Source organism: Helianthus annuus, chromosome 8 (genome assembly GCF_002127325.2).
Source record: "Helianthus annuus cultivar XRQ/B chromosome 8, HanXRQr2.0-SUNRISE, whole genome shotgun sequence".
NCBI classification, from domain to species: Eukaryota; Viridiplantae; Streptophyta; class Magnoliopsida; order Asterales; family Asteraceae; genus Helianthus; species Helianthus annuus.
This window is the reverse complement of record NC_035440.2, coordinates 43,676,652-43,748,740: the sequence shown is the minus strand read 5'-3', so window position 1 is coordinate 43,748,740 and position 72,089 is coordinate 43,676,652. Positions and strand designations below refer to the sequence as shown.

Genomic DNA, 72,089 nt, shown 5'->3' with positions numbered 1-72,089 from the left:
ATTCATTCGCTTTCAGGTTTTTGTTTTCAAGCTTTATCCAGAAATCTAAATCTTCTGAAGATTTCTGTTTGATTTCAAGCTCTTTTACCAACTCTTTGATTCTCTTTTGAGCGCTTTCACCTTCTTTTTCAAGTTCGACAATTTTCTGAAGATGGGAATTTATCGTTTTCTGTTTTTCAATGTTGTTTTTACTGAACACATTTCTTCCATCTTCAAGAATTTTCACTTGCCCTTCAAATTCTTGATTTTTCAAAGTCAAACTGTTCAAACCAACCAACAGTTTGTCATTTTCAGCTTTCAACTTCTCACAATTTTCTTTCAGAATAAGAATCTGATTTTCAGCAACGTGCTTCTCGTCTTTCAACTTTTTGACTTCAGATGCCAAACTTGCCATGTCTTTCACAAGTTTGTCATTGTCAGTCTTAAAGTTGTCACATGTTGAGCACATTGTTTCATTCTTCACCGATTCTTCAGCTTTTGGACTTTCTTCATCCTTTGCTATGAATGTACCTGCACAAAACATTTTAACGAAATCAAAAGGATTTCCATTATTATCAATATAACAACCTCGTTTGAAATCGTATTTTAGCACATGTTTTGCCCTGATACATTTAGTAACCCTTTTGTGCATCTCTTCAATCACATCTAAACTTAGATCTAGCACATTATACTCCAAAACCTTGATCAAATCTTTCTTTTTCTTTCTAACTTCAAGTTCATGAGCTTGAAGTTTGCTGATGAATTGATTTAGAGGTAGTTTTGAAAAATTTGAGTTCTCCCTTAAATTCTTCAAACATTCACCCCATTCAATCGGTAATGCATCTGCAAATTTCTCCAATTTTTCAACATTTGACGGGTATATCTCATGATCTTTCATATAATTCAATAAAACACTATATCGGTCTTTAAGATCCTCCAACGTTTCGTCTTTCAGACACACGAAATATTTGAACCTTTTTGCCCAACCATCTTTGCTCACTTTTCTATACCCCTCATCTAGAAATCCGTTATTCCAGTTATTAAATCTTTCGAAATAATAGTTCTCCTGTTCATCAAACATCATTGCCATGTTTCGTAAAACAAACCGACACGTGTTTGTTGACGAATAAGCGATCTAAATGTGATAGAAAAGCAGACCAATCAGTTATTGTGCCAAATAAGCTGTCCAGATAAGCAAACCGGATGACAAATAAGCGGTCCAAAAATTTTCTGAATAAGCGATTCAAACAAGTTTGGATAAGCGGTTCCTGATCGTTCGGATAAGCGGTTCCTGATCGTTCGGATAAGCAGTTCCTGATCGAATGAGCGATCCTCAACCGTCCGGATGAGCGGTTCCCAACCGTTCGAATGAGCGATTCAAGGGTAGTACGATCGAATGAGCGGTTCCTGATTCGTCCAGATAAGCGGTCCAAAAATAAAATTTTGAGCGAACCAGGTTAATCGATCAAATGAGCGGTCCACATAACGTCCGGAAGAGCGGTTCAGAACTGTTCGGTCGAGCGGTTCAGGCTATGTTCGAACAAGCGGTCCACATTCAAATCCAATTTTGATCCACTTAGACTTTGAATTTTGATCTGAAACTTTCTAGGGTTTATCTCGATACTATTTCGCACAATCTGAAAAATTGAGCAAATTCCGACCGTGAAATCTTCTCGAATCAGAAAAAAAGGTGTAGAAGTAAGAAAAAGTGATGAAATCCGGCTAATTTCTGCAGAGAACCTCCTCCTAAGCTCTGATACCACTTGTAGGATCGTATTCTGACCCGAACGAGTCGTTCAGAGGCTTTCTCCTTGGTTTCAGGTGCGGGGTTACTTCATCATCTTGTTTTCTACACAAAAGTAGGAAAATCCAAGTACAAGTTAATGTCCTTGATTTACCATATGCAGTCCAGAATCCTCTGTACCACTTGTAAAACATAAATTCGTCTAATACCTCTTGTAAGAAAAACACATACAAACCTTTTTACCGTTTTTATGATTGACGTTACCGAATTAAAATTTTAGAAAGATGCCGATTCATGATCCACGATACCATCTTGGGATCTCCGGCAATTCCCGCAAAACCTTCAAACACAGATTTAAAAAGATGCCGATTCATGCTCCACTCTTACAAACCTGGGAACTCCGGCAAGTCAGGTTTTTTTCTATTTGAAAAGTTTCACCCAAGCCTGACCAGCCTTGGGTGATTTTGAATTCTTGTTCAACGATACCTTTCTTCAAATTCCAAATAGGGGTGTGAGGCTCAGAGGCATCTTTCTCCATATAAGTCTGGTAGTAGTAATCCCCCAAAGTTTATTCTGGGCGGATCGGAGAATGTTTACCAACACCAGCAGATGAGCCTTGCTCCTCAACTGTCATCTTCTCAACATGCTCAGGCATAGCATCAGAAGGTTTAGGGGAAGGAGTTGAAGTTTTTTCAGCAGTTTGTTCTTTCCCCAAATCTTGAGCAACAGTTTCAGGAGTTTGTGGATTACCAGCACCATCCACAACCCCTGGATCAACAACTTTTTCAGTTTCCGCAGCAATATCAACAGGCTTCTCAGTCTCAACAGTCTTATCCACACCACCATCAGTAACCCCCATAGGCTCTAACTGGTCAACAACAGAAGCACGCAGAGGGGTGGATGGAAACTCTTCATTAACCACAGATTGCAGCTCTGTGGGAACAGGGGAAACAGGAATTTCTGGGAAAACAACAAAATCTGTAAAGATTTAATGCGCATAAAGGAAACAAGAAAAGGCAACACTTACCAGGAACAGGTTCCGAAATAAAAGCATCTACATTTCCTCTTCTGGTAATTTTCTTCCTCTGAATCTTCTTAGAAGGCTGACCCTCAGCATCAGTATCAGCTTGTTTCCTTTTACCAGCTTTCCTATGCACCAAGTGTTCAGGGCTAGAATCCAAGTCAATGGGTTCATTTGGGTTGGATGGAGGGATATCAGCAGTGCCTCTCGGTTCAGATTTTGGCCTCCTAACAGTAACTACAGGTATAAGACCCTCCAAAGAGTCAGAAACCACCACATAACCACACCAGGAGTCAGAGGAATGGCGCATACCTTTCTTCTCTCCTCCAACATTTTTTGTCTTCAAGGATTGCGTTTTATCTTCACCTTTTTTCAGCACAGAAGTAGAAGTCATCGCGTGTTTCCTCTTCTCAAGGCCTATGCCCAAATTTGAAAACTCACCTAAAATAAGCGCAAAGAATAAATTATTCAAAAACGCAAAAAGCAAAACAAAAAACCAATATAGCTTACCAGCACCAGCAGCAGGCTGAGCAGACAGATCCGCATCTCGCGGAAGAACAAAGTTTCTCACAATCCGGTGGTACCAAAGCTCCTCATCAGGTTTCTTCTTAATGGTACCCATTCTTCCACCTTCCCTCTTGAACGCGACAACATACAGCGACACAACTACAAAGGAAGAAAGGCAAGTTCAAAAAAAAAAAGAGAGAGGGAAAAACCCCAAAGTTACTATGACCATCCTCCGTATATACTGGTTTATCATCACGATCCATCTTCCAATTCAAGCTCATGCTGGCTCCGACTAGAGCTTTCTCCGGCAAAGCAATGTTCGGAATGTCCTTTAGATCCTGGTACCAGTTCTCGTCAATAGGGGTTTGAATCGTTTCAATCGGAACATCTTCCTTCCCCCTTAAAACCATCCTCACCGGAATCACTCCGGCCTTGATAAAAAAGAATTTTTATTTCCAATCGTGAAAGGATTTTGAGGGTTGCTGTAGAATCTTCTTTGCAGACGCCCTCTGAACGAACGAGCTTTTAATACCAGTTTATCCTCAACGTCGAATCAAATCAAAAGTTTAGAAAAAGGTACAGTGCATCTGGTGAAAAACCCTAAATCGAGAAACAGTTGGCTCAATATGCATTGTCCGACACACAAATTCAAAATGTCGAACCCTAACCATGCCAATAGGGTGAAGTTGGGAGATATGCAACTTATAGTACTCAAGGAATTCAAGGAAAAATTTAGTAACAGGCAAACAAAAGTTGCCTTCACAGAAAAAATCCCAAAAAAGGGTAACATACCCAGCCGGAGCATCCGCTGCAGTCTGCCCCTCTTCAGGGTACAGAGCACCCCAATTCTCCGGAAATTTGAAATTCTGAACCAAACCATCGAAGGTCGCTCTAGGCCACTTTAATGATGGAAGTTCAGTCGACATTTCTTCAGAAAGATCTCCTTGATGTTCTCCGGTTGACATAAGAGGTAGGAATGATAAATCTTTTCTTAGAAGAAAGGAACAAGAAAAGTTTCAGCAAAACAATGATTACACAGAAAGGGGGTTACTCAAACGTTATATATACTCATCGCAATAAATAACGTCGGTAACCGCCACAACACCTTTTTCGGATATCACAGTTCTCCAAGCAGCAGAGAGAGTGAAAACCAACACCAAACGCGCTTACACGTGCGCGTGCAAGATACGGACAGTAAAAAACAACTGACAGTGACAGACTGTTACTCAGTTTTACTGTATCAGTCTCATTCAAATTCAAAGATTTTCAAAAAATCTTTACAATGATCAAAATAAATCTTCTTCCGAAAGTTTCCTTATAGCAGTTCTCTTTTATAATTCCAGTGCTCCACTTATTTGCATAAGTACAACACTAGACTGGGGGGACTTGAAGGGGTAAGGTCCCAAAAACCTCATAATAAATACTTGGGACCATACCACAACCTTGCTTTTCAACTTTTTAACCTTGCGCGGTCGCGCACTGGTCTTACAAAAGAAAAGTTTAAAGCAACAGTCAACACTTGCGCCAAAAGGAAATCATAAGTCCTTGCGCTTTCTCCCATAAGCAAAGGATGAAAATCCTAAAGTAAACACTTCCGCTCAATATCCAGACTTTGATATTATTTACCCAGACTTGGGATTTAGTTATTTAGCTGATTCCACACGATAAGGAGTCACACCAGATTACAGCAGTAATCTTCTAGAAGGAACTCAATCGTGCACCACTAAGACGGTTATAACCGTCTGGACACGTGTTGCCATCTCAGGCCTCACTGAAATCACAACGATGGCATGTAATTGGAGAGAAAACTCCACTTAATCACTTTCCACGTGGAAAATCCCCAGCCATAGATCTAATCAGCGATCTGTGTGCATTCACGTCGGATCAAGAATCTTGACGGAAGGAGATGTAACCGCTTACGGGGTAGCATCTTCCGTTAACTTTTCACTAACAGGTTTTCCCGCCCAAAGATTCCTGGCTATAAATATGAGAAACAACCCAGGTATGAAGGCAAGTTACACACACTTCTCAAATACATCTTCTTCTTCATAACCCATACTTATTCTCACACCGGAGTCGGGTCAAGGAGAGAACCCTTTTCTCCCCTTGGCGAGGCTAACGGTGCTTCTTTTTTTGCAGAGTTATCGAAGAAGGAGATCAGTTTCAATCGAATCAAATGAGAGGAAACTTACCTTTTTATGCGGATTCAAACCCCCTAGATAATTGATTCCGATCGATTAATCTAGTGTTTCTTCAATGACTCAACAATCTATAAGGTATAAGTGTATACAAAAGAAAACATATGTGTTCCCCAAAGGGTTTAATGAATTTGAAGAGAACATCACAACTAAATTAATATAGATATGCAATATCAATAAATGTGGAAGCCAAGAAAGTTTAAATTCATGTTCATGAAACAATTAAATCTATCTATCATATTAGCGAACATATTTCATGTTTGTACTAAGTTTCTCGTCAACTAAAGCACAATTGAAAAGTTAATAGATAACCAGAGAAATTCATTCTACTCAAACTATTGGAAGATAGAAGATTAAATTTAGAACATTATAATCGATATTATAGTACTTAAAAATAAATTTCTCTATTGTTAAAAATATGCATGCTAAAATATCAATCCAATATTAAATATGAAGATCTATATATAAAAAAAATCATGATGTGCATTTGATGCAGTTTACTAATATAATATCATTAATTATTTTATATGTATGACAATAACAGTAAGTCACCTGAAATATTTTATATACTCAAATCTTATACGTATAAAGACCAACACATATACATTAATCATAACAAAAATTAAGGTAGAGATAAAAACATACCATAAATCTTTTTCTACTTAGGATTAAGAACAAATTATAAAAGTTGTTCTAGCAAAGCAATTAACTGATGCGAATATTTTTTTTTTAGTAATTATCACCGTACTCGAATCAGTAATTATCCATAATTTATTTATAAAATATGTTTAGAATCAATAGAATGTAACAAATTAAAACCATGCCATATAAACCATATTGTATATTACTCTACCAATAAATGGTAAATGATTGGCTAAATATAATCTATTAAAATTACAATGAAACCCTGTCGGTGGAGGTTAAACAAGAGAAAGATAACGATATACAACTTTTAGTTTTTTTCATCTTATTTACTTAGTTTCTAATTTATATAATGCTTATTATTCATATAATATTCATCATCAGAAACCAAAAACACATTCACATATCCATATTGAATAAAGCATACAAAGTATATCTACGTGGTGTGCATATTATTGACAGAAGAGGGTTAGATTCCTTTTACCTCAATCGATGGAGACGGCTTGGGTAGAAACAAAGTAATAAAACTGGGACATGGTTTGCTTTGTTGCTTCTAGTTGCTAAGGTTCTAGCACTTGTCTACAATCTCTCACGATGAGAAATCATAAAAGCATGGAAGATGATTAGGGATTTGGTGAGAGCACGAATCGTGCTGATAACGTCTTGTAAAACAACGACCTACTAGCCTAATAGCAAACAATAAGAGAAAGAGATGTAGGGAGAAAGAGACTAATATTTCATTGATAGATATGTTTATAATACAAGATATACAATGGTATATATAGGAGATGTAACTTGGAGAATAAGCCTAGTCTATTTTAGATGTTGATAACCATAATAAATAATAATATATTTATAAAATATTTATTTATATATGGCCATTATAATCATTTATATAATAATAGGTTAAAATATTAAATTATACCTTATATACTAGTTGGTAATTGTTGATAGGTCGTATTACCCTATTAACTAATAAAGGGTTGCTCATTGGGTTTATTTAAGGAGATAATTTGATAGATTAAAGGGCTACACATTCCTAACATCAATCAAGTAATTCGTTCCTCTCTCTCCACTAACTCACAAGTTCATCATCATCAAGAACTCATAATTCTCATCGCTAATATACACATTGAACGGGAACTTGACCAAGCTAATAATCATGCCGACTACATCAATTTGTGTTGTGTTGGTGGCTTACCAGATACACACTTTTACATGTTTTCCATTACATACATACAAAACTTATCAACATGTGGTATCAGAACATATGTTGCTCAAATCAATTATGTTTGTTTTCCCTAAATCTAGAATTTAAACCGAAACACAAATGGTTTAAGAAAAACAATTTAATCACGATTCCCGTTATTTCTGTGTTAAAGATATTCACGGCTTTCTTCATGAAATCCGGAAAAAGAATGTTTTAATCGAGTTATGTTATATTAAAGAACTAAAATCTTATAAAAATTAAATATGTAATTAAAATAAGTTCTAGGTTTTGATTCCAAATAAAACTCTACTTAATACTTCTTCGAGGATGTTCTTCAAGTTCATCATAAATTCGAAGAAATACCCTTATTTTAGATTAATCAAATTAAAGGATGTATAATTTTCCAATTTTGTTTTAGATTTATCCTTTAAAATTTTGAAAATTTGATATAGTTTATTAGAAAGAATATTTTTGAAATATTTGGATAAACATTACAAATCTTTTAAATAGGAAACTGATAACACAACCCCTTATAATTTGAATTCCATACTTATCACAACATTAAAAAGTTTTTTTTTTTTGTTTGCGCTTTTGTTCTCAAATTCAAATTTGTAAGTTCAAATTTTGTAGGTTTAAGTTTCAAGTTTTCTAGAGAGCTTATAATTGTAGAGATCTCACAAATGTAGAGAACTAAAACACAGAGAACTCATAATTGTAAAGAACTAATAAAACTAGAGAACTTACATTTGTAGAGATCTCATAAACTAGGGAACTCATAAAACTAGGGAACTCGGATATGTAGAGATCTCATAAACTAAAGAACTCACAAAACTAGATAACTCAAGTTTTTCGAGATCATTTTTCTAGAGAACTCATAAATGCTAGGTGGTTGAAAGTCCTTAGTTTTTTGGTTTCTAAATTCGCGTTTTTATGTCAATTTGAGTTCTCAAATGATCTAATTTGATATAGTTTGCGTTTTGCAGGTCTTGATAGGTTTAAGGTGCATTTCGAGAGCTAAATGGGACTTTGGAATAGCGCTAGGATGATCAGGATAGAAGAAACAAAGAAACGGACGACTTTGGGAAGATACGACATCGCTGTCGGGGCATCAAGCCGTCGTCAACGGCTAAGCGTTTGCGCCTGTGACCCGTCGACATCGATCATCGCCGACGGCTCCCAGGCCCGTCGGCGACAGCCGTCTCAGGTCAAAAACGCGAAAGTGGTCTTTTTCTCATTTAGTACCAACTTTAATGTTATTGATTTAGGATTTTCGAATTAAGGGGAATTATTATACACATCTTGGAGCTGGCGTCATTCATAATTCCAAGACTCTCTCATCATCATGCAATACCGAAATCCAAGAGTCAAAAGCAAAGTGTGAAGATTTCTTCATCCGATTTTCAAGTTCTTCAAATCATGAGCGGCTAATCCTCTAAGTTTCACCCTAGTGTAGATTTGGTAAGCATTTAGGGTTCTTATTAAACTAACTGGGTTGTGAATTCTTGTTTTTACATTTGAGTATTTGAACAATTGTATTAACTGTGTAGTCTTGTTCTGAATTCGTGAACTGATAATTCTTGCACCATTGACTTTGCGAAATGAATTCGGCTAATTATGCTTTATGTTCTTGAGTAATGAAGCATACTTTTGTCCTTGGTTATGTTGAATATTTTTGATGCCTAATCCTTGAAACCCAACCACATTAATACCATTTGTTGATCTTAATTCAAACCCTAGTGTGAAATAGAACCTTGATGCTTATTACTTCGAACCGTGTGTGTGAATCTTTTTACCAAGTATTTTTTAATCATAGTCAAAGTATTGCATTGTTAGTTATAATCATTAATCTAGTAGTTATCATTAATGACAAATCGTTAGACAATCCAACACACTTTTCAAACCAACCAAACAAAAAGATAAAAATTACTTTAGCAAGCTTCATAAACCATTTTCTAATCAACGTAGTTTATAACACCGACAACAAAATCTTCATGGATTCGACACCTTTCTTACCACTTACTATCTAGTTACAAGTACTAAGGAACACACTATTCTTATTATCTTTGACTGGACCTATCGACGTCGGTCAAACAACCTATGTTATAATGACATAATATGTCAATTAATTACAACGCAGTTGTCAATAAATGTTGTTGAAAATTTATTAGTGGATTCATAAGTTTATTATTTCCATATAAATTATATTGAAGACTTTCTATGATAAAATCAGCTACCATGTCTCCTTGAACAGTAACAACTCGAGAGGTGTTGCATTAAATTTCGATATGAAATTAATTATTCGTTTATGGACGAATTGAGGAAACTAATTTTATGTATTGAATACATTCATGATATGCTTAAGGATCCTATAACTGAAAATCTATCACTCATAAGTATTATGTAAATGGTTATAATAATGACATGTTTATTTATGACTATGTAAAACTGCATATCGTACTATGAATGATTAATTATTAATTTTACTCATCAGTTTTGATCTTGTATGTCTTTAAATATGTTCCGCGTGCATAATGACATATAGACAATTATTATACAAATCAAATGTTTAAAGGGATTACTTGTAGTTTTGATCATAACTGCTTAGATTTTAAATTGAGACTGTAGTATGACTAATGAGGGTCCTGAGTTGAATACTGACTCAACGGTTGTATTTATCTGCTGCGGTTTTTGTTTTAAAACTAAAATAAGTATTAACTTCTAATTAGACTTTTCTAATTCTCATGATAAAAGATAAATGATTACTCGACCATGTGGGATAATGTAAGAATAAATAAATAATATATTAGTTGGTAATTGTTGATAGACCGTATTACCCTTATTAAATAATAAAATATACCTTATTATAATATTAGTTGGTAATTGTTGATAGACCGTATTACCCTTATTAAATAATAAAAAGGTTTTCTCTAAAGTGTATTTAAGGAGGTAATTTGAGAGATTAAAGGGTTACAAAGTCCTAACATCAAGAGTTATTTACACAGACAGTTTTTGTGATTTATTGAAAGTAACACCTTTGAGTACTAACTTTTTTTAACGGGCTCAGGTTCTATGGTTATAGTTGTTGCGGGTGGTGGTTGAGCGAGCAGTGGTTGTAGAGGTTCTAGGCCGAATCGAGCGCAAAAAAGCATTAGTTGTTGTACCTCAAGAACACTCCACATGATATCAAACATCAACATGGTGTGTGAGGCTTGTTGGGCGGCGATGGTTTGTTGTTGGGTTAGTAGCGACTAAGGCCATGACACATGGTGTGTGAGGCTTGTTGGGCGGCGATTGTAGTATCGAGAATGAAAGCACCAATGATAGAAAGCCGAATCGAGATGGCTAATCTCTCAAGAGACGTGTAAAGTGGGTTAGGCTCCAAAGAACAAAAATAAGAAACAAGACTAATTTGCATCAATTTTCTCTAACTTTCACTAATATGCAAAGTACATATGTAAAATACTAAAGGAGAAAGGCCGCAAACTAGATCATAGGTGCTAGTTGTTAACTAAACAAAGAAACATGATTGGTAGTTTGCATGCACGCATGAGAACATGGAAACATGGGATTGAAAACAAATGCAAAACATAAAAAGAAATCACAAAAACATGGAGTAACTTAAACGTGGAGTTGGGGTGAGTCTTCACGGGTCGGGTCGGGTAGCAGTGGCAGACCCAAGAATTTTTTTCATTGGGATCCATTTTTTATATAAGAATTTTTTACAGCCAAACATTAAAATTTTGAGTTGGTCATCATAGTCGGGTCGTGCCTAGGAAATAATTTAGAAGTATTTAGAGGACATGAAACCACTACATTATATGTTTGAAGTTTTATTTGGTAATCAAGTGTTAAATAAAATCGACATTCAGTTTATCATTTTAAAGAAGCAAATTAGAGGGTCAATGGGTGGTTGTGCTATTTTAAAATACTAGTTCAATTTTGATGGAAAAAAATAAACTAAAAAACAAGAGATGTAAGACTTGAACTTGGGATCTATGGAACACAAGGGGATTTACCACCACACCATCCTTACTTTTAACACTATGAGGTCCAACTAATTTATTTTATGGAGTCATTGAAAAATTTAACTTAGTGGCTCTACTATTTTCTAAAAAAAAGATTGGGGATCGTGGACCACGATCCGGACCATATGGGTCCGCCCCTGTCGGGTAGCGGGTTGGGTCGTATCAATAAACATGACAAATAGATCCAGATCAAGAGGAGCTCTACTTAAATATCACAAATCTCTTAATGAAATCTGTTATTAATATTGTATCGGTTTGAATTTATGTAACATTTTTTTAGATCGTATATGATATTGACATTAGAATTTTTTATGTTTCTCATTCCATTTTTGAAGTTTTTTTTAAATGACTCTTTTAGTTTGCAAGGGGGAGGGGGTCATTATGAACAGTGACGGATCCAGAAATTTTTTTCAGTGGGTTCGTTGTTTTTAGACGTTGTAATTTATATAACCGGGCATAAAAACTTTCGGTTTCGTTCTGTTCAAGTTGAGTCAGGTAAGGTTCATCGCATATATGCATAATTACGTAATCATTCAATTAAATATTAGCAAATTAGCAGAGTTCATATAATCATATTCATAACCTAAATGGGAAATTAATAAATTGAAAGTTTACTTAATTAATGATTCCATTAAATAAGAAAAAGGAAACCAATACACAATCTTAAATTAATTCATAAATACGATAACAGAAAGAAAAGAACTAAATAACACAAAGAACATAAAGAAAGAAAAAAAAGAATTAAAGAGAAATAAAGTAATTCACAATTCCATTAACATTGAAAAAAACGCAGGTGTGGGACTAGAACTCATGATCCTCTGTATGGTTTAAAGGAGACTTATCCACTGAACTGCAATTTCATTATGAACATTTATGGGTTCATTCATGTTTTTTATATATGATCTCTCTTAAAATTTCGAAACCCCGTGGGTTCGTGTGAACCCGTATGGATCAATGTAGATCCGCCCCTGACTATGAACAAAAAATGTTATTATTTTTTGGCAATATCCTAATCGTCATCATTGAAAGTTTGGTTAAGTTTCCCGATTGTCCCCATGCACAAAATCCTTGCTCTGCCACTTGCCACAGTTTGTATATGGCATGTTTCTTTTAAGGTGCAATTTTCTCCATGTAAACAACTTTAACTATGAAGTCTACCTCTTAGCCACACATTAATACATATTAATATCCATTGATGATATATGAGACATGGTCATAGAATTCTCTCATCCATAGCACCTCTAATAAGATTGTTGGCAGTGGTGTCTTTGATGGTGTGCGGGAGGACCTCCGCACAAGCCCGTGATTTCGACGGGCATGCATTTTTTTTTTAAATTTGATATATATATATACACATTATTTTTTTTTTAAGTAAACATATATCAATTCCAATATAGGCCTATTTACAAATCATTTTTTATGGTTTAGTATTTAGCCCACTTGACATTAGGTTTATTGAGTCCAATACTAATTTGTTTTTTTAAATAATAATAAAACATTACGGAATGGCACATTTTTTCGAGCTTGAACAGGGTACGTGAATTCTCAGAGACGCCTCTGATTGTTGGTACTAACTTATGAATTGGTGATGTCGATCCCGTTTCTGCTTATTGAAAAGAATTGAAGTTAAACCTTAAGTAAAGATAGTTGGCATTATGTTGCAGTTATCTGTGAGTGATTTCTCATCCAGACGTAGCTTTCCCTTATTACTATATATTACTATATTACTATATAATACAATTAGCAACACACGTCGGTTGACAACAAATACACATGCATATACCGACTGTCGTGTCGGTTAACGTCGGTAAAAAAATCGATGTTTCGGTTCACGGCTTCAACTGTCTTCTCCAGAAAATTAACCACCATAATTTATCAACTCACGTCGGTTAACCAACCAGATAAATGCTAAACAACGCGTCAATTAATAAAACACCATCGGGACCTTACATTTAACAACCAAATCGGCGCGAAACTGACGCACCGTTCCGGTAAAAAGAAAAAACAAACAGTCGCGTCTCCACCGACCACCGTTTCCTCTTCGTTTGACACCATTTCACAACCTATATAACCCCAGCGTCAAAAGAAATCTCCGGCAATGTTATCACCCGTCCGAATTCCTTCAAAATGGCGCCAACTCGCCAAGGATGATCTATGATGGATAGCGAACAGTTTATTTGAAGCCTTCATCTCGCCGGAACGGTGCCGCTGCCACCGCTACTTGGTGCTATACTGCTATCGTACTTTTAGTTACCCCCTTAATCGACTAAAGTAAATCACATTTAACAAAGTTTGTAGTCCAGATCGCACCCAAAAACATGTATAATTCTGAATGGTGTGATTTTTCAGTGAGAGTAGAATAACTGAGATATTTAAGATATTTAGGGGGTTTTCATCGTGAGAAGGGGATTTGGGAAAATCTAGAAGATGGGTTTTCTTTTAAAAAAGGTAAGGATTAGGTGTCGGGGGAGACTGTTTCTTACCCTTTTTTGGTTTTTTTAGACTAGTGGGTATGGTTCGGCTCATCCCCACGGGGATGAGCCTCCACGTAGGTGCCACGTAGACGGCTCGTGGGGGATGAGCCAAATGAAGGATGGAGGGGGATGGAGGATGGGGCCCCACCTCATTATTTTATAATTTCTTAATTGTTTAATTTAATAACCAAGTTAATAAAAACTTTATAAAATTTAAAAAACACCACATAAAACAACATAAATAATTTCATTTCATAACATAAAAAAAAATTACATTCCCTAAAAAAAAGAAACTGAAAATAAAAAATAAAAAAAATTACATTCCCTAAAAAAAAAAAAGAAACCGAAAATAAAAAATAAAAAAATTACGTTTGTGAGAAGGCGTTGGGTGTTTGTTGGAAACCCGAAAACGGAAATTGCGAAGCCCCCCACGAAGGATCCATAGTCGGAGTGTAAGCGGGACTCGAAAAAAAATTAGGTTGGTTCTAAATGAGTAAGATGATGTAGCATTCGATTTAAAGAAACAGAATGACTTAAAAGAGTATTTAAGAATCAGAACACAAAAATTACCATGAAATGTTGAAATAGTTCTTCCAATGGGATGGTTGTTTTAATTCACACGATATTGAAAGTAATAGTTTGATACTATGAATCATAGTTTGTACGCAAGAAATAATTAAAACAGAAAAATGCAAGAGTATTTAACACCCCCATCCTCTTAAAAGAGTGCATTGTGCAACCCGGCTGACTCCCAATGTGAAGGCTCCCATCCGAAGGTTGCATTCATACGTTCGACACATGCTTTTTATGCTATTGAAAGCTCCCGCCATATATTTCTTGAGTTCGGCGTTCACCTTCTCTTCATCCCACATGATATGTTGATTGTTCTGTTAATTGAAAGTAAAAAAGAAAAAAAAAACAGAATTTCTTCAATCCCAACTACAAATGCATATAATGATTCAAACTTACACTTCTTGTATCATATAAACTTCATTTTACGGTACTTTAATTGAAGGAAACTATATGTGGATCTACAAATATATAATCTTTTAGTAAAACTAGTGGATTGGATTGGGTCAGGTAATGTAGTTAGAAAAAAGTATCAATTTGGTTCGGACAAAAAAAGGCTCCCACAAAAAAAAAAACAAGTTATAGACTATTAAGTTTCATTCTTATTCCTTCTATTATGTACCTGAACTAACTCAAAGTAGCTAACAGTCACGCCTCCAGCATTTGCATATATATCCGGAAGTATTACAACTCCTTTCTTTGACAAAATCTTTAGAAAGAAAACATATCTTATTAGAAATTTAAAATGTAGCTTCCAACGGATCAAAGAATCTAAACGGAAATGGTACCTCGTCTGCTTCAGGATCAGTAGGATTATTTGCAGCTTCTATGATGAACTTGGCTTTAACATCTCCTGCATTTTCTCTTTTTGAACAAAGAAATCAGATCCGTTTGGATTTTTAATGACACATGAAGATCCCAACTTTTATTCATACTTGATTTTCCAACATTAGCGAATCTCAAAGCAAGAGGTAACCATTTGTTCTTTACCATTATTAGTACTTATGTCTTTACAAACATATGTCCTCATATTAATCTGGTTAAATACTATATGCTCTTTCCGCATGGGATTCAATATTGAATAAATATATATAAGAGACGGTACCTTGTCAGGACACCACTTAAAGCGCATGGCACGAGTACATCACATTCATGAATTAGCAATTCATCCGCATTCATCATGTCTCCGTCGTCAAAATTACTTAAGCTTCCACTTTTTTCTTTATGCTCAAGCAATGCTGGTATATCAAGACCATTTGGGTTCTTTACAGCTCCAGTAACATCACTAACCGCAATGATCTTACCACCCCTTTCGTGTATCAGCCTTGCTACCCAAGATCCCACATTGCCAAAACCCTGTAAAAATAGTTAAGTCGATAAAATATCAGGAAACATAAAATTAACATTTGATTATAAACCATACCTGAATAACAAAAGTCAAACCTTTGATTGACTTCCCATGATCAGCAAGCAAGGCTTCTGTAGCAAAAACAACACCACGACCGGTTGCAGCCTCTCTTCCAAGTGATCCACCGAGCTCCTGGTAATTAGAATGTCGTTATAAATTATCTGGATACTCAAATATATTGATAGCATGCTATATAGATATATTAACTTATACTCACTATTGGTTTTCCTGTGACAATAGCGGGAGAGTAGCCATGGAATTTAGAATACTCATCAGAAATCCAAGCCATAGTCTAACAATATCCGAAACAGTTAGTACTACAGTTTGGAAATTTTGTTTATTGTAAATTGAACTATGTGTGATCAGCAATAATAGTACAAACCTGGGCATTGGTGCCCATATCCGGTGCTGGAACATCAATGTTCACTCCAATAACATCGTGAATCTTTTGTGTGAAGACGCGAGTAAGGCGCTCAAGCTCACTCACAGAAAAGTCCTTTGGTGAGCACCCGATTCCACCCTTGGCTCCACCATAAGGAACGTTGACCACAGCCGTCTTCCAAGTCATCAGTTGAGCCAACGCATTTACTTCGTCATGTTCAACCTTAAAAAATGCAAAAATTATCAAACATTATTATCTATATTTAAGACAAAAATTGAATAGTGCTAAGTGTTATGTTGATATAAACACACAAAATCCAATAAAAGACAATCCACCAACAAGTAAATTCACTTTTTATAAAAAGAAAAAATTGTAAACCCATAAACCTTAAACCTTAAATCTGTTTACGATAAAAACTCATACACAGTGGCGGACCCAGGATTTTTTTTCATTGGTGTCCATTTTTTATATAAGGATTTTTCAAAACTAAACATTAAAATTTTCAGGTCGGTCATCGTAGTCGGGTTGGGGCTAGGAAATGGTAATCAAGTGTTAAATAAAATCGACATTCAATTTATCATTTTAAGGAAGCATATTGTGGTGTTGTTTTAAAATACTAGTTTAATTTTGATGGAAAAAAATAAACTAAAAGAACAAGACATGAAGACTTAAACTTGGGATCTATTTGTTGGAACACAAGGGGATTTACCACCACACCATCTTTGCTTTTAATACTACTGGGTCCAATTAATTTAATTTATAGGATCTTTTAAAAATTTAACACACTAGTTCTATTATTTTCTAAAAAAAAATATTGGGGTCTGTGAACCCCGACCCGGACCATGTGGGTCCGCCCCTACTCATACATACAACACAAAGAAAGATGAAAAGATAAACGAAGTCACCTTGGGATGATATCGTATTCCTCCTTTCATCGGTCCGCGAGAGTTATCATGTTGAACTCTAAATCCGACATAAGACACCAAACTCCCATCATCCTTCGGGATGGTACACTCGAACTGAATGAAAAATCAAACGTTACATCAAAACTCAAAAGCATTAATAATGTAAACAGTCAACTAGTAACAAATCATTACTATACACCTTGATTTCTCTATAGGGCATCAACAAACTCTTCTCGAACTTAGAATCTAAGCTTAGAAGACGAGCTGCGTGACGAAAGTTCCGATTTGTTGAAGCTAGAGCATTCATGATTGTGTGTGAAATATTCTGAAAACAACTATTGGTCTAAACACAAATATGATATGGCTCAAAGTAAATGCATAATTCAGTTTTGGATGATGATATGCAAAAGTTTACTAACTAGGCCTTGCACGACTACTTCAAACCCTAACTCATTAAAAATAAGATGATAGTTGATCACTCCCAACAACCTCCACTAGTATCGGATATTAAAGTAACTAAATATTAAAGATAAAATTTCTTCTATTGAATTTCTTAAGCTATACTCCTAGATAAACTCCTTGATCCTTGGATCTTATGATTTTGACTTTTTCGTCAAAAAAAAAATGAACATAGTAAAACGGAAAATCCATTTAAACCCATATAATTAACCATTTATCCTTCGATTTTTTGAAGAATTAAAAATTAGCAATTTGACTTTAGTCTATTTTAATTTCTAAAAATGTCAACCAATAACAAATGGGATATATTGCGCCAATTTTCTCATATGTTATGTTTTGATGTACTAAAATCACATGTGCCAAGAAAAGATTTTTTGTGCGTCAAAAAAAAAGTATCTGGCCCACGTTGATTTGTTGTGGCAATGAGTGTACTACGCCAGATTGAAATTTGTTATGCTTCTTGATAAGCCTTAGTTTTTTTTTTTTTTTTTTTTTGAACAGCTAATTTCTTTAATCCTGTTGTCTGTGGGACTTGAACCCAAGACCTTCCCCTTCCCAATTTTAGTGTTTTAAAGGCTTTGCCTTTGCCAATGAACCACCACCCCATTGGTTGATAAGCCTTAGTTCATTAGTAATTTTAAAAAGTCAATGGCTATGTTATATTTTTTTTGTCAATACCAAATTATTTAGCGTGTTGTTTGTTAAATCTATACTATATAATAAAAGAAACCATTTAAGGGACACTTGTCATCATATTAGGCAATGTCTTTTATAGATAATTGTTATTTAGTTTAATTTCTAATAAAAAATAATAATATTAATAATAATCTTCTTAATTTAGTGATTACCTATTTAACTAATATAAAAATTACCAAATAGTTACATCATCGTAAAAAATGTATGAAATAGTTAAATGTCTAAAATAATATTAGTTACCAAAGTCTTATTATACAACAAGCAACCTATCTATACCTATACATATAATAAAGTAAATCATATGGGGGACACATGTCGCTCTATGAGGTGATCTCAATAGATTTTTCCCGCCTAAATAAATAGATATAGATAATATTTGTTAATAAGATTTAAAAATATATATATTATTTTAATCCATAAATTTTATCTTTTACCCTAAACAAATTGATATAAATAATATTTGTTAAATAAGATTCAAATAAAGAATATATCCTAAACAAATAGATATAGATAATATTTGTTTATTTGTTAATAAGATTCAAATAAAGAATATATTATTTTAATATATGAATTTTATATTTTACTATTTTTGTTCCATTTATATTTATTCAGTCTTTAGGGATTAATAAAATTGAATTATAATAAAATAATCATAGGTAACTCATGGCATCTACTGATGTTTTAGATTTTTAATGTAAAAATATAAGTGAAAATACATGTAATAATTTTATCTTTTTATCTTTTACTGTTTTGTTTTCCATTTATATTTATCAATTTTATTATTTGGTATATAAAATTAAATTTATTCAATACGTGCAATACACGAGGTTTTTTTAAATATAATTTTTTTAGTATTTAGTATATGAAATTACGTTTATTCAAACTGTGCAAGACACAGGTTTTTAAAGATGTAACTTTTTTATTTTTTTGATATATAAGATTTCATTTATTCAACCCGTACAACACATGTGATTCTTAAAGATATAAATTTTTTACTATTTAATATATAAAATTACATTTGTTCAATCCGTATAATACACGAGACTTTTTAAAGATATACAAACTTACACTTATTATTTGCTATACAAAATTACATTTATTTAGTCCCAATACACGTTGTTTTTAAAGATATATCATTTTTATTATTTGATATATAAAATTAGATTTATTCAACATGTACAATATACGAGTGATTTTGTAATGATATAACTTTTTATTATTTAATATACAAAATTACATTTATTCAATCTGTATAATACATAGGGTTTTTAAAGATAAAACTTTTTTATTATTTGGTATATAAAATTATATTTATTCAACCCGTACAATACACGAGGTTATATAATAAAAGAAATAAAATGGGGACATTTTCAATTGGGTTGAGATGCATGTATTGATACCAAAACTTTTCTTTTCAATAAGTAACGCACACAATTGTAGTAAAACTGAGTAAAAAAGAATAAAAATAGTTGCATATTTCTTTAGGGAATATTGGATTTCAATAATAAAAACTATTCGTCGTTGGTCGCCAATAGTCTCAACTTAAAAAATAACCATTGGCAGTCCCAACTATTAACATATTGGCCTCCAATGGAACCTGACTAATAGAACCCTAACGTCGTTAGTCTCTGGTCGCCGGAATAGTGTTTTTGGCCGGAAAATTCAATTTTTTTGTCCTAAACCTCTTTGTAACCTTATTACTTATTTTAGGAACTTTTTTATACTAAAAGCCCCGATTATTGGGTCGCCACTCAACATTTTCGTTCAAAACCTTTTTGTAACCTTAGATCGGACCTTTAGAAACCTTTTTCCGGCGACCGCAGACTAACAACATTAGGGTTCTGTTAGTCAGAGTCTATTGGAAGCCAATATGTTAATATTTGAGACAACCAGTAGTTATTTTTGAAATTGGAACTGTTAGCGGCCAACGGCGAATAGTTGAGATTATTAAAATCCAATATTCCTTTCTATAGTTCAACTTTTTCCAAGTTTTTTTGGTGTGAATCAAGATGACTTTGTTTTTTATTTTATAGTTTTAGGAGGTTTATCCCATGAAATTCAATGTTATTAGAGGTTTGTCCCATGAGATTCAATGTTATTAATGACAACTGATGAATTTATCATGTATGTTCATTCAAAACTATCAAGAGTAGATTAAAATTAATAAGTATTTACAAATAATAAATTAGATCGTTTTCATTAATCAACCCGTGTAACACACGGGGCCATAACCTAGTATATTTTATATAATAAATGAGTAAATTAGCAATCAACTCTCATTGCAAGACAGATGATCAGAACTAAATTAAAATTTTAACATAATATGTCAAAAGACAGACGGTACAAGATTTTTAATACGTGAAAGATGATTCTTGTCAATTTAAATAGCTAAGGGCATTCACTAAATTTGGTATAAATATAAAAAGATGAAAAGTGCAATTACCGTAAATGATAGTACTTACACTTGTACTCTCATACGTTTATTTAGCAAGTAAATTTTATAATTTTTGGCATTATTTATATACTATTAAATTTTAACATTTTCAAGCAATAGTTGTTGTACATCATGTTAGTTTTGTGTTTTGTGCAGCAAAGGGTTATACCATATGTTTCATGAGCATACTTTCTGTGATGTTATTTTGAGTTACACGTGTAGACACTAGATGATGGCAGCACCCCATATTAAATTGAATAAAATATAAGTTCCCTGTATAAAAAACTATCCTTTAATCTAATTTTTATTTAATACAATGATGAAATGGATTTGTTTCTTTGTTGTTTTCTTTTTATTGGTATCATTGTTATGTGTTATATTGTTTTTTTGAGGAAATGTCATTAAATAGGGAAGTGTTTATTTCATATAAGTTTTACGTGTATATCCGTGAATACAAATTAAAATCATCAACAGTCCACTTCAATTTCTTTTGAATAATATATACACATCATTATCTCTATCCTCCGTATGATTATGATTAACTAGAGAAATGTGTATGATGCAAAATAACTAGCTAGCTCGACAAGGATTCGAGGACACAAATTGTGAAAATGGTCTTATGAATACAACAGAAAACAACCACCTCCACCATTAATTTTGACTCTTAACAAGTCAAACTTCTTTTCACTATAAAATACAAATGACATTAAATCAAGTACCGTGCAAGATGTACGTCGATTTGGAATCACTTAGAAACACGATATCAACACAACATTGGCATTAGACACCAAATATGCCTTTTCCTTGCAATATATATAATTTTTTTTATCAATAATGACATCCTTAACTTTGATGGCGTGGCACCGGATAATTTGTTGATTTCCTCCCGTCAAGACAAAAACAATAGATATTCACAAGTGTGTATGATTGTATGGTTAGTAGTGGATTAGAGTGAAAATAGTTTAATCAAAAGATATCGATTCTTGATACCGAAATTAGTCGAATTATAACCGATCAAGTTTCTATGCTGCAATGGGTAATTTCACTACTTGGCATGTTTGTACGCCTCAGCCGCTACGCGGCGAGGACTTAATACTAGTTAAAAACACTTTTTAAAAGTTTGTAATACTTTAAGATTTGACTTGTTCTCTAAATATTATTTATTTATTTATTTATTTATTTTTTTTTTTTTTTGAAAAACAAACTTCATTAAAACACAACGAGCCAGGCATCTCCAAGAAGGAGAAACCCACTCGAAAAATTACATTACATCAATACAAAATGAATTCCATCCTTTCCAATCTACCTTCCCCCCATTGAATATATTTCTATACCACAGATAACCCAACGATTTAACCTCGGTCACAATCTTCGGCACCTTGATCTCCATGTTGTCGAATCTTTTCTCGTTCCTAGCCTTCTAAACACACCAACACGTCAATACTATCACCCCATAAACAACTTGTTTCCGGACACTAGAGCCATCCACCCTTTTAGCCATCTCTAAAATATCTCGAAAAGAGAACAGAAAACCTTTCGGGATATGGCACCATGTACAAATCGCATCCCATACACCATTAGTAATGATGCAAGCCGTGAACATATGTTCCGTGCTTTCTTCCGTATCACCACACATCGAACAAATATTATTCCCAAACGTGATATTCCTCCTAGCTAACGCTACCAACGTCGGAATTCTATCCAAATTCGCCCTCCACATGAATAAATTACATTTGTTAGGAAGCCACTTACACCATTTGTAGACATTATCGTTAGACCTGGGCGCCTCTTGAAGCAACCATCTTCCAGTTTCCTTAACCGAAAAATCTTTGTTATCCCCTTTATTCCAAACCCATTCATCCGTTCTGCTGCTAAGTCTGACATCACTAAGCACCCGATGACAATCCAGCAATTCTTGAACTTCAACTTGCGATTCCGGATACCTACTCCAATTCCAATTAATCGGCCCACCTGCTGAATCCTCAATCCTATCATTCACATTGCACCATTTATCCTTATCAAGGCGAAAAATATTAGGAAACAAGACACGTAGCGGAACATCTTTCACCCAAGGATCAATCCAAAATTTTATTTCCGTGCCCCTACCAATAACACCCCGCACCATATTCACGAATTGAGTCCCTTGAACTTTAGTACGATAACCAATATTCACCACTTTTGACCACGTACCTCGAATATTAGCACTAACCGAATATGCATCCCATTTCCTTTTTGTCAAATGAATCGCATCAATCAATCTTCTCCAAAGAGCGTTTGGCTCCACTTTATACCTTCATAACCATTTCAAAATCATAGCGTTGTTAATCACATCCAGTTTACTTAGACCCAATCCTCCCTCTTCCTTCGGTTTTGTCACCTCTTCCCAAGCCACCCAATGAGTCTTCCTAATTTCGTCACTTCCGCCCCACAGAAATCTCTTAATAATACCTTCAAGCTTGTTAATGACCGTCACCGGAGCCTTGTATAACGAAAAATAATAAGTCAGAAGACTTTCTAAAACCGATTTAATCAAAACCACCCTACCTCCCATTGAGAGAGTGGTGGCCTTCCACTTGGATAGCCGTTTTTTGAAGACGTTTATGACCGGCTCCCAGTTATTGACACGTCCCATATTAACACCCACAATAATTCCCAAATACTTAAATGGAGTGCTACCCGATCTACACCCCAATGTGACTGCTTCTGTATTAACTTGATCATCTCTAATACCCACGCCGAATAGAGTAGACTTGTTAATATTAATACGCAAGCCCGAACACATGTGAAAAATACGGAGCATTCTTCTAAAAGCGGTAAAATTAAATTGAGATCATTCACCCATAACCATGGCGTCATCCGCATAGAGTAAATGGGAAACAATCGGACCTCCATCCTTGATCTTCACACCATGAAACGCTCTAATATCACAAGCTTTTCTAAAAATACCAGAAAAGGCTTCCATGGAAACACTGAATAAAAACGGAGAAATGGGAACACCTTGACGTAAACCTTTCCCACACCCAAACTCAAATGTCGGAGAACCATTAACAAGAACGGATGATCTAGCCGATGAAAGAATACCATGAATCCATCTACACCAAAGCTCCGGAAACCGCATCTGTCTCAAGACCGAAATCAAGAACTCCCAATTAACGTTATCATCAGCTTTCTTAAAATCGATCTTGAACATGAATAATTCTTTTCCTTTCCGCTTTGCCCATGACAAAATTTCACTAATCATCAGCGGTCCGTCCAAAATATACCTCCCCGTTAAAAACGCCGATTGCGTTTCATGTGTGATCTCCCCCAAAACCATTCTCATCCTGTTCGCAAGCACCTTAGAAATAACCTTACTGGTCATCCCAATAAGATTAATAGGCCTATACTCACCAAGAGAAACTGGATCCGAGACTTTAGAATAAGCGTGATAAAAGACGACCCCGCACCTCGACTAATAGTGGTCGTATCAGCAAAGGACTGAAAAATCTGCACAATATCGTTAGATAATAAAGTCCAATATTTCTTAACGAAACGGAAGTTAAATCCGTCCGGCCCAGGAGCTTTATCACTCCCACGGTCAAAAACCGCTTCCTTTATCTCACTTTCCAGAAAAGGAGATATCAACCTCCCTGCCATCTCGTCTGATCTCACCCGCAACCCATAACAATCCAGAATCGGTCGAACCTTCATCTCCTCGTCAAACTTCTTTTTAAAAAAACCAAAAACTTCTTTTTTAACAAGAGAAGGCTTGGTCACCCATTCTCCATTAATCAATAACCCCGGGATAGAATTAGACACTTTGCGCTTATTGATGATGCCATGAAAATATTGAGTATTCTCGTCCCCTTCCTTTGCCCATCTCACCCTCGATTTTTGTCTATTGTCTTTTTGTTTAAAGTCTTCCAACTCTTTAATTCTAACTTTAGCTTCCTCGTAAACCCATTGTTCCGCTTCCGTAAAATCCCGATCCTCTATAACTTCATCCAAATCAGCCAAGTCTTGAGCTAGTGTCGTATATTCAGCAGCTTCATCCTTGATCGATTTTTCTTTCCAGACCAAAATCGCTTGCCTCAAAACTTTTAATTTATTCATTAACTGCACATCCGGAGGCCCTTTCCCAACAAACGCCATACAAGTATTAGTGACAAGCTCATCAAATTCTTTACGTTGCAACCAAGAATTAAAAAACTTGAACGGTTTAGGACCGTAATTACGATCCTCCACCTTCAAGATAAGCGGACTGTGATCCGAACAATCTCTAGCTAAGGCTCGGTACTCAGCATTCAGCCATTCGGACATAACACACCAAGAAACAAAAATCCGATCAATTCGGCTACACTTATTTCCAACCACATAAGTGAATTTGCGTCCTCGTAAATTAAACTCATGTAAGCCCGCCTCTTCCAAGAATTCATTAAAATCATTAGTCATAGCCAAATTAAATTTAGAGTTTCGACGCTCCTCTTTGTCACGAACACAGTTGAAATCGCCTCCAACTATCACCATACCATTAACACTCCAAAGAAGATGCACCAATTCGACCCATAACATCTTCTTGTCCAATTTTTTTTGTGGCGCATAAACATTAATAACACATAAATCTTTACCTGTTTCCTTTATCACCCCAGGATAGAAAGAAAGTAACGATGTTTTACCACCGAAATCATATCAAACTTCTTATTATCCCATAACGAAACTAAACCGCCCGATCTCCCAGTCGTGTCAACCCAATCCAAACCAAAGTTATCATTACCCCAATACCTACTCAAATCCACGCCATCCATATTAGAAAATTGAGACTCTTGTAATAAAACAAAAGCTGCACTGTTTTGAATCCGAATATTCCGAATCCAATCTCCTTTCCGGTCATTCCCCAGTCCTCTAATATTAATTGAGATCACATTCATTGAACAACCAGTTGAACGCCTTCTTTTGATACCTCCTGTACACTTGAATCTTCGAAATTATCCATGTTCTCAACCCCTAAAGCTTTTGCCAACGCTATTGTTTCCCTTACTTCACGGTTCTGGACAAAATTAACTTGCCCTCCAACAGCTTCAACATTGTTCGACTTGCATTCCACCCCATTTAAGATTCCGTGGCCACCTTCTTCATTGTTCAACTCTACTTCTCTACTGAGATCAGGCGTCAAAAACTCCCCAGCTTGTTCACTAACCTCCATTTCTTTAGACGGTGTACTCCACTCCGGAAAAATAAACTTATCTATATCAAAAGGATCGTTTCCATCTCGTAAACGCTTGTTAGGCCTATCCGGATTAGAATTCGAGTTAGCTCTTCCCAAAGACGACTTCTTTTTGGTACCCATTCTCCTCTTTTTCTTAGAAAACGTTCAGCGAGATCCTTCAGCCAATTGACTGTTGGACTCCTCATGCACATACATTTGTTGTGTAACCACAGGACTACCTTCAAGACCCCCCCTGCCACCTTCGTTAATACCTTGATCCTCCATGACTATCTCCCCCTCCTCCGTTCCGTTATTTTTCTCCTTATCTACTACCGGTGTCTCCATGACCACATCACAATCAACCTCTTCCTCTAAGTCCACAATACAATCCGGTATCCAACCCGCTTCCTCCTCCTCCACTAAAACATTACATTTAATCTTGTGCCATTTAATAACACAACTTTGCTTTATCCTCTCCACTTTGTTAACTAATACCCCAACCACTGCATATGATAAATCCCTCCCCTCCTCTTCAAACTGGGCCGAATGGATGACTTTACCAAAGTTGGAAGCAATGACATCAAACACTTGGGGTTTCGCTAACGTTAAAGGCACCCCATGGAGTTTTAACCACGCAATCCTCTCAACATCCAATATCTGACCATTCCAAGTTACACAAGAATCCAGGAAGACCTCCCAACCCACATTATCTTCAAGAAAAGAATCCCTCTCCACCTTATCCCGAAACACCAATAAAACAGTAAAGCCACCAACATAGTGAATCTGAATACTATGCTGGAACATCGCTTTCAAAAGGCTCCTCAAACTGATCAATTCAGTATAGCCTTTCACCGTTACCACTAAACCACAATCGTAGAACTCACCAAAAGCACCAATGTCACCATCAATATTTATTTCCGGCACCCCAACCCCAACCTCCTTATTGAGTAAAGTATCCATGAAAGAACGAGCGCCACTTACCACATTAACATGTTGATCTACAGCTTTGCCTTTATCCTTTTCCAATTCTGTCTCTGTACCATCCTCCTCTTGAACGTTCCTCACCGGTTGCCACACTTTATCAGCCGACTTCTTCTCCACCGGATCATTCACGAATCTTGCTGGAGATATGAATAGTTTGTAACTTCCTATCCATACGTCTTTTAACCTAAACTCCAAATCGGACATGTTTCTATCGATCTTGAACGTAACAAATCCAAACCTCTTGCCAAGACGATCAAGCTTTCTAGCAATGTACGTTCCTTGCACCTCTGCGTATCTCTTCAAAACCCCTGCCAGATCTGCCGATGAACACCTATCTGGTAGATTCGAAACAAAAAACTTCACTCCCCTGTTGAGACATTGGATTGATGACTGTTATTGTTATCCCTACCCTTCTTAGATGGAACATCGTACCAATTGTTGACCTTGTAACGTTCCCTTGCCGCCATGCATGAACTTGAAACCCTAACCCTTATGATATTAATTATGTGGTTAAAAGTTGATAGTCTCACTTTTATGATATTAAATATTATTTATTAGTTTACAAACACTTTTTAAAAGTTTGTGATACTTTAAGATTTGACTTGTATCTCTAAATATTATTTATTTATTAGTTTACAAATCTTGAATAGTTACTATAACCTATTAAACTATTATACATGTATAAGTGTTTTAACAATATAAAATTTTAAAATTCGGTTATTAGATAAAAAATGGTGAAAAGAAATAAAAACAAAGAAAAAAAGGAGAAAAGATAGTAACTTATTGGTCAAAGGAAAATGATTTTGAGTATTTTGACCGGTCTAATCTTTGACCGGGTTTTGTTAACCTGTCCCGGCCTCTAACCCGACCTGGGTATTGGCTGTCACACACCGATAATAAATCAATTATATAAGAGCCGGGTGTGATCCGAATGGTATCTTCATTGCACAACGGAAGTATTTGAGCTAAGATTTCTGGAAAGTTGAACGCCTACTAAGCACTCGAATCCCCATCGCGTCGTTGCCGTTTTAATCCGTTTTTCGATCCGGTTTCGACTGCGGTAATTAAAATTTAATTACGAAGCTAAATATATCGTAAAATCTTAGTTTTGAAGTTAATACGCATGCCCGATGCTTCCATTCTGTTGCCGGTGCGTTTCCTGCAATCGCATTTTTTGTTCACGTTTGCGTTTGTGACGTACAGAAGCACCATAAATTTGCAAAACTAAATTTATAAGTATAAAATATTCGTATAGAATTCGTATTTGTCGGCGTTGTCAGTATTTCGTACGGTTTCAGTTCGTTATCGTTTAATATTCAACAGATTTCTCGCAGTTCGTCATACGCGCACTGTAAAGCGGATTAGGTGTTCCTAGGCATACTAAAGGCCTAACTAGGTTAATTTACGTCTAACTACACTACTTTTAATCATCCTAATGTTTGTTTTGCGTGTAATTAGGAGCCGTAAATTACCGGTTGTCACATTGACAACACCCGTCTAACTGATTTTATTGAATCAAAATGAGGATTCATCCAACACTAATGAGGCCCACTAATAAACAAAGAAATAAAATCTAATACTTTGCTCACATAATCAAAATCAAACTATCTTCAAGATTTTTGTTACTTGTGCAACAAAAACTTTTAAAATGACGTATTTTATCAACCTAACAGAAGGCCTCAGATTTTTACTTTGTTTTAGACTTTCTAAACGATTGAGCCGGCCCTCGGCAAGAGACAAAAACACTATTGTTTCGAAAACAAAAGGTAAATATCACAACCTGAAAAATATAATTTGAGGTACTAATATATAGGTGGTTTGGGTTGAACTATATAATAATACCATTTTTTTTATGTATTTTTGCGAAATAAATGTATATTACACTCAAAACATGTACGAAACATTTGGTTCACGATTTTTTACAAGACATCTGTCAAAGGAATTGGAGTTTGAGGGAATTTGATTTGGAATTCAAATTTGTCAAAGAAATTCAAATGTGATGAAACTAGAATTTGTTAAAGGAATTGAAATTTGTGTTTCATTGATTGACAAAAAAATCATATTTAGTTTCCTAATTTGTTAACAAGGTCGGAATGTGTCAACGACATTGGTAGCATCAACGCTAGTTGCATTTGTGATGGTGGAACACCGTGGTGGTGGGGTGCCATTGGTGGACGGTGGTTGGCCGTTGGTGGTGGTGGCGGTGCCGGTGGCAGGTGGGGGTGGTGGCGGTAGGCGGTGGTGATGTACAATGGATCGGAAGCAAATTCACACGAACCGGTTTTTAAGAACAAAAGCATGTGACTAGAGATGAAGAGAAAACCGTTTAACCGTATCGGTTTTTAAGAACCGAACCCGAAGTGGTTAGGTTCGATATCCAAACCGGCAGTTCCATACAGGTTTCACCTCTTCAGCGAAAAACCAAACCAAAACTAGTTTGTCATCAACCGGTTCGGAAACCGACCCAAAAATTACTGGTTCCGAACTGGCCTAGTTATTTGGTTTTTTTTAATAAACTTGTTATAATAACTATTAAAAAAATAATATAACTCGTATGTTATGTTTTTTAAACTTTTTTGTCATCAAAACAGTTAAAGAGGTGCGCACAAGAATTGGTTTGCGAATGCAAACCGAAAGTGGTGTTTCAAACCGATCTAAAAAAACCGGCCAAACCGGGGATGAACTGAACCGGTTTGACAAAGAACCGGCCAATCTAGAGACCAGTTTTGGAACCTGTTTTGGTTCCTGAAAAAACCAAAATGTTCATCTCTACATGCGACTGACTGTGAGAGTACAGATGCACAAATCAGGTTATGACCCAAATCGGTTTGGGCCAGGAACAAAAGTCAAAATCATGTTTTGGAAAAACCGATCCGGTCAGAGCTCTGCCTTTTAGGGGAAATGATCGGGTTTAGTTCATATTGTGTTTGACCTCCAAACCAGGTTTAAAATCAGGTCAGATACGGATGCAAAACTGGGCTCGGTTCACAACCCCCCCCCCCCCCCCCCTTTTTTTTTGGGTGCAACTCCTGTATGACTCATATATAGTATATGAGGGCCACAATCAATAATTCATGCTACTGATACATCAATTCACCAGCCATGCAAAAATAACCACCTATCCTTGTTCATGTTGGCAGAAATAATATTCTGAAAATGAAAAGAACATAAAGTAGCATATATTACCGGTTCAATCTCATGTCAAGTTATCCATCTTTCCTGTAAAATGGTAATGGTTTGGTTATGTAACATTTTATAGATGTAAGAATTGGATATTAAATTGGTAGAAACGTGTTGTTGAGAACTACGAGAGCCGCATAATGTACTTGTACATAATGCATTGAAGATAATCAAAGTAGTGAGACAGAGAAAATGTGACAGCTACATAAGCGTCTTATGTATCACATTTAGAGCACCACCTGTATGTGTATTCTGCAAATCACAGTTCTTAACATATTTCTAGGTTTTGATTTAAACACTCCCCTAAAAAGGTAGAGATGTCAACTTCGGCCAATTTTTTTACAACACGAAGGCGTATTAATTACCCTAGGAAAAAGGTAAATGAGACATGTTAGGAAATGAGTCAAGTGTTATCTGTGCACTTGACATGAGATTGAACCGGTTAATAACCTATTCCGATTGCAGTTAATGAACTGGTTTTTTTCCCACCTCTAGTCAGGTCCTATCCGCTCACTAACATTAAACCCAGGTAGGATTCTTTTGTCGTTGCCAGGGTCTTTGGAGATTTTATTTATCTTTGCCAACACCTTTACAATTTGGAATTACTTGTACGATCATGAACACATTGAAAAAACAACCTTCAAAGCCAAATGCCAAATGCCAAACACAAAAAACCAAAAAAAAAAAAAAAAAAATCGACCAACTATAAAAAAACAGTTGGAAAAAGACCAAAGAAAAAATCGATTGGAACAAACAATTGAGTGGATCAAAAGAATAACCAGAAAATCGATCTATTTAGAACCCAATTGTCGCATACTCATCTCAGATCCTTCTATCTAGAAAATGTGATTGTAAAACTGGAGCCATTGTAAAGCCAACATAATTAAACCGTCTCACATACCAAAGGGCCTTCGGCTTTGTGAGTATCCGTTAAAAAGAATCATGCTACAAATGCATCATTTCAGCAACCTTACAAAAAATAGCATATACTGCCAGTTCAGTTTCACGTTGAAGTTATCCGTCTTTCCTGCAAAATGGTAAAGAGTTTGGTCATGCAACACATTCACATTTAAAAAAAAGGGAGATGTCTTCAACCAATTTACGGGTTATGTTTTTATCCATAGCGGACTAAAGTTTTTTAAATTAACGATAAAGGAAATGGGTCCAAAAGTTAGATAACTACTGGAATAATATAAACTTAATCATATCCGACACTAAATAGTTGTTAAATCTTCTGATCTAAATTTTTCTCGAGGTCAACCCAAATTACTCATTTTGAACTGTACAAAAAGACTACTCATTGTGACTCATTAACCATTGGCTGCAAACAAACCAAACGAACACGAACAAGACCTTGTTCGTGTTCATTTGTTAAGGAATATGTGTGTTCACAAACTGTTCATGAACACTTACCAAATGAGATTTTATGTTCGTGTCCGTTTGTTAAGAAAATGACTATGTTCGTGTTTGTTTGTTAATTTTAGGCAACAAACGAAAACGAACGTGATGAACACAAATGAGCACAAACTAATGTTCATGAACACAAATTTGGAACAAACGAACATAAACAAGCTTTTATGAACAAAATATATAATACATTGATACTTACTAAATATTTTATTTGTCGGAATTTTGAAGTTTCTAAATAAAGTATAAAAACTAAAAACAATGATGAACTTTCAAACACAAACGAACATGTTACCAAACGTTCACAAACATAAATGAACGAACACAGTCTCTGTTCATGTTCGTTCATTTAACTAAATGAACGAAATTTATTGTCCGTGTTCGTTCGTTTAATAAACGAACGAACACAAACAAACTTCCCCGCCGAACGGTCCACGAACTGTTCGCCGAACATTTGGTTCGTTTGCGGCCCTAACCATTAATAAATATAATTACTAAAGATTGTTTATGCAGACAGACCGAACATACAGAGAAAACATTTACTTTCTCTTTCTTCTGTCAATTGCATTTCTTGGGTCATTTTTTGCTAGAGGAGGCCCGGAAGGTACACCATACTGCATGGGGGAGGGTACTGGCGGTGCAGACACAGGAGCAGATGAAGCAGCCATGGTGGTAGCAGTAGGTGGTAGCAGTGGTGGAAGAGCATTAGATGGTGGTGCCACTGTAGGCTCGGGAAGAGGTCTAGGCAATATATGCTTCAGCCGATTATTCCTGTAGTTCTTCCAGAAATAAAACTGTTGCCTGTGTGTCAACTCCTAAAAGGTTTAAAAAACGCATCAAGTATTATGATAAATTTAAAAAAAAAAGTTGAAAATGATAAAGATTTGAAAGGAAACAGAATGTCTAAAAGATGCAACCTTATTAGCCGGATGTGCCATAGCATTGCGGAAACTTGCATTTTGAAGAAGTTCCAGAAAGTAGAGACAATGCGGATACCTTCAATCCTCCAAAAAATAAACAGATATTAATAAACTCTTGAAAAGAATGACTCTTGATACAACCATTCAACATAATAAGATTGTTAGACTAAAAGGCAAAGCACAACTCACATAATATATTTTATGTACTCTGGTCGTTGCCAGTACTGAAGGTACTTCAAGTAGCCAATGAAAGCTTCATCTTCAAAATAACGGTTCTGAGCTAGATCTACATCAATGAACAAATTTAAACTTCATGAAGGGTAAAAGAAGTCAAAAACATAAAGAAACTGACTAAACTACCTCTACATTTGGTGACTTAAAGGTCTCCTAGAATAAATGGATACCACTAATTCTATTTGTTTAAGGTTCCAAATCAATTAATTTTTGTTTCCAAATTTCAAACGTAGTGCAAATATTTCTCATCATTTTTAGTACAGTCCTTCATAATAATGATTTTACATTGTCACTTTAACTTACAGTGAATATAAGTTGGATTAGCAAGGCACTGAACAAATTCAAGTTCAAGCAAAAATCTTTGACGCCCATCGTCTGGATCCTTGTATACTTTTTTGGGCCTGTAACAAAACTCAAGTCAGACACATGGTAGCATATTATGATAACTTATATCCACACTATATGAGATGTAGAAGCTTACGAGCTGTTATTATTTGAAGAATCATCAATTTCTTGACCCGAAGCCATGCACTCGAGTTCCTAGTTCCTATAATTTCAAATTTTGCTGGCTAGCTGTACCAAGATAATGAGCTTTATTCCAAAATTTTGGAAAAAAAAAATTTATAATAAGCTTTATCTTCTTGGTTTTAAAAAGTGCGTATTTGGGGCGCTAGGCGATTGATAAAGGGCCTCAAAGTCCGAAGGTCACACTTTTTGCGCAGGTGAGTCAAAATTGGTAAAGATTGAGTCTAACGACCAAACGATGAAGAGACTATGGATTATTTACTTGAAAGAGATGCAACTTTTTAGTTCTATATAATGCTTAATCATACATAGAGCAACACCTCCCATACGTGAAGCTCTCGCCTCGGCTTTTGGCACCTAAAAAGCTCGTGCTTGGCGCTTTTTTAAAACCAAGATTATCATAAAATCTAATGTGGTGAGCAAATTTTCCACAATAAACTTGACATCCACAACAATTTTGAATATGAAAGCAGCTTATTCTTTTTTGACTGAACTAACATAACATCCCAAAACACATAATACAACGGAGCAAAACTAATTTACTATTACAGTATAGCTTAAAGAACGACTGATAAAATAAAACCTAATATTCCAACATTCAAATCCCAATCATGATCCACAATATATGGACTATGGAGAGAGTATCACAATTCACGCTTCTAATTTAGGGTTTTGACTCGAAATTTAATAATTTGGTATCCAATTTCTGAACTGACCTATGATAACATTCCAGTAACAAAAAGTTAAGTAACCAGAGATCAAAGAAAACAAATACTTACGAATTTGGAAGTAAAATACACCAATTGATACTCCGTGACGGTGCAAACGGTGGTCACCGTCCAGTTACGTAACCGTCAACGGAAAATGCAGCGTCGTTAGTAAGTCTCAGCCTCACCGTCGATTGTGTCTTCTCCGGTGGAACTTGGAAGATAAAACATAAAAATGGACGACTGGTCAACTAGATTCAAATACATCGATGGGCTGGCTCATCTAAGTTGGGCTAACATAATGGTATAAAAGTGGGCTTCAACCAAGTCTAAACCGAATTTGTTATCCCGTTCGACCTTTTTAAGTTCCGTTTGGTTTGCTTCGGTTTTAGCTTAATTGGTTTCATATCAAATAATCAACACCCGTAGATGCCAACAACTCAACACGAATTCGGCTTAAGCCAAATATATAAGACCATAGACTCAGAGTGTAGTTTTCACACTTTCATTCCCCTCGGTGTATATCAGCGTCATATCAGTTTTCACTTACCAGTTACCACCACTCAATCATGGAAGCTACATCATCTTCCACCACTCTCCACTCAACATTTTTTTGTATTTTTATAAATACAAGTAATATTTTAATATTTTAAGTTTAAATAACGACTGCTAAAAATACGATAAAAACGGTTGCGCTTGTTTGTGTTGTTCGAATTCATCTTTTTGCAAAAGTGTGAAGATAATAAAGATCTAGTAGCGACTCTTAGTAACTTTGAAAGATTAATATCGCATACGTATACGTGAACAAACAAATGGGTTAGAATATTTTTTAACCAATTTTTACCATTTTATAATGGTTGTTATTTGTATCTCGCTGCATACAAAGAGGGGAGAGAAAACATGAGTGGAGTCACCATAGTTGTTCACTTGCATGAACCCCCATACCATCCACGCAGTGTCATGTGTGGCAATCAAGCCCTGTTGGACAATGCTTGTTCGCGTGAAATGCTCATCGGGAAACCTAACAAGTCTTGTCAACTAGAACCCTCTCTAAGCCCGGACGAAAATTCTAGCAATCCCCTCCCCTCCCCCCCCCCCCCCCCCCAAACACACGAATTTGTTGCTTTTTACCACTAAACCACCAGCAATTCACCCTCATGTTTTCAAAATATTCTCACCTCCCGAAGGTTTTTTTGCCATCCCTACTCAAGCCCAAACTGTAATGCCAAAAATACCCCTGCTAATAACAAGAATAACATAACACATGCTATTCCCTTCATCATATAATAGTTTCTCCATCAACAAAACCCTTGAATCTACCGACTGACTACATATTGTTGAGGCCGGTGGGACGTTAAACCTATGGATCAGACGGCGGAGCAAGATCAAGAGCACGAAGTCTACGGCGGAGACATACCAGAAGACGGAGAAATGGACGCTGATATGGAAACACCAATGAACGAAACAGAACACGATGAAAACACTAACAGCAAGGTTTCTATTTCAATTCAACTGTTTTAACCATCCTTGTTTTCGAATTCAATGCACTCATGTGAATTGAGTTAAAGCCCTAACTCAATTTCTATCCTTTTGTTCTACTTTTTTTGTTTCTGAAATCAGGAGTTAGAGGATATGAAGAAGAGACTGAAGGAGATTGAAGAAGAAGCAGGCGCGCTTCGAGAAATGCAGGCGAAAGTCGAGAAGGAGATGGGCTCGGCTCAAGGTCTTTCTTCTATTTTGGTTATTTTTGTGTTATGCATGACAATGCTGCTGTTGTTATATTTAGCTTTATTTTAACTGTTTTTATTATGAATATTATTTAGTATAGGTTTTGTAATTGTGCTAGAATTAGAGTTTGAGAAGGATACCGATTCTATACGGTTACGTGGATTATTGAATCGTGTCTGGTTGTACTTTAGGAGGTTTGCAGTTTGTTATTGTTATCAAACATGACAAGTATAATATGTTTTGGCTGTTTCTCTGCTACGGTGACGACTAGTTATGAAGAAAAAAACAGGAAATGTTGCAGAGGTTGTGAGAGTGAGTATATTACTGTAGTGTTCTTGATTTTAGATTCTTGAAGCTGGGAGCCTGGGACATTGATATTAGCTATGCAGTTGATGCGGTAAAATATCGGATATCGATCAAGGACTGATATTTGAGATATCGGTAATTTTAATCTAATGCAGAATTTATATATATTGCAATTTAACACTAATAATTCAGTGATATATCGGTTATATCGGTCAAATATCGGTGATATATCCGTTATATCGGTCAATATCGCCGATAATATCGGTACCGATATTCTAACAACTATTTGACACCGATATTTTACCAGGGGACGGATATATCACCGATATTAACTGCATAGGACGTTAGGTTTAAATAACAAACATGTAGCCATGTAGGAAGACTGTATTCAAATATCATTCAGGGGTGTTTGAACTAATCATTAGAGTTTTGGTAATAGAGAAAAGCTTGCTTAAAGCCTATGACAACATTGAGAAAGCAAATGTGTCTTCTTATTATACGACTAGGGTGTATGCGTATCAGTACAATATTCCAAATTTATTTTGATACAATATTAATATATTATGGATTTTTTTACACTGTTGTTGGTGTCTTGCCGGTGAGACTTCCCCTCTAAACCTACAAATGTAATGTCATTGATAGAGTGAACCTAGAAGATGTCGAGTGCATTAAGTGATCTTAGTTTAAGAACTTGCTAAGGCGAATCAAGATATTCATTAATAACATCATCTTCATGGTGAAATTGTTATTTGTTTAAAATACAATAGGATAAGCATCAAGATTTAGGAGGATATTTCTAGTCTAATTGTTGTTGCCACTTGCCCCAACTGTCTGTGCCTGTTAAGTTAATGCAGGGAAGTCAAGTTAAGCAAGGTTAGAGCGGTTTGACCTGATTTAGGGTTTTACATTTGCTAAACTTAAATTTGGTAACCTTTAATCTAAAATTAGAGAAAGAGTCCTGTGTTGCTTTCTCTGTCATAATGTTTGTAGGGTGAGAGTTGGCTACAAAGTCTATTTTTCCTACAAAGTGTAGGAAGTGTTCTAAGGGTGACATGTGGCACTTAGAGATTTTATATTAAAGTGCATAAAGGTAATTGAATAATTAACTTATTTATGGAAGATTTGTTTCTTAAACAAAATAAGGAGATTTTTAAGAAAACAACATATCTTTTAAGAATTCAAAATTGTCAGTTACTTATAATACAAAGAACGTATGCATAACAAATTAACATGACATGCGATCACTCATGAACAAATTCTTGACGTTGTGTTTTATTAGTTATTAGTTTATTCACATTGTGTTTTATCAGTTACAAGTGTAAACAACTTACATTTCCGTATAACACACTAGTATAAATAGCTTAGATTCTGTATAATACACCAATATAAATAACTTACATTCCGTGTAACACACCAGTATAAACAACTTACATTCCGTATAACACACCAGTATAAACAGCTTAGATTCCGTATAACACACCAGTATAAACAACTTCGATCACCAGTATAACACACTAGTATAAACAACTTAGATTCTGTATAACACACCAGTATAAACAGCTTCGATCTCCATTATAACACACCAATATAAACAACTTAGATTATGTATAAGACACCATTATAAAAGCTTGCATTCTGTATAACACACTAGTATAAACAGATTAGATCGCATAAAAAAAAACGTATGAACATTTTTTTGGAATAGATTATAGTGTTATTGTTCTCCATTGTTTGAATGTTCTTGAACCATGTTGATGTCTAGATCCATGATTTTAGAGATTGGTGGTTACTTAATGAAGAAATAGCTAGAATAAAGGAACTGATGGTAGTTTCTTTATTTAAAACACCACTAATGACTATAATGCCCCTCGCCTATTAAATGAATCAATAATTAAAACACAAATATTACAAAAATGCCACTCAACTAATCTCAACCATTGATCAAACACATCCAATGGCACAAAATACTTCCTACACTTTGTAGAAAAAAAACACTTTGTAGAGGAGCCTCACCCATGTTTGTAAGAACTTACTGTTCTGACCTGTAATATAATACCATAATCAGCGTCTTAGTTAGATAATCTCGTGTTTACCTAACAATATTATTTTTTGTATCATGGGCAACAGACGATCCTGCTGGTGCTTCTGCAACTCTGGCTGAAAAAGAGGAGGCGGATGCCCGTTCAATATATGTTGGTAATGTGAGGTTCTTTATTCAATGTATTTTACTGTTGATATAGTATATGAAAACTGTTTATATTGTTGTGTTGTGTTCACTAACATCTTTGCTATGCATTGAAATTGTTTGATCATTATTGTTATTCTTAATTCTTGGAAGAACATTAAAATTTTATATATTCTGAATTTCAGGTAGACTATGCATGTACGCCTGAGGAGGTTCAGCAGCATTTTCAATCATGTGGAACTGTAAACAGGGTGACAATATTAACCGACAAATTTGGTCAACCGAAAGGTTTTGCTTATGTGGAATTTGTGGAACTTGAAGCTGTTCAAAATGCAGTACTTTTGAATGAATCAGAGTTACATGGTCGTCAACTCAAGGTCCTAACTTTATTACCGTATTCTCTTCGCCTTGGTTTTAAAATGCGCGCATTATGCGCGTATAATGCGTGATGCGCCCGTTGCGCTAATGAGAGCGCATCGCAACACCTAATGCGTTGCGTTTACATGATGCGATGATATTGCGACAATTTCGCATAATGCGCCCTTCGCAAAATGCGCCATGATGTACGCAACTACGCATCATTGTTTGTTATGTTTTTTTGCCCAGATTTTATGAAATGGGTTGGGTTTTTTCAATAATTAATATTTTAGCATGCTTGATTTGAACCATTATGGTTCCTAAACACTTTTTATGGTTCTAGAAAACATTTTAGGATGCTTGATTTGAACCAAAAAGCACAATTCTTATCTTATTATGTCAATTGTTTTAGTTTAAGTATGTTTTAATAAGTTGTTATGTATAAATAATTTTTCAGTATATTTTTATAAAGAGCGCATCGCATACGTGATGCGCTCGCATCACGCATTACGCATCAGATTCTTGGACAAAACGCATCGGAGCGCATCTTGCAATTTAAAACCAAGCTCTTCGCAATATTATAAAATCCGGGCTTCAAATTCTTACTAATGGATTCTTGGGCTCTGCAGGTTGCTGCCAAACGAACCAATGTTCCTGGGATGAAACAATTTAGAGGGAGGCGGGCGAACCCGTATCTTGGATTCAATCCACGAAGGCCTTACATAGCTGGCCCACCAATGTACTCTCCATACGGCTACGGGTACATATCCGAATCTATTTTTACTTGCTGTGTATTTGATAATTTAATTCATAAGGGACTTGGAAAATGGTACCATTTTGCTTAACCCTTTAGTGATTTTCTATAATTATACAAAATAATTTAGAACAAAGCTGACACATGCTGTTGTGACTTTGCAGGAGGATTCCAAGAGGTAGGAGGCCAATGCGGTATCGGCCATATTAATCAACTAAATCAAGTCATTTTGAGTGTTTTCTAGTGGCTAATTCTCATAAGTCTTAGATCATGTATCGCTATGTAGTATGTACCATTGCTTCCATTTGCCAGATGCCCCAACTTTCCTTTTTAGCTTTATTTTCAAAGATTGTATGCACTTTAACATGCTTTTGAACTTAGAACCATAGTCTGTCATAGTCCAAAAAATGAGCTTGAAAGTGTGTTTTACTTTAAGTTATAGTTCCCATGAATATTATATTATCTTTGAAACACAATTAAAACAAAAAACCAATTGTGGATATATATATACACTCCCTCTTTCAATGTAGTTTTACATATTTATTCTCTTAATCTTCATCATTTGAGATAGTGAAGGGGGAAGCCATATAAAAGAACATCATTAGTTTACACTCAAATTAATCAGTTCAGGTTATTTCAACCCTATCAAAACGAACCGGCGGGTTAGAATGTGTATGAGTTCAAATGGGTTGTTTAAAAAAGTTACCATTTTGATTCGGGTCAGAACGGGTTGATTAGAAAAAATTTTCACTTAATCATCTTCTCTAACAGTGGCCATTGTCTACAAAAAAATTTATTAGGCCAGATTTATTATACAAATAAGCATACTTCTTATAATGTGGTGCATCCCTATCCAAACGAGCAAGGGTACAAGAGATCGGTAAAAAAAATCCCAAAGTGTAGTGTTTCTGTTAAGACATTATAACATTATAGTCCAGTAGTTGTATTTTCTTCTTGGTTAAAAAAAAAAAAAAAAGCTGGTGTATAAATCAAAGTGCAACAACGCCAGAGAAATTACAAAGACTGAAAGCCCAAACACGACAGAATATTGACGAGCTGACACGAACATGGGTGTGTAAAAAAAACGGTGTGTAAATCATAGGTGAAATTCACAACAGAGATGTGAGAAACAACTAGTGGTGTTAAACGGGTTGTGTTCACGAGTTGGCTGATCCAACCGGACACAAACACGAAAATTTGGCACAACCCGATCCCGAAACTCGCGTCGACATATGAACCCGAACACGACACGAATATTGATTATTGACGGGTTGACACGAACACGACCCGTTTAACCCGATTTTTTTAGCATATCTATTTCCCACTTAATTTCCCATTAAACTTTTTCAAAAGGCATCACTTTAAGTATCGATATCTCATTTATCTTAGTTTAGTTTTGAACACTTCTTAACTCGTTGAAATACCCATTAAAATGCTAATGATAGGCGTTCCATTCATGTGAATGTTTGTAGGAGTAGTCTTGGTCTACACACAAAATGATGTTGAATAATTAATATTGCGCTACTTTAAACCTATTGTGTAATAATAATTACTGTGTAATAATAATTACTCTAGTTATTTATATCATAGTTGATGGTGAGCACATTCAGGATAATTGTGATGCCAATTAACCTTTTATTCCTCAAATTCCGTGACCATTTCGTGTGTTTCTTTTTTTTTTTGGGTAAAGGGTTACCCTGATGAATTTTATACCAACCAAACAAACCAAGTGAGAGACAGAAAATCTCCCAGTTCTCAAGTATGACAGGCCATACAAGAGTATCTACACAAAATCAATGTAAGTAACCAAGTATATGTGTTTTTTTTTTTTTTTTTAGCTTATGCTTTCGTCGTATCAAAGATCTGGATCATATCACATATCTGAATCATTCAAGATCTAAGATTAAAGTTTTGAATAGTTTTGAATTCGAAAGCTGCAATTGATGGTAGTGTGTGGTGTTGTCAATTGTAGAAAGATTGAAGAAGAATTGGATCTGAGCTTTGTTTGTTCAATAGTGAAAACGGAAAAAGTATAATAGCAGATCTGGATTTGAGGTGATCAGATTAGATGTTAAACTGTTTAATTTGCGACGAGTTTATAGCAGGTTGTTAATTCGACTGGTTTGGAAAAGAAGTATTGTTGATTAGTGTTCAAAATAGTAGAGAAAGTGTAAATGGTTGAAGGTGATTAAGATTTGAATGTTTGCTGGATGATATGGTGATCTTGATCGGCTGTGTGTTTGGATTAGAGTTTGGTATTTGGAATTTGGATATCACTCATGGATGTCAAGAAGAATGTAGGATCGTTTTACGACCAATACGAGTCGATCAGAAGAATTCTTAGACAGAATCAGAGGCGGAATTCATTGATTCAGTCTTCGTTCAGCTTGTATTAAACTAGAATATCATTAATCTGTCTTGTTTATTGATTTCACAACAGTTTACAGGCTAGAGACACTTCGACAGCACTTCGGCGTCGGAATCAAGAAGCATACAAACGAAATGACAACACAGGTATTTATATGCAGATGATTTCGTATGGAACTGCTCACACGAAACAACATTTCGTGCGGAATGACCCAAGGCTCTATTTCCTGGTCTATCATTTCTAAGAACAAGACTCGAACGAAGACGAAGTCGACATATGTATGCACCAACAGACTCCCCCTCGGATGTTGACGAAGTCTTCGGTACGAGTCTTCAACATGTCAACTCTTCCGTCTTGATCGATCTTCTCATACTTTCCAAAATGTTCTCCATTGTAAGAATCCTTCAATCTTTATCTTCTTTTCTTCAGGATCTATCTCTGGTTCTAACCTCGTCAGACTCCCCCTTTCATTAAGCTGGGATCGCAATCTGGAATTAGCTATCGCCTTGAAATCGAATCCTGGCTCATATTCAGCTCAGTCTTTCATCATTCACAGGTTCAAGAATTGTAGCCTGGCTCTCTGTAACACTCAGACTCAGGAACCTGGATGACCTGCACATTCTCTACCACTTGTAAGATAAACAATTTTGACATTAATAATCTCTTGAATTTATAACATTCAAAATTTTGATTCAAATTAATGAACCATTTAATCTTTTTCAAAATCAAACCTCATATTTCTCAAATTCTCCCAAACCATTTGTCCATCCTGTTTAGCACTTGGAATTTTGAAAATCAGCTTTCCAAAACCAATTGTCGAAAATCTTTTTGGATTTTTCAAAATTTATGCTAAAAGATAATCTTTTTGGATTTTTGATTTTAATGAAATGCAATAAAGAAATATATACAAACAATATTTTTGTGAGTTTGTGTAAGAGGATCATATCAGATTTTGAAACATATCATCAACACCTTTGATCTTGATTAATCAATAAATTTTAAACAAATTCACTTCTGATTGTCAGTATTGTTGTCCACTTAAACTTCTACACAAGTTTCAATTGATTCGAGATACGATTTAGTGTTTTAAGAACTAACTTACTCATGTGTTCCACCTCAGAATATACTTCTGTATCAAAATTCCCTAGATTCAGTCTTACAGGTGAGTATACCAATCTGATATCTCGGGTTAGTGAGAGACCTTGAGAGCTCAGGTACGAACTACCGTTCGATCAAAGAGATGAAGGCTCGACTTTAGGTGTGTTCCCTTTAGGGAATCTTTTCTTCAACTGCTATTGATTCATATCTTTCGATATTTTCTCAATTTTTAGTAGAGGGAGAGCTTTGAAAGCGCAATAAAGTATTATACGAGGACTAGGCTATTGCTCCCGCAAAATCAGAAGTCCAGGTATAATACCTAAATATCAAACAGCATAAAGACCTAGTATCTCAGAATCAGGCAATCTCTCAAACAAGATTTCGGGGGTTACCCATATATTGGAGAGATGCTCCCCACGAGATAAGTAAGGTTTGATATTTAGGTTTATATCTCAAATACAATTTACTAACTGTGTGAAGCCTACTGGCACATCATTAGTGAGACTTGATTAAAATAATTTTGACTTTGCAACTCTTTAGCATGTTGTGATAGTCCACTGATGTACTATCATTTCCTCTTTTCTTCAACAAAACTCATTTTGAATTTTCTCATGTTTTTGAATTTTTCAAATTTTCGAATTTTTCTAAAATTTACTCCCCCTAAAATCAAAATATGTTTCAATTTTGATTTTCTGAGAAAATTTGAAAACAAACTATACAAACTTGACAAACTGATTCGAATTGCTTCAAATCTCCATCCACTTGGCTTAACAATCAGAACTCCCCCTGACAACAAACTATTTTCCCATTATGATTTCAAAACACTTAAGTTTGTTTTAATCAAAATGATTTTTCCGGAAATTAGATTTGTTGTTACCACTTGTAGGATAGGGGATAAACTCATCACTTTATTTTTCTTTTACAACCATTTGAACGAAAGTTAAATCCAGTACAACTTAATGTCCTTGATAAAACATTTCTCAAGAAAGATGCCGATTCCTACTCCACACTAACCAACCTGGGAGTTCCGGCAAGTCAGGTTTTTCATTTGAAGAGATCCACCCAAGCTTGACAAACCTTGGGTGTTTTCGAGTGATCGTCACTCGGTTTCTTTTCAATTTTTTGTTTTAAATTTCCGTTTGACAATGATGGAAAACTTGCATCATCCATTGTCTTAATGGAATTATCACTTTTTACCTCAACATATGGCTCCACTGGCTTTGACGAACCAGATTCATTTTCCGACCGTGGCTCCTTTGCTTCCGAGGAAACAAATTCATCGCCAGGAAGTGAAAATTTCACTTTCTTTGGCTTGTTAATCGTTTGATTAACCACTTTTTCTTTCTTTATTATCCCTTTTGTCCTCAGATTTGTATCTGATGAATTCGTTTTACTCGACTGATCAATCTTTGGAGAGCAAACCGATTTATCAGAACTGTTATCTGATTTTCTGGTTGTATCCGAGGACACAATCTTTTCGAGATACTCTCGTGCTTTCTTCCTTTTCTTTCTCATTCTGTCTTTCTGCCCTTGTGAAAGTTTCACTTTCTGTTCTTTCACTTTCTGTTCTTTGGGCTTTTCTTCGACTTTGACTGATTTCTTCATCTTTCCACGAGATTCAGCCCTCGATCTTCCCTTTGATCTCATTGGGCAATCTATGGAAATATGACCTCTGATATGACATTCAAAGCATCTTCTTGTCTCAAAACTCTGACTTTGGCAGTTAACAGCAATGTGTCCTTGAAAACCACATTTGTAACACACTCTGTTATCATACCATTCACTACTTTCAAACCACATACTTAGATCATAACATTGTTTGGCTTTGTGGTAATCATCACTCCTCTTGTAAGCTGGATTTGACTTTTGAGCACTGTGGTCAAACCTGCACCACTTATTACCAACTTTATAACAACCCTCGGTAAAACCGGCACCCTCATAATAGTTCTAACACCCTAATATATCTTTAAATGTCTCAACGTGTCTTTATATGCACCCCGTATGTGAAAACCGAGCCCAATATACAATATAACATATAAAATAAATTAAAAACAATAATTATTAAGTTGAGGCGGGCCGCATAGACCTCACCTCAACTTAACGCGGGCTGCATCAGGATATAACCAGACTTCGCCAAAAACCTTAAGTTCATGCGGGCTGCGTATGATCTCGCTTAAGTCCATGCGGGCCGCGAGCGACCTAGAATGTGGCGCAGCCCGGTGATGACACGTGTCATCACCGTGTCAAGTCTAGAGGGTGACCGGGCCAAGCTATACGTTGACCGGAGATTGACGCGGGCCGCGTAAGGGTTAGCCTTACTTAACGCGGGCCGCGTGAAGACGCGATTACAGCCCTATAAATAGAGGCCATCAGCCTTCAGTCCGTCTCGCTCATTTCCTTTCTTTCTTTCTTAATTTTCTGTAGTGGCGTTACTATACCCGGGTATTATACCCCCTAAAATAGCGAGGTTCTGCTATGATGTAAGTATTGTAACCCCTGGAGACGTATTAGATACGCTGCCCGATTGATCTAGGGTTCCGTAACGGCTGTCGTGGTTCTGCCCGACGTAGTCATTGGAATGCCGTCTCGGGGAGGGTATTACTAATGTTAAAATGGGTTAATATACTAACACACGTGCATTTGTGTAATTTATATATTATCTCCAGGAAACCCTTACGACAAACCTAAAACAGCAATGTGAGTTGATTCACTTTTTGTAAACCCTTTTGTTTACTGTTTTTAACAAAACCTCACTTAATTAAATATATATAAGGCAGTTATTGAGTATTTGTAAGGGTACAATTATGATGGTATATTTGGGGTTTTGTATACAAAATTTGTTACCACCTGGGGAGAGGAGTAACATGACCATAAGTCAGATGACAGTACCATGGATGTTAATTGGTATTACCTGTAAACAAATGTAATTGCGGATGCGCCCTCAAAACTGTACACTGTGAAAATGGTTTTATTTAAATTTCATTAAAATGGGATTCACTCACCAGTATTTCCCACTGACAAAATGTTTTTAAAACGCGTTTCAGGTAACAAAATGTGAAAGCCAAATAGAAGCCAGCTGGACAGCACTGAAGGCTTGGAAAAGTGGCAATAAAGTTACCTAAGAATAAAATGGATGTTTTTATTAAATAAATAGGATTTATTCCTATAAAATGTGTGTACTGGAAACTTGGGTTTTACCCATATGTTTAATATTATTAAACAAGGTGGTCTACTCTGATTTAACATTTCCTAACTACAGTCCTGATGAAAATTTCCGCTGCCAAATTGAATAAATAAACGTGCTACCACCAAAACTGGCTCACGGCCGCCCGTTCCCGGGAACTAGGGATCGGGGGCTGTGACAGAAGGTGGTATCAGAGCCATGCCACTGATTCAGCCACAGAAGTGTTCTGCTGACATCAAAATTCAAAGTGTTAGGAAATAAATTATGGAAATACGTGCATAATTGTATTTCTTGCTATGTGTTATCTGACTATTTGTTAGTTTACAGTATGAGCGACCAAGGGCCTTCTGATGCCTATCGTCAACTGTCTGGTTCGCCTAGGAGCGAAGGCACCTCCTCTTCTCAGCCTGCCCTCTCGGGGTATTCTGCTGACACAGAAGAAGGAATCTTTGTGTTTAAGGCTCAATCTGAAGAGCCATTTCCTCAGAAAAAGAGGGGATGGTTCAGTAGGGGAGCGCACGAGCGTAGGAAAAGAATGAAAAAGTTGCAGGAGCAGCGAGTGTTAGCCGCAACAAAAAGAGAGACTGATGCTTATAATCAGGATATGCTCAATAGGGGTATCGCTAATATCCATATTTTAGCAACCACTGCTGCTGACCCAAACCTGGAACAAATGCTAGCACCCCAACCACAAAATCCTGACCAACCCATGGAAGTAGAAAACCAGATAGAAATGCCTGATTACCACCCGGAGGAGATCCCTAGGGTACCTGCACCAGATCCCCTAGACCCAAACAACTACGACCCCTGGTGGGACGATGTTAGGGACTACGTGCAACAGAACCCAATACAGGAAAATGTGACAATGCCCAACTTAGGAGCTTACTCAGGGTTAGATCCTCAAGATCCCTACAACATTAGTGATGCATATGTTAGGGAAATTTTAGAGAATCCATACCCGTACCAGGCCCCTATGCCTCCGTATCAGGAACCCGTACCCCAGTTTCCAAACCCAGTCCTAGAACCTGCACCCCCAATGAGTGCAGAAAATGTCCAAGAACTTAGGACTTTTGGGAGGAAATTTTAGAAAGCAGTGAGAGAATGCGACAGGTGGGAGAACGCCTCGTATGGAAATACGATGAGCGTAATATGGATTTTTGGATGAATCCATATCAGTGAATGTGATGACAGGAACGGCAGTAGTAATAATAACAAAATATATGTGTGTATGTGTAAAAAAAAAAAAAAAAACTACGGATGCCTACTATTAGTATTGTAGCTTTACATTTCAGTCGATATTGTAATTTAAATTTCAGTACTAGTGTGTAATGATGCATACTATATAAATAGAGTAAAAGTCGCAATGCTCGACGCTTTTGGTTAAAAGTGCGTGTCATCTGATTGGCTATATTCAAATATTATTTGTGATATTAATATTTGGTAATTGTGTAAAATTCAGATGGCCGACGAGGAAAATCAGGATAATCTGAATAACGATAACCAGAGTAACATTAACGTGGTTAATGAAAATCCGGACAACAATAACAATGGAAACCAAATGGATAATAGTGCCGTTCAACACATAGTGGCACAAGGAATTATAGATGCAATGCCATTTATTATTCAAACAGTTCAAGAAGCGAATAATAAAAGTAAGCATAGTAGTAAACGACCAAATGAACCGGAACACAGCGTGAACAATGGACCCGTACTTCAAGCGCCCATTCCCAAAAGAAGAAGAACCATGCCATATGGTTGTTCTTACAAAGAATTCTGGTCCTGTAAGCCAATAGAATTCTCGGGCAATGAAGGACCCATTGCAGCCCTACGCTGGATAGAGAAAACTGAGGCTGTTCTGAAAATAAGCAAGTGTGCTGAAGAAGATAAGATAATGTTTGCTTCAAATTTATTTAAAAACGCAGCCTTAGAATGGTGGAACACTATCCTCCAGTCAAGAGGAAGTGATAAGATTTATAACATGGAATGGGAGGAATTTAAGAACATGGTAGAAAGGAAATTCCGCCCTCCTAATGAAAATGAACAGATAGCAAATAAGTTTCTGAATCTTAGAATGACCGGGGTAGATAGTAAGGGTTACACTACCACATTCTTTGAATATGCTAGGATAGTACCTACCCTTGCATCACCTGAACCAGTGTTAATCTCCCGTTACATCTGGGGATTAATTGGAGAGATTAGACATGTAGTCAAGGCAGCTAGACCCCAAACCATAGAGGAAACTGTAGAACTAGCCAATACCTTGACTGATGAACTAGTGAGAACTAGAGAAGAAGACCAGAGGAGAAACCTAACCCAAAGGCTTACTCAAGAACTCCGTTCGGGGAATTCCAACTGTAGGAATATAGGTTCTACCTCTGCACCATACTGCAGAAACTGCAAGAAAAAGCATTCTGGAAGATGCTCTATTTACTGTAATTTTTGCAAGGCCCCAGGACACAAGGAAGAGAATTGCAAAAAGAAATCCAGTAATGGATTCTGCTACAACTGTGGGGAAAAAGGTCATATTAAGACAAACTGTCCAAAGTTAGCCCCAGCTGTAAACAACAAGAACACTAAAAATGCTAGAGCATTCGTTCTAACTGTAGACGAAGCTAGACTAATTCCGGACGTCATTACTGGTACGTTTTTAGTTAATGATATATTTGCTAAAGTATTATTTGACTCTGGTGCAAACCAAAGTTTTATTAATACTTCACTTTGCAAACTCCTAAATCAATCATTAACTAAACTACCACAAGAATGTCTAGTAGACAGCAAATGGAGAAACCGTTAAGATTTCTGAAATCTTGCAAGGAGCAAGAATAGAAATTTTTAATCAAAAATTTATTGCAAACCTTTACCCAATGAATCTGGTAGGATTTGATGTCGTGTTAGGAATGGACTAGTTAATAGCCAATAAAGCCAATATCTTATGTGATCAAAAGTCAATTCAAGTAAAATCACCAATAGGTGAAAATATCACAATTAAATGAGATAAACCATTTAGATCCACTAAATTCATCTCTGTGATGAAAACTGCAAGTTATATAAGGAAAGGATCTATAGTATATATGATTTCTATAATCGCTAACACTAAAGGAAAAGAGTTAAAAGACATTCCGGTAGTGTCCCAGTTTTCAGATGTCTTTCCTGAAGAATTGCCAGGACTATCGCCAGACACGGAAGTTGAATTCAGAATTCACCTGTTACCAGGGACAGCACCGATTGCCAAAGCACCGTACCGTTTGGCACCCGCGGAAATGCAAGAGCTGAAGGACCAGCTAGATGAATTGTTGGAGAAAGGATTCATACAGCCAAGCTCATCGCCATGGGGAGCGCCGATTTTATTCGTTAAAAAGAAGGACGGATCAATGCGTATGTGCATTGACTACCGTGAATTAAACAAAGTCACGATTAAGAATCGGTATCCATTACCGAGGATCGATGATTTGTTTGATCAACTTCAGGGAGCTCGATTTTTCTCTAAAATCGATTTAAGATCAGGGTATCATCAATTAAAGGTACAGGAAGAGGACATTCCTAAAACCGCATTCCGAACGAGGTATGGTCATTATGAATTTACTGTCATGCCATTTGGTTTAACCAATGCCCCAGCCGCATTTATGGACATGATGAACCGAATATGTAAGCCGTATTTGGATAAATTCATAATTGTCTTTATAGATGATATTCTAATTTACTCTAAAAGTAAAGAGGAGCATGCAAAGCATTTGCAATTACTTTTAAGTTTATTGAGAAAAGAAAAGCTTTATGCTAAGTTTTCAAAGTGCGAATTTTGGTTAGAACAGGTGCAATTCCTCGGACATTTAGTTAACCATGAAGGAATTCATGTAGATCCAACAAAGATCGAGGCGATTACCAAATGGAAAACCCCAGAGTCACCAACTGAGGTTAGAAGTTTCTTAGGATTGGCCGGTTATTATAGAAGATTTATTCGAGATTTTTCTAGAATAGCCATTCCTTTAACTAAGTTAACCTGTAAATCTGTTAAGTTTGAATGGGGACCAAAACAAGAAAAAGCCTTTAGAATTCTTAAGCAAAGATTAACCCATACACCCATACTAGCGTTACCAGAAGGAACTGAAGACTTTGTAGTATTTTGTGACGCTTCTAAGTTAGGATATGGATGTGTATTAATGCAACGTCAAAAGGTTATAGCTTATGCCTCCAGACAACTTAAGAATCATGAAGAAAATTATTCAACCCATGATTTGGAACTAGGAGCTATAATTTTTGCCCTTAAAATTTGGAGACATTATCTTTATGGTAGTAAGTTTACCATATTCACAGATCATAAGAGTTTGAGATATGTTTTTGGGCAAAAAGAGTTGAATGTGAGACAAAGACGCTGGATGGAATTACTTAGTGATTATGATTGTGATATCCAGTATCATGCAGGAAAAGAAAATGTAGTGGCAGATGCTTTAAGTCGAAAGTATCATGAAAAACCAAAAAGGGTACGTTCTCTTAAATTAAATCTACAAGTAGATTTAAACAATCAGATTAGAAAAGCCCAAGAATCAGTAATCAAGGAGGATACTGAAAAATTAAAAGGAATGATTAAGGAATTAGAACAAGGAACAGATGGAATTTGGAGGTTCCATAAAAAGAGAATGTGGATACCTAAATTAGGAAATTTACGTCACCGTATATTAGAAGAAGCCCATAAGTCTAAATATACGATGCATCCAGGAAGTGATAAAATGTACCAGGATTTACGGAAAAATTTCTGGTGGATAGGAATGAAAAAGGATGTAGCAGCCTATGTTTCTAAATGTTTAACTGGTTCACAAGTTAAAGCTGAACATCAGAAACCCTCAGGATTGTTACAACAATTAGAAATGCCAGTTTGGAAATGGGAATTGATAACAATGGATTTTGTTACCAAATTACCCAAAACAAGTAAAGGTAACGATACAATCTGGGTGGTTGTAGATAGGCTAACCAAATCAGCTCATTTCTTACCAATGAAGGAAACCTTTAGTATGGAACGATTAGCCAAATTGTATGTAAAAGAAATCGTTTCTTTACATGGCATTCCTTTATCAATTGTTTCTGATAGAGATAGCCGATTTACCTCTCATTTTTGGTCAAGTTTCCAAAAAGCAATGGGAACCAGGTTAAATCTAAGCACAACTTATCATCCTCAAACAGACGGACAAAGCGAAAGAACCATCCAAACAATGGAAGACATGCTTAGAGCTTGTGTAATTGATTTCGGAGGTAATTGGGACGAACACTTACCTTTAATAGAATTTTCTTATAACAACAGTTATCACACAAGTATCAATGCTGCACCATTCGAAGCACTTTATGGACGAAAGTGCAGAACCCCAGTCTGTTGGGAAGAAATTGGGGAAAAACAATTATCTGGACCTGAGATAGTACAAGAAACAACTGACAAAATCATTCAAGTCAAGGAACGACTGAAAGCAGCACGTGATCGACAAAAGAGCTATGCTGATAACAGACGCAAACCATTAGAATTTCAAGTAGGAGATAGAGTATTATTAAAAGTCTCTCCTTGGAAAGGAGTGGTAAGATTCATTAAAAGAAGAAAGCTTAGTCCCAGGTATATTGGACCTTTCAAAATTCTTAAAAGAATAGGACCTGTAGCCTATCAGCTACAACTGCCAGAGGAAATGGCAGGAATACATGATGTATTTCATGTATCTAATCTCAAAAAGTGTCTAGCTGATGAATCACTCGTAGTACCTCTCAAGGGTATAGAGGTTAATGAACAACTCAAATTTGTAGAGAGGCCTCTACAAATTGAAGATAGGAAAATTAAGAATCTCAAGCATAAGAGATTAGTTCTGGTCAAAGTAAAATGGGACTCCAAAATCCCAAAAGAGGACCTGAATACACATGGGAGCTTGAATCAGAAATGCAAAAGAAATATCCACACTTGTTCCAGTAGATCTCGAGGACGAGCTCTAAAACAAGGTGGGGAGGATATAACAACCCTCGGTAAAACCGACACCCTCATAATAGTTCTAACACCCTAATATATCTTTAAATGTCTCAACGTGTCTTTATATGCACCCCGTATGTGAAAACCGAGCCCAATATACAATATAACATATAAAATAAATTAAAAACAATAATTATTAAGTTGAGGCGGGCCGCATAGACCTCACCTCAACTTAACGCGGGCCGCATCAGGATATAACCAGACTTCGCCAAAAACCTTAAGTTCATGTGGGCCGCGTATGATCTCGCTTAAGTCCATGCGGGCCGCAAGCGACCTAGAATGTGGCGCAGCCCGGTGATGACACGTGTCATCACCGTGTCAAGTCTAGAGGGTGACCGGGCCAAGCTATACGTTGACCGGAGATTGACGCGGGCCGCGTAAGGGTTAGCCTTACTTAACGCGGGCCGCGTGAAGACGCGATTACAGCCCTATAAATAGAGGCCATCAGCCTTCAGTCCGTCTCGCTCATTTCCTTTCTTTCTTTCTTAATTTTCTGTAGTGGCGTTACTATACCCGGGTATTATACCCCCTAAAATAGCGAGGTTCTGCTACGATGTAAGTATTGTAACCCCTGGAGACGTATTAGATACGCTGCCCGATTGATCTAGGGTTCCGTAACGGCTGTCGTGGTTCTGCCCGACGTAGTCGTTGGAATGCCGTCTCGGGGAAGGTATTACTAATGTTAAAATGGGTTATTATACTAACACACGTGCATTTGTGTAATTTATAGATTATCTCCAGGAAACCCTTGCGACAAACCTAAAACAGCAATGTGAGTTGATTCACTTTTTGTAAACCCTTTTGTTTACTGTTTTTAACAAAACCTCACTTAATTAAATATATACAAAGCAGTTATTGAGTATTTGTAAGGGTACAATTATGATGGTATATTTGGGGTTTTGTATACAAAATTTGTTACCACCTGGGGAGAGGAGTAACATGACCATAAGTCAGATGACAGTACCATGGATGTTAATTGGTATTACCTGTAAACAAATGTAATCGCGGATGCGCCCTCAAAACTGTACACTGTGAAAATGGTTTTATTTAAATTTCATTAAAATGGGATTCACTCACCAGTATTTCCCACTGACAAAATGTTTTTAAAACGCGTTTCAGGTAACAAAATGTGAAAGCCAAATAGAAGCCAGCTGGACAGCACTGAAGGCTTGGAAAAGTGGCAATAAAGTTACCTAAGAATAAAATGGATGTTTTTATTAAATAAATAGGATTTATTCCTATAAAATGTGTGTACTGGAAACTTGGGTTTTACCCATATGTTTAATATTATTAAACAAGGTGGTCTACTCTGATTTAACATTTCCTAACTACGGTCCTGATGAAAATTTCCACTGCCAAATTGAATAAATAAACGTGATACCACCAAAACTGGCTCACGGCCGCCCGTTCCCGGGAACTAGGGATCGGGGGCTGTGACAAACTTTTTGTAAGTTTTGATTTTTAACTTTTTGTGATTTTTGATTGGATGATTGAACTGATGATCTTTTATTTTTGTTTTGAACATTTTCTGAATTTTTAACATTTTGTTTTTGTTCCACATTCTTCTTTATAGATTTTTGCTTTGAGCATTCACCTTTTTTAGTAGAATGTAAAACAGTTTCTTGAAATTTTTCTCTTAATTTCAAAAATATTTTCTTTTTCTCATCTTCATCATCAGTTTTATCATCACAATCTTCAATTATGACTTTGTCATAATTTGTGACATTGTCACTTATTGGAATCTCATTGATCGGTTTTGGACATAAAAGATCTAGCAGTACTGACGAGGTCACAAAACCTTTCAATTTCTTTTCCAACTCAGCAATTTTATTTCTAGCACTCTCAACTTCTTTTTCAAGTTGAGAGATTTTTTCATGATAAGAATTTATTGCTTTTTCATTTTCAAGTTTATTTTCTTCAAGAACAAATTTTTCATTTTCTAGAATTTTTATTTGATTTTGAATTTTTGTTTCTTTTTCTTTTAAATTTTTGTTTTCCAATTTTATCCAAAATCTTCATTTTCTGAAGATTTTATTTTGCTTTCAAAATCTTTTTCAATTTTTAATTTTTCATTTTCCAAAAATGTTATTTTATTTTGAAATACTTTTTCATTTTCTCTCAAAATTTTGTTTTCTAATGTCAAACTCTCCACATCCTTCAAGAGTTTGACATTATCTGATATAGATTGATCACATTTTGAGCAAACAATTTCAGGCATCTTTTCATCCTCAGCTTTTTTCTCAGTCTTGAAAAGTGGAATATCTTTAACCTGTTCTTTTACCACTTGAACATTTTCTTCAGGTTTGATTTCACCGTTTTGTGACAGCTCAGTTGTCTCATCTTGTTCAGACTTTTCTTGATGAGAACTGTCAACCTGTTTCTTCTCAGATTTGAAATGTTCTTCAACATTAGCTGCTTTGCAATTCTTCTTTTTTGCAGCTTGTTTATTTTTCAGCTTTTCCACAGTTGCTGCAAAAAACATATTAAACAAATCAGGTGAAAATAATCTTCTATAATATTCAAGTTTTTCAAATTCTCCACTATCATCATCACTCTCTTCATCTGATGAGTGATAAAAAACTGGAGTTTTTTCTGAAACAACTTCTGAAATCTTTTCAGCTTTTTTTAAACCAACATCTAAAACCTTTTCTTTTGAAACTGGTTCTTCTTTGATCTTTAAAGGAATCTCTTCTTGAGATACATAGTAATAAAACGCTATATCCTCCTCAGAATCCATGTTTCGTTTTCGAGAATTCACAAATTTACAATTTTCACACGAAATGAAAGTTCAAACGAAATGAACTTTTGATACGGAATAACAGCTTCAAACAAAATATCCTTTGGCACGAAATAGACAACTTTGGTGCGAAATAAGCTTCTTCACACGAAATAACTCTGTTCAAACGAAATAACCAATCTGATGCGAAATAACTGATTTCGTACGAAATAACAGAACTTTCAAACGAAATGAGAATGTTGTTTCGTACGAAATGAACTTTTGATGCCGTTTCAATCGAAATAGCGTTTTCGTGTGAAAAGAAAACCAAACAAGCTATTTCGTGCAAAATGAACTTGTTATTTCGTGCAAAATGAATGAAACTGAGTGATTTCGTGCAAAAGAAAATCCTCAATTCGTGCGAAATGCTGCTGATGTCATTATCTCGGCCACTTTTTAACAAAATTGATCAAGTTCTAGGTCGATTTTAGGTCTGATTCTTTCAAGGATTTATTAAAACAGTGTTTTGCACGTTATGTGTGAAAATCAGTCCATTTTAACCGTGAAAACTTGATTAATTTTGAAAAGAAGGTGTAGAAGTCAGAATTTTCCAGCGAAAACAAGCTAAATGGTAAGAATTCTTCCTCCTGAGCTCTGATACCACATGTAGGATCGTTTTACGACCAATACGAGTCGATCAGAAGAATTCTTAGACAGAATCAGAGGCGGAATTCATTGATTCAGTCTTCATTCAGCTTGTATTACACTAGAATATCATTAATCTGTCTTGTTTATTGATTTCACAACAGTTTACAGGCTAGAGACACTTCGACAGCACTTCGGCGTCGGAATCAAGAAGCATACAAACGAAATGACAACACAAGTATTTATAGGCATATGATTTTGTACGGAACTGCTCACACGAAACAGCATTTCGTGCGGAATGACCCAAGGCTCTATTTCGTACGAAATACCTATACACATTTTTTTTGGGTAAAGAAATACCTATACACATAACTTTGACATTTTTCTCGTATATCGTACAACGTGCCCTGGTCTATTATTTCTAAGAACAATACTCGAACGAAGACGAAGTCGACAGACGTATGCACCAACAAAGAAGATGATAGGGGGTAGGGTGAGGGTGGGGTAGATTGTGAGACCCACTTGAAATTTCACTTATTAATTAGATTTTTTTTATTAAATGCCTGGATAGTCCCTGTGGTTTGCCCTTTTAAGGAAAGGGTATTTTTGTCATTTCACATCCTCTTAACTGAGAAAACTAACTGATGTTAGGCAGAGGGACTATCTGGGAACGAAAATTGAAAAGTTGGGGATTATAGCTGTAATTTTAGAAAGTTAGGGACTAAAGGTGAAAAAAGGGCAAACCACAGAGACTATCTGGGCATTTAACTCTTTTTTTTCTTTTCTTAAATCATATTTTCTTTATCATTTATTTTCTATTTTTAATAATTCTTTTTCCCTTTTCAAAATTATATTTCCTTTTCTAAATAATTTGATATTATTCTAAGAACTTACTTCCGTTAATTTTTTTCCTTCATCATTCTCGTATAAGGTTTGTGAAAAACAAACATGTATTCAAAATAGAGTATTTTAATAACTTACGTCTGTGAATTTTGTTCCTTCATCATTCTCGTATAAGCTTTGTGAAAAACAAACATGTATTCAAAATAGAGTATTTATTAGGTATTATAACAGGGTACAATGATAAATTGTACCGATTCTGACAGTTTGATTTTCTAAACAACATGTTTCTTTTTCAAATTGTTTTACCTTATTATTTGATTCGTTTCGCCGCAACGTCCAACGTCAACAAATCTAGTTAGAATAAAATGACTTAATTAATTTAAACCTAATTCAAGTTAGTGTAACCGAGATTTTAAAGAATCATCTTCAAATTCATCAGAATTTTTATGAAGTTCGGTTCTTGAAAGTTAACCGATATCTAGTCTTTATGTTATCCGAGTTGCGGGACGCGGCGTAAAACCGTACTACCAGTGTTGCGGGCAATGGGAAGGGGTGGTAAAGCCATGCTAAGTAGCAAACAAAAACTCACTAAATGACAAAGCCAGGGAAAAATCTTGCTACCTGCGTTACACGTCGGGGGCGTAAAACCGTGCTAAGTAGTAACACTTAATCATTTACAATTTCAACCGAATTTTTATCTGCCTTTAGAAAATGAAGTCTGCTTCTTGAAAGTTAACCAATAACCAGGCTTAATCCATCCATGTTGTGGGGCAGGGAACGTAAAACCATGCTACTAGCGTTGCAGGTGGGGGTGTAAAATCGTGTTATGTAGCAAACAAAAGTTCATTGAATGACAACCAAAAGGGTTAGAAAAAAAAGACGTTGGAGGCTCAGATGTTAAAAGATTCTTTTTGGGCTAAAAGGGTAAAAGTGATATAACCACAGGGGCCAAAATCGTAATTTACTCTTTATAATAATATATAGTTTTGTTTTCATATTTTATTATTTTAATATTGTAACGCAATACTTAATTATTATATTTACTTTTTACTTTACTTGTAACATATTTTCATAGATTTTTTTTCTTTTCTTAAATCATATTTTCTTTATCATTTATTTTCTATTTTTAATAATTCTTTTTTCCTTTTCAAAATTATATTTCTTTTTTTAATTAATTTGATATTATTTTCAGAACTTACGCCTGTTAATTTTTTTCCTTCATCATTCTCGTATAAGCTTTGTGAAAAACAAACACTTATTCAAAATAGAGTATTTTAATAACTTACGACCGTTAATTTTGTTCCTTCATCATTCTCGTATAAGCTTTGTGAAAAATAAACATGTATTCAAAATAGAGTATTTATTTGGTATTATAAAACGGTACAATGATAAATTGAACCGATTCTGACAGTTTGATTTTCTAAACAGCATATTTCTTTTTCAAATTGTTTTATCTTATATTTGCTTTGTTTTGCCGCAACGCGCAACGGCAATAAATCTAGTTAGAATAAAATGTCTTAATTAATTTAAATCTAATTCAAGTTAGTGTAACCGAGATTTTAAAGAATCATCTTCAATTTCATCAGAATTTTTATGAAGTTCGGTTCTTGAAAGTTAACCAATAACTAGTCTTTAAGTCATCCGAGTTGCGGGACGGGAACGTAAAACCGTACCACCAGTGTTGCGGGCAAGGGGAAGGGGTGGTAAAGCCATGTAAAGTAGCAAACAAAAATTCACTAAATGACAAAGCCAAAGAAAAATCTTGCTACCAGTGTTACACGCCGGGGGCATAAACCGTGCTAAGTAGTAACACTTAATCATTTACAATTTCAACCGAATTTTTATTTGCCTTCAGAAAATGAAGTCCGCTTCTTGAAAGTTAACCAATAACTAGGCTTAATCCATCGGTGTTGTGGGGCAGAGAGCGTAAAACCGTGCTAGTAGCGTTGTAGGTGGGGGTGTAAAATCGTGTTATGTAGCAAATAAAAGTTCATTGAATGACAACCAAGTAAAGTGAAAGGGGGATATAAAAAATTCACTTAATGACAAAGCCAACGGAAAACCATGCTACTAGCGCTGCAGGTTGGGGGTGTAAAACCGTGCTAAGTAGTAACCGAAATATCATTAAATGACAAAACACTAAATGACAACCGAATAATGTACAAGACTGTAAATGAAAAATCACTAAATGACAATGCCAAATAGCGTAAATGAAAATTCAGTAAATAACAAAGCACTAAATGACAACTAAGTAAAGTACAGGGGGTGTAAATAAAATTCGATAAATGACGAAGCACTAAATGACAACTAAGTAAAGTACAGGGGGTGTAAACGAAAATTCACTAAATGAAAAAAGACACTAAAAAGCGAAAGGGTTACTATTCCTATATGTGTTCTAGTATTTGATGATTTTTTATATATTAGAATAAATGACTCACAAGAAATTTTTATTTTCCTTTAGAAAATAAAGTCCGCTTCTTAAAAGTTAACCGATAACTAGTCTTAAAGCCACATGCGTCGCGAGGTGGGGGCGTAAAATGGTGCTACAAGTGTTGTGGGGGTGTAAAATCTTGCTAAGTAGCAAATGAAAATTCACTAAATGACAACCGCGTAAAGTAAAAGGGTGTAAACAAAAATTCACTAAATGACAAAAGCTAGGGAAAAATCATGCTAAGTAGTAACCTGAAGTTCATTAAATGACAAAACACTTAATGACAACCGAGTAAAGTACAAGGGTGTAAACGGAAATTCACTAAATGACAAAGTAAGGGGGTATAAATGAAAATTCAGTAAATGAAAAAACACTAAATGAAAAAGGAGTAAATTACAAGGGGTGTAAATAAAAACTCGCTAAATGACAAAGCACTAAATGACAACTGAGTAAAGTGCATGCGTAAATAGTTATATTCTTGTTGTAGAAAATGAAAATGATTATATTCTTATCCTATCTAATTTTAGTATATTATGATTATTGGTAACTAATTTTTTTTATTTTATATTGTTGGAAACGAAAATAGCTATATTGCTGATGAGGATGATCATGATGATAGTAAATTCCGTCTTTTAAACAATTGTTAACTTGATGCATTCCACATACCAATGCCATATACGTATTGCAAACTTTTATTTAAAAAACTTTGTTGGATAATTGATTTTTGATTATGATATTATGTAGTTTTGTTTATTTTATTTTGAGTTTCTATACAACCAATTGAATCTTTTCTGAGCCCGACCCAGTACGAGTTTTTGGGTATCGGTTTTTAAAAGGTGGTTGATTACATGTATAAAACACAAATGCAGAGCCGTCCTCGAAAACTCTCCAAAAAATTTAGGACTCGAGCGACAAAAATAGCTGGGACCAAAATTGTGGTTAAGGGGAAATGAATTGAAAAATAAAACCTTAATGGTGAAGCCAAGACTTGAATTTGAGACTTTTACATCATCTTGAGATGGTTTTTTCCACTACACCACCAACACTTTTTTGTATAATAGACGGAAGAATATACTAAATATATAATTTAATAAAAATATAAAAGTTTATAATGACTTTTTGTGCCCTTTTGAAAATTTGGGTCTCGAGCTTCGGCACGGTTTGGCCGGCCCAAGAGCCGGCCCTGCACAAATGGATAGTCTTAACTAAACAAAGGACAAAAATCGTAATTCGTTTCATTACTTTAAAACATATAGAGTAGGGTTATTGTAAAAAAAGATATAATGGCAAAATTGTAAATAGTGTTTACCATTAAAAATAATTAATTTTTTATATTAAGGGTATAAAGGTAAATTAAACATTTTTAAATTCAAAAACCCACATGCATTGCACATGCAAGTTCCCCCGTTTTTTTTAAACGTCAATAACTTTTTAACGTAACTTTTTAAAAAAAATACACCATAATAACGAGTGTTTTTTTATCTTTAATATGAGTACCATATTGCTATACTTATATAGAGAAAAAACTTACGTAGCGATCAGATGTTTTAGTTCATGGTGTTTTGTCTGTGTTGAATTAATTGTATAGTGATTCAAGGCGTTGTGGTTTAAAATAAAACACCATGAATGTATATAAGACACCATAACATTGCAAATACCATTGAATTCAACAAACTACTTACAGTAAAACTCCATGAATGTATATAAAACACCATAACATTGCAAATATCATTGAATTCAACAAACTACCATTTTCTTATACAGAAATACCATGAAACTAAAATAAAACACCATAGAAAATAAGACATCGTACATAAGGCTGTAAACGATCCGAACGAACACCAACGGGACCTTGTTCGTGTTTGTTCGTTAAGGAAATAAATGTGTTCACGAACGGTTCATGAACACTTACCGAACGAGATTTTATGTTCGTGTTCGTTCATTAAGGAAATGAGCGTGTTTACGAACACAAGCGAACACAAATAAATTTGGCGAACGCGATGAAGGATAAAGGTGGACGGCCCAGAGAGTAGCACTAGAACTTAAATCTCTTATTGTGGAACGAAGGTAGACCATATTCGTGATGTAAATAATGAGAAAAGAAAGGGAAATGGTGCATAAATAAGGTGAAAGAGGGTTTCCTAGTTTAATTGTTAGGGTAATGATATAAATAAAAGTTTAATAGTATAAAAAGTATAGATAAAATATATGAAAGTATAAAAATCTTTAATTAAAACACGAACATACGAACATAAACGAAAGCAAATGAACGAATGTTCATGAACACCTTACTGAATGTTCACGAACACAATTGAACGAACAAGACCTTTGTTCATGTTCGTTCATTTAACTAATCGAACGAAATTTCTTGTTCATGTTCGTTCATTTATTAAACGAACGAACATAAACGAACTTCCCGCCGAACGATTCACGAACTGTTCGCTGAATGTTCGGTTCGTTTACAGCCCTAATCGTACAAGTATACAAAGACACCATTTCATTAGCAATAAAAATATCATTATATTCAACGAGCTAACGTTTTCCTTTTACAAGACACCATAATCTATTTTGAATTCCTAAAATAAAACACCACAGAAAACAAGATTAATAGATTGAATGTAAATGATATTTGCAATGTTATGGTATTTTATATGCGTTCATGGTGTTTTACTGTAAAACACAACGCCTTGAATAACTATACAATTAAAACAACATAGACAAAACACCATGAACTAAAACATCCTATCGAAACGTAATTTTTCTCTCTATGTAATTATAGCAATATGGTACTCATTTTAAAGATAAAAAAACTCATTATTATGGTGTAATTTTTTTTTTAAAAAAAGGTTACGTATAAAAAAGACGGGGGAATTTGCATGTGCATTGCATGTGGGTTTTTGAATTTTATTTTTAATTAGGTTTATTTATTAAATTACTTATTTGCCCTTATATCCTAATAAATTAAATACTGACATGTGTCCTCATCATGTTCTTTCTTATGCTTCTCATAAATTTCATCTTTTTTACAGGATTCTAAATAAAAGCTTATAAAGATTTTTCGTGTCCTTTGAAAATTTGGGCCTCGGACGTCGACACGGTTTGGCCGACCCAAGAGCCGGCGCTGCACAAATGGATGGTCTTAACTAAACCAAAGACTAAAATCGTAACTCATTTCATTAGTTGAAAACATATATATTTAATTCGGATTAAAAGTTGGTATTTATCTTCTTTCGGCAAAAAAAACCATAAATGTATATTATCAATATTAATTAATTAACATGTAACAAAATTAAATGCTACTTGCAAGCCTCAAATCCTTTATTATATATCAAGCAAGAAAATTCAACATGGATCGGTTGCAAGCCTCAAATCCTTTATTATGGATCAAGCAAGAAAATTCAACATGGATCGGTAAGGCAACTAGATTTCACTGACTAGGCACTTGGTTGGTTAACCATGAAACTAAATTGTTTGACACGGTTGCAAATAGGGCAGGGGGAGATCTCGGTGTCACACTCTACACAAACACACAAGTGTCTACACGGGTAGTACACCATGGTTGCAGGAAAGGTCATGCAGTTTCGGCACATCAAAAACCCTGGTGGCACCCTTGCGGGCACAGATCGACTGCTTCCTTGACCAAAAACCAACCTCCTATGCACTTCTGCTTCCAAGTATTGCAATCGCATCCGCAACCTTGCCACACGCTGTTGTACCTCATGCGCCTGCAACAAAAGCAAAAGACCCTAGATTAAAATTTCTTACAAGTTAAGACAAAACTTTGAATGCAAAAACCAAAAGTGATAGAACTTGTTACATGGATGTTGAGGAGAGTATACATATCCGTGAACACACGAGATAGATTATCATCTGCTGTTGGCACTAGTTGTGTGTTGTTGATATCAGAGGCGGGGTTTGGTGGAGAAGGATTCGGATGATCAGATTGTCCATTTGATCCGTTCATTTGAGTATTTGCACGAGTACCAGCTAAGTCTTGGTCTACACATAAACATTGAAATTTAATTTATCTATATATATAAAAGCAAAAGTGATGGTAATAAGATATCTAATGAAAACTCAAACCTCCATTGCTGATGCTTCTTGCTCTTCTTGTTCTCGATGGCGCCATTACACAATACCGAAAGAGAAAGGGATATGTAGATGGGATTTGATGATACACTCGTCCTGGTGTAAAGAGGTTATATAGGGGAATTGAGATGTTGGTAAGGCAAGTCACTGAGACGAAGTGGTGTGGGAAAAACATGATGAACATAGAATCATCAAGAATGCGATATGGTTCATGTATATTCATGATAATCGTGACGACAAAGTAACTTTTCCCGTAAACTCCGTTAATACCTTTATGCGTTTTTTACTATAGTCAATTAGCCGTTACAGTTTTCTTAAAGAAAAGAATAAATACATTTTCGTTCAACTTTATAAGAAATGTTTACTTTTCTGCTACTTACAATACTAAATCATATATTAACTTTGGTTTTAAATAATACTAGGTTTTTTTCTTTCGCGCGTTGTGACGAAACGGATCAAATGATAATGTAAAACAAATGTTATTGGAAAATGTAGCATGTTGTTTAGAAAGCCAAACCGTTATAATCGGTTCAGTTTATCATCGTTACATTTTACGATACCAAATAAATACTTTATTTTTAAATATAAATTCATTTTTAATAAAACTTATACTAATCGAAGGTAAAAATTAAGCACAACTACGTACTTAAGTTTTTAGAAAAAAAATTAACGAACATAAATTATTAAAGAAATATCAAATTAATTGATAAAGTGTAAGGCCTCCTAATCCAAGATCTCACTCAGCTAAAGCAACCAACAGGTGTGCGGAATCCACCTGATGATCAATAGATTGAATGTAAATGATATTTGCAAGGATTTGAGAGAGAATTTGTGCGCCGCCAGATGGCTGGTTGTAAGGTAACACAATGATTGGGTTGCCAAGAGACAAGACGGTTTCCAAGAAGTTGTGCGCCGCCAGAGGTTGACTTTCTGTTCATCCGGCACCCTCCGAAATCTGCATCAGCATACGCCATCAAATCGAGACCACCTTCAGCTGGATACCACAATCCAAGCTTAGGCGTTCCTTTCAGATATCTGAAAATACGCTTGACAACTTTCAAGTGCGACTCCTTCGGAGTTGATTGGTACCTAGCACACAAACAAACAGAGAACATAATATCTGGTCGTGAAGCAGTTAGATACATCAATGAACCTATCATTGCTCGATATAGAGTCGGATCCACTTCAGGATCTTTCTCATCATCGGGTGAAAGCTTGAGATTTGTTGGTAGAGGCGTGTCATAGGGTAAGCTATCTTCCAATCCAAATCTTTTGAGAATCTCGTGGACATACTTTGTCTGATGCACGTATGTCCCGGTTTTTTCTTGACTCACTTGAAGACCTAAAAAGAATGATAACTCGCCCATCGCGCTCATTTCAAACTTTGACTTCATCACCGTCTCAAACTCACGACACAACTCTTCATTTGAAGAACCAAAGATTATGTCATCAACGTAAATTTGCACGATCAGAAAATCTCCCCCTTTCTTCAAAATGAACAGTGTGGAGTCGATTGCACCACGCGAGAACCCATGCTCCAAAAGATGCTTTGACAACGTCTCGTACCAAGCTCGAGGGGCCTGATGGAGCCCGTAGAGAGCCTTGTCCAACAAATAGACCTTGTCGTCTAACCCTAGAGCTGCGAACCCCGGCGGTTGGGACACATACACAGTTTCATGCAATTTCCCGTAAAGGAATGCGCTTTTCACATCCAACTGATAGACTTTGATACGCATGTGTGCAGCAAAGGCCAGAAACAAACGAATAGCTTCCAGTCTTGCCACCGGTGCATAAACTTCTGTATAATCAATCCCTTCTTCCTGATTGAAGCCTTGAACAACCAACCGTGCTTTGTTTCGGACAACGACACTGTAACAACTGTCACCAAAATCCATAATTAGGAAGGTAATTAGCTATTAAGAAAACCCTAATTGAGACACCCAAGTGATTTGGCATAAACCCTAAAATTTTCAGAACAATCGGAATCAGGATCAGGGCCCCTAAAACTCGGGGGGGACAAAACCCTAGTAACGATTATCTTCATAACTCATTATAAAATTCGAAATTAACAAAACCGTCGACACAGCAAGCCTACATGCACGAAGGGCTACTCTATGAAAATAGGGTGGTCACTCGCGTAGCGCGACGCCTAAGGGGGTACCCCCTCGCGCTACGCGACGGTGTCAAAATTTCAGTATAAATAGCAGGGGTTGGGACTTGAATTTTGGCACTTGAACGACGAAAATCAGAGTTACGTAGGTCGAGTTATAAGCAAAACAGTCCAACACACACACACAATTATCGAATCGCTGCCGCAAAACAGGGTAATTAGTCGATCGCTATTACGATTCAGTTTCCGGGATCAATATACCCAAAGAATGTCTAAGTGCCGCCCATATTGGGCTATGCTTTATCGTTGTCAATAATTTGATGATGAGCCGAAGCATTGTACTTTGTCGTTGTCGATAATTCGATATACGAGTTGAAGTACTATACTTTATCGTTTGTCATTTTGATAAATGAGCCGAAGTATTGCATTTGGACATTCATTGTCAAAATTGATCTCGGGGAATTATCATAATCGTTGTATTGATCACTAATCCTGTTTTGTGTGCTTTATTATGAAATTAGGTTAACAGGGATTAAATCTAAATTCTACCAACACTAAATTTGCAATGTGAGTCATTCTTCTTTTTATCAAACTGTTTTACAATACTCCAAATTATTTTCAAAAGTGTTATAATTACAGGGATTAAGTCGTGGTTATCTTGATCGCTGGTTAGTGGGGTATTGTGCACATTACTAATTTCTCACAGGGTTAGGCAGTAAGCCCTAACAGTGGTTAGGCTACAAGCCCTAACAGTGATAAAACGTCACTAATTGGGTGACTGGACCCAATAGTGATATGACCATCGTCACATGGGTGGCAATACCAGATATAAAATAAGATAATGCCATTGTAATCGCTCTTATGCTGTAATTTATAAATATGTGTCGTCTTAAACAAAACGGAATGATTCACTCAGTATTTCCCCGCTGACAAAACCTTTTTACAACATGTTTCAGGTGACATACTGTGAAATCAGTACACGTGCTACGGAGCACCATCAAGCTTGAAGTAGTGGCTCATATAAATAAATAAACATGTTTGTAAAATAATGAAATGATGAAAATTACGGGGTTATCCCGAAATGTAAATAAATAATACTCAGGCATTTTCAATAATTAAAACGATCCTGCTAAAGACTTCCGCTGTAAACTTGACTACCGCGTGTTTCCTGTCCCGCGGCTCCTGATCCGGGTCAAACCGGGGGCTGGGGCCGTGACAGGAAAGAGGTGGTATCAGAGCCACTAATCAAGCCACTGATTTAAGCCTATTAATTATTTAGAAAATACTTAATCTTTATTAAATTGCTATTCTGTGATTATGTGTTTTATTATCTGATTAATTGCATATAACATGAAACAAATTTTATATGTGTAGCAAATAAAATAAAATTTTAGTGTCTTTACAAAATCTAGAAGCCTTATTCAGTAAATAAATAAATTTATAAATAAAATCTAGGGTGCTCTAAATTCTAGTTGTTCGGATAAATAAACGAGTATTTCTACCAAATTTGTTATAAATTCTGACATAATAATTGTGTGTAAACAGAATGAGTGATTTGTCTAATGCCCTCCAGAACTTAAATCTCTATCCAGTAAGAATAGAGGTTTCCAGAGATTTCAATAGGTATATACCAGCCAGGGAGGAACCTATAGAATTTAATGCTTTACCTCTCGAGCCTAAGAAAACAGAAATTGAAGAAAGTTCTAGGCAAATTGAGGGATTACCATCTCAAGAAGAGTTAGATTTCGTATTAGAAAATTTCAATACTATTAAGCCCTGTGATGAAACACAACTACCAACGAACTTAGACCCAGCTATTTCAAATCCTTTGGTCCGCTCACGACCTTCCGATATAGACGAATGGTTGACTCATGAAATACAATTACAGAATAATCCCTATAAGCTTTTTCCTCAATTCCAACTGAACCCTTTACCAAATCCACCAAAAGAGTAACGAGAATACAGCTAGACTTCACCACTTGGATCAGGAACTAATAAATATTGAGAATAGGATTCAAGAGATTGGAAAACAAATCTCCTGGAAATACGATCCAAGGAAATACCGTTACTAGACTATTATTTAGCAAAAGGATCGGGAATTTATGAAATTACGATTATGTAATAGTAATAAATAAAACTAGTATGTGTAAAATAAATAATAAAACGATTGTATATAGAAGCATGATATAATAAATATCATAGAAAATTTACAGAATTGGGTACACGTGGTTATGTGCAATTAAGTGTAACATTAGATTATTTCTTGTATACTAATTATTTATCTATAAATCAGTTATCCAATGGAACACGCTAATAATGAACCAGTTAACGAAGGTAATCAATCTGAGCAACAGTCAGGGGGTCAATATATGACTAGGCAGGATATAGAAAATATTGTTGCTCAAGGGATAGCCAACACTATTCCAACAATGATTGCTCAAGGGATAGCCAACGCTATTCCAGCAATTGTCAATGCTGTTAAAAATCCCATAGAACCACAGCAAATCATTCCTAGTAAACGTATTTCTGAAGATAATTTCAGTAATAGCGTAAACGGAGGTAATGATCATGCTAATCATGATAATGAACCGCGACGAGCTCCGCTCCCTAAGAAAAAGAAAGTTGCAACACCTGGTTGCACTTATAAGGAGTTTCTTGCCTGTAAACCTGTAGAATTCGCAGGCAATGAAGGGGCAACTGCGGCACTACGTTGGTTAGAGAAAACTGAGGCAGTGATTAGAATAAGTAAATGTGTTGAGGAAGATAAGGTTATGTATGCGTCACACCTTTTCAAAGAAGAAGCATTAGAATGGTGGAATACCGTGTTACAAGCCAAAGGAAGTGACATAGCCTATGCCATAGGTTGGGAAGAATTTAAGCGATTAATAGAAAGAAAATTTTGTCCCGAATATGAGAAAGAGCAAATGGCAAATAAGTTTTTAAGTCACCGAATGGTGGACGTAGATTGTCGAGGGTATACTTCAAAATTCTTTGAGTATGCCAGAATTGTACCTACACTGGCTTCGCCAGAATCGGTACTTATATCTCGCTATATCTGGGGTTTAATTAGCGAAATTCGTGACATTGTCAAAGCTGCGAGACCTCGTACAATTGACGATGCGGTAGAATTAGCCAACACCCTAACTGACGGACTGGTACGCACTCGGGAAGAAAATAGGAGGAAGGATTTAGCCCAGAAAATTTCCCAAGAATTCCATGTAGGTAATAATAACCATCTCAGGAAAAGAGGAAATGAGCGATTTCCTACCATTCCACTTTGTGATACTTGCAACAGAAGGCATTTTGGAAAATGCAAAGGATGTTGCAATTTCTGCAAAATTCCAGGACATCGGGAAGAGGATTGCAGGAAAAAGAAGGCAATAACCTGCTACAATTGCGGAGAAGCTGGACATTACAAAACTAACTGCCCGAAATTAGGCAACCCAGCAAACGAAAAGACAAAACCTACAGAAGGGACTACCAAGAGAAATGCAAGAGCTTTCCAATTAACTACTCAGGAAGCTGAACTAATTCCTGACATCATAGTTGGTACGTTTTAAAATTTCCGACGATTAGGTAAAAGAATTATTTGACTCTAGAGCAAACCAAAGTTTTATAAATACTTCATTTTTGCCAAGTCCTTAATTTACCTTTAATCAAACCTTAGGCCAACTTTTACAGTTGACGCAGATTTCGTTAGAATAAATAATATTTTGCAAGAAGCAAAGATAGAATTAATAGGACGTAAACTTTTCTGTAAAATTTGTTATTAATAAATTAGCCGGATTCAATGTTATAGGAATAATAACCAACTTTGCTCAATTTCTTTATAAAAGCTTCCGTGTTAATAGAAAGGAAGGATTAAGGAAAAGATATATCGATTATAGAAAAATAAATTAGAAATCAATACCTATTCTCTAAGAATAAAAATCTATTTGCTCAATTTTCAAATACTAGGTATTTGTCCACAATAGATTTGTGTTTCGAACAATATTAAATGACAAATTCCGTAATCCCTAAAAGAAAATTTGGAATTCTGTAAATTCAAATAGATACTATAGATGGTATATTTGATAAAATATATATCCCTAAAATAAGCTAAAACAATTAAGGTTAAATAAAAATCTAAATCAAAAGAAGCTTTAAAATCTTATAGCATAAATTTAACCTTCAGATTAGAAACCACTATCTGTAAGAAGATAAAGTTATTTCCCATACAGGTCATAAGAATTTAAGATACATATTGGAGTAAATACAACTGTAATATTTAGTATCCCAAGGGGAAAGACTGAAGACAACTATAAACCAAATCCATTAAAGTTCGAGTTGGAAACAAAATATTATTAAAAATATCTCCTTGAAAGAAATTATTAGATTCAGTAAGAAAAGAAAACTAAGTCTAAAGATACGTAGGACCATTTCCAATAAGATTAGTAGTTTATTATTTTCAACTACTCGAAAAAGTAGTTAGAATACATGATATGTTTCATATATCCAATTTCCAGAAATAGTTGATAAACAAATCCCTGGTAATATCTCTTCAAGAAAAAGAGATAAACGAAAAGTCAAAATTCGTAAAGAAATCACTACGAATAAAGGATAGACGAGTAAAATTTTTAGAACTCAAAGAAAAAAATCTAAATATATTTACAAACTGAAATCAGAAATGAAGCAAAGATACCCTTATCTATTCCAGTAAATCTCGAGGACGAGATTTTTATTAAGGTGGGGAGGATGTAACAACTGTCACCAAAATCCATAATTAGGAAGGTAATTAGCTATTAAGAAAACCCTAATTGAGACACCCAAGTGATTTGGCATAAACCCTAAAATTTTCAGAACAATCGGAATCAGGATCAGGGCCCCTAAAACTCAGGGGGGACAAAACCCTAGTAACGATTATCTTCATAACTCATTATAAAATTCGAAATTAACAAAACCGTCGACACAGCAAGCCTACATGCACGAAGGGCTACTCTATGAAAATAGGGTGGTCACTCGCGTAGCGCGACGCCTAAGGGGGTACCCCCTCGCGCTACGCGACGGTGTCAAAATTTCAGTATAAATAGCAGGGGTTGGGACTTGAATTTTGGCACTTGAACGACGAAAATCGGAGTTACGTAGGTCGAGTTATAAGCAAAACAGTCCAACACACACACACAATTATCGAATCGCTGCCGCAAAACAGGGTAATTAGTCGATCGCTATTACGATTCAGTTTCCGGGATCAATATACCCAAAGAATGTCTAAGTGCCGCCCATATTGGGCTATGCTTTATCGTTGTCAATAATTTGATGATGAGCCGAAGCATTGTACTTTGTCGTTGTCGATAATTCGATATACGAGTTGAAGTACTATACTTTATCGTTTGTCATTTTGATAAATGAGCCGAAGTATTGCATTTGGACATTCATTGTCAAAATTGATCTCGGGGAATTATCATAATCGTTGTATTGATCACTAATCCTGTTTTGTGTGCTTTATTATGAAATTAGGTTAACAGGGATTAAATCTAAATTCTACCAACACTAAATTTGCAATGTGAGTCATTCTTCTTTTTATCAAACTGTTTTACAATACTCCAAATTATTTTCAAAAGTGTTATAATTACAGGGATTAAGTCGTGGTTATCTTGATCGCTGGTTAGTGGGGTATTGTGCACATTACTAATTTCTCACAGGGTTAGGCAGTAAGCCCTAACAGTGGTTAGGCTACAAGCCCTAACAGTGATAAAACGTCACTAATTGGGTGACTGGACCCAATAGTGATATGACCATCGTCACATGGGTGGCAATACCAGATATAAAATAAGATAATGCCATTGTAATCGCTCTTATGCTGTAATTTATAAATATGTGTCGTCTTAAACAAAACGGAATGATTCACTCAGTATTTCCCCGCTGACAAAACCTTTTTACAACATGTTTCAGGTGACATACTGTGAAATCAGTACACGTGCTACGGAGCACCATCAAGCTTGAAGTAGTGGCTCATATAAATAAATAAACATGTTTGTAAAATAATGAAATGATGAAAATTACGGGGTTATCCCGAAATGTAAATAAATAATACTCAGGCATTTTCAATAATTAAAACGATCCTGCTAAAGACTTCCGCTGTAAACTTGACTACCGCGTGTTTCCTGTCCCGCGGCTCCTGATCCGGGTCAAACCGGGGGCTGGGGCCGTGACAGACACCCTTATCGTCCTTCTTGCACTTGAAAACCCATTTCGTGTTGATTGCATGTTGGCCTTTAGGAAGATCGACCAAATTCCACACCTTTAACTTGTCGAACTGAGCTAACTCTTCTTGCATCGCCTCACACCAAGAATTATCCTTCAGAGCCATTTGATAGTTCTTCGGCTCTATCTGAGAGATAAAACATTCGTGCAGGCTAAGATTGTAGATTTCTTCTTTCTTGATAGCAGAAAACAGACATTGCATCTCTGAAATGCTTCTTCGCGTTTGCACTCCCGCAGTTGGATTCCCAATAATATTATCAACAGGATGATGAATATTTGTTCTTGGAACTGGGATTGCAGGAGCTTGAAGATTGTTTCCCAAATTTGATTGAATCTCCCCCTCAGCATGTGCATTACTACTAGAAGCTCCACCATTACCAGAAGACGCATCAACATTTGGATATGCTGAAAAGTCAACGTATAGATCTCCACTTGTAGTTTGAGCAGCTGCATTGGGGATCTGCTCAGCAACAACGTCATTTACGGTCGAAGAATCAGCGACCGGAACACTCGAAGACACATTCGTAGGAATACTTGCTCTCCAGCTCGCATCCACTTCATCTTTGTTCACAAGATGTGTGTATACAACCTCCGAATCTTCTTCTGAAACATCAGGAAGATCAAACGAATCAAATAATTTATCATAACCATAACCGCTTTTGGGACCGAATTCGGACGGTGGAGGATCGAAACTCAAAGGAGTTATATCAAACACGATCTCCACTGTTCGTTTCTTGATGTTATAAACGCGTTTGTTTGGAGTTCCATTGGCATAACCCAAAAAGAACCCAATTTCACCAACTTCCCCCATTTTCGGAGTATCTTTGGTGCGTTTGATAACACACTTAATCCCAAAAGGTTGAAAACCAGATAGGTTCGGTTTCCTGTTTTCAAGTAATTCATAACAAGTTTTATCTTCTCTTTTGACAGTAAGCACATGATTTAACACATAACATGCAGTGTTCACCGCCTCGGCCCAGAAGAAAATTGGTAATTTTGATTCAGAAAGCATAGTGCGGGCCGCCTCAATGAGGGTACGATTCTTCCGTTCTGCTACTCCGTTCTGTTGAGGAACATATGGAGCGCTGAATTGATGAATTATTCCCATTTCCCGACATAACTCATCCATATAATGATTTTTAAACTCAGTGCCGTTGTCACTTTGGATTTTCTTAATAGGAAGTGAATAATTTTTCTCAAGTTGTTTGAATAAATCTCTTAAAATACCAGCGGTTTGATCC

At 35.7% G+C, this 72,089-nt stretch overlaps 2 protein-coding genes across 8 annotated transcripts; one reads left to right on the top strand and one right to left on the bottom strand.

Moving 5' to 3' along the window:
* Positions 1-30,767: 30,767 nt before the first annotated feature.
* LOC110872807 (mediator of RNA polymerase II transcription subunit 31) lies at positions 30,768-34,076 on the bottom strand. 7 transcript variants are annotated; one of them, XM_022121685.2, is made up of 7 exons: positions 33,869-34,076; positions 33,046-33,137; positions 32,868-32,965; positions 32,520-32,616; positions 32,328-32,406; positions 31,930-32,225; positions 30,768-31,030 (listed from the first exon to the last, which is right to left on the bottom strand). In XM_022121685.2, the coding sequence occupies exons 2-6, from the start codon at positions 33,090-33,092 to the stop codon at positions 31,950-31,952; spliced, it is 597 nt and encodes a 198-aa protein (XP_021977377.1). In that variant the 5' UTR covers positions 33,093-33,137; positions 33,869-34,076; the 3' UTR covers positions 30,768-31,030; positions 31,930-31,949. The 7 variants fall into 7 exon arrangements, with proteins under 7 accessions (XP_021977377.1, XP_021977376.1, XP_021977375.1 ...); XM_022121684.2 differs by having other exon boundaries at positions 31,939-32,225; positions 33,869-34,075; XM_022121683.2 differs by having other exon boundaries at positions 31,954-32,225; positions 33,046-33,111; positions 33,869-34,072.
* A 997-nt stretch (positions 34,077-35,073) lies between these two features.
* Positions 35,074-39,561, top strand: LOC110872806 (polyadenylate-binding protein 2). The gene is made up of 6 exons (XM_022121681.2): positions 35,074-35,290; positions 35,417-35,519; positions 37,958-38,031; positions 38,201-38,392; positions 39,002-39,132; positions 39,291-39,561. The coding sequence occupies exons 1-6, from the start codon at positions 35,159-35,161 to the stop codon at positions 39,334-39,336; spliced, it is 678 nt and encodes a 225-aa protein (XP_021977373.1). The 5' UTR covers positions 35,074-35,158; the 3' UTR covers positions 39,337-39,561.
* Positions 39,562-72,089: the final 32,528 nt, after the last annotated feature.

Bases quoted from the DNA above. Each gene is read 5' to 3' on its own strand.
- LOC110872806 (XM_022121681.2), top strand. From the start codon at position 35,159: ATGGATCAGACGGCGGAGCAAGATCAAGAGCACGAAGTCTACGGCGGA. The intron at 38,393-39,001 runs GTCCTAACTTTA...TGGGCTCTGCAG, and splicing joins TACATGGTCGTCAACTCAAG to GTTGCTGCCAAACGAACCAA. The intron at 39,133-39,290 runs GTACATATCCGA...GTGACTTTGCAG, and splicing joins TACTCTCCATACGGCTACGG to GAGGATTCCAAGAGGTAGGA.
- LOC110872807 (XM_022121683.2), bottom strand. From the start codon at position 33,092: ATGGCTTCGGGTCAAGAAATTGATGATTCTTCAAATAATAACAGCTC. The intron at 32,617-32,867 runs GTAAGTTAAAGT...TCATTGATGTAG, and splicing joins TAATCCAACTTATATTCACT to ATCTAGCTCAGAACCGTTAT. The intron at 32,407-32,519 runs GTGAGTTGTGCT...GGAGGATTGAAG, and splicing joins GAGTACATAAAATATATTAT to GTATCCGCATTGTCTCTACT.